The sequence below is a fragment of the Salvelinus fontinalis genome, chromosome 26 (genome assembly GCF_029448725.1).
Source record: "Salvelinus fontinalis isolate EN_2023a chromosome 26, ASM2944872v1, whole genome shotgun sequence".
NCBI classification, from domain to species: Eukaryota; Metazoa; Chordata; class Actinopteri; order Salmoniformes; family Salmonidae; genus Salvelinus; species Salvelinus fontinalis.
This window is the reverse complement of record NC_074690.1, coordinates 48,007,835-48,079,923: the sequence shown is the minus strand read 5'-3', so window position 1 is coordinate 48,079,923 and position 72,089 is coordinate 48,007,835.

Sequence of the window (72,089 nt, the reverse complement as noted above, 5' to 3'; positions counted from 1 at the left end):
TGCATCAAACACGATTTAGAGCTTGTTTCAGAAAAAGTGTTTTTTTTTCAATTTCATGCTTGAAACTTGCTGAAATTGGTTCCAAATCAATGAGTTTAAGCATAACTGCAAAGAATTTCACTAACAGAGTGCATCAAACACGATTTAGAGCTTGTTTCAGAAAAAGTGTTTTTTTTTCAATTTCATGCTTGAAACTTGCTGAAATTGGTTCCAAATCATCCAGTTTAAGCATAACTGCAAAGAGTTTCACTAACAAAGTGCATCAAACACGATTTAGAGCTTGTTTCAGAAAAAGTGTTTTTTTTTCAATTTCATGCTTGAAACTTGCTGAAATTGGTTCCAAATCATCCAGTTTAAGCATAACTGCAAAGAATTTCACTAACAAAGTGCATCAAACACGATTTAGAGCTTGTTTCAGAAAAAGTGTTTTTTTTTCAATTTCATGCTTGAAACTTGCTGAAATTGGTTCCAAATCATCGAGTTTAAGCATAACTGCAAAGAATTTCACTAACAAAGTGCATCAAACACGATTTAGAGCTTGTTTCAGAAAAAGTGTTTTTTTTTCAATTTCATGCTTGAAACTTGCTGAAATTGGTTCCAAATCATCCAGTTTAAGCATAACTGCAAAGAATTTCACTAACAAAGTGCATCAAACACGATTTAGAGCTTGTTTCAGAAAAAGTGTTTTTTTTTCAATTTCATGCTTGAAACTTGCTGAAATTGGTTCCAAATCATCGAGTTTAAGCATAACTGCAAAGAATTTCACTAACAAAGTGCATCAAACACGATTTAGAGCTTGTTTCAGAAAAAGTTTTTTTTTTTCAATTTCATGCTTGAAACTTGCTGAAATTGGTTCCAAATCATCGAGTTTAAGCATAACTGCAAAGAATTTCACTAACAGAGTGCATCAAACACGATTTAGAGCTTGTTTCAGAAAAAGTGTTTTTTTTTCAATTTCATGCTTGAAACTTGCTGAAATTGGTTCCAAATCATCCAGTTTAAGCATAACTGCAAAGAATTTCACTAACAAAGTGCATCAAACACGATTTACAGCTTGTTTCAGAAAAAGTGTTTTTTTTTCAATTTCATGGTTGAAACTTGCTGAAATTGGTTCCAAATCATCCTGTTTAAGCATAACTGCAAAGAATTTCACTAACAAAGTGCATCAAACACGATTTAGAGCTTGTTTCAGAAAAAGTGTTTTTTTTTCAATTTCATGCTTGAAACTTGCTGAAATTGGTTCCAAATCATCCAGTTTAAGCATAACTGCAAAGAATTTCACTAACAAAGTGCATCAAACACGATTTAGAGCTTGTTTCAGAAAAAGTGTTTTTTTTTCAATTTCATGCTTGAAACTTGCTGAAATTGGTTCCAAATCATCCAGTTTAAGCATAACTGCAAAGAATTTCACTAACAAAGTGCATCAAACACGATTTAGAGCTTGTTTCAGAAAAAGTGTTTTTTTTTCAATTTCATGCTTGAAACTTGCTGAAATTGGTTCCAAATCATCGAGTTTAAGCATAACTGCAAAGAATTTCACTAACAGAGTGCATCAAACACGATTTAGAGCTTGTTTCAGAAAAAGTGTTTTTTTTTCAATTTCATGCTTGAAACTTGCTGAAATTGGTTCCAAATCATCCAGTTTAAGCATAACTGCAAAGAATTTCACTAACAAAGTGCATCAAACACGATTTAGAGCTTGTTTCAGAAAAAGTGGGTTTTTTTCAATTTCATGCTTGAAACTTGCTGAAATTGGTTCCAAATCATCCAGTTTAAGCATAACTGCAAAGAATTTCACTAACAAAGTGCATCAAACACGATTTAGAGCTTGTTTCAGAAAAAGTGTTTTTTTTTCAATTTCATGCTTGAAACTTGCTGAAATTGGTTCCAAATCATCCAGTTTAAGCATAACTGCAAAGAATTTCACTAACAGAGTGCATCAAACACGATTTAGAGCTTGTTTCAGAAAAAGTGTTTTTTTTTCAATTTCATGCTTGAAACTTGCTGAAATTGGTTCCAAATCATCGAGTTTAAGCATAACTGCAAAGAATTTCACTAACAGAGTGCATCAAACACGATTTAGAGCTTGTTTCAGAAAAAGTGTTTTTTTTTCAATTTCATGCTTGAAACTTGCTGAAATTGGTTCCAAATCATCCAGTTTAAGCATAACTGCAAAGAATTTCACTAACAAAGTGCATCAAACACGATTTAGAGCTTGTTTCAGAAAAAGTGTTTTTTTTTCAATTTCATGCTTGAAACTTGCTGAAATTGGTTCCAAATCATCGAGTTTAAGCATAACTGCAAAGAATTTCACTAACAAAGTGCATCAAACACGATTTAGAGCTTGTTTCAGAAAAAGTGTTTTTTTTTCAATTTCATGCTTGAAACTTGCTGAAATTGGTTCCAAATCATCCAGTTTAAGCATAACTGCAAAGAATTTCACTAACAAAGTGCATCAAACACGATTTAGAGCTTGTTTCAGAAAAAGTGTTTTTTTTTCAATTTCATGCTTGAAACTTGCTGAAATTGGTTCCAAATCATCGAGTTTAAGCATAACTGCAAAGAATTTCACTAACAGAGTGCATCAAACACGATTTAGAGCTTGTTTCAGAAAAAGTGTTTTTTTTTCAATTTCATGCTTGAAACTTGCTGAAATTGGTTCCAAATCATCGAGTTTAAGCATAACTGCAAAGAATTTCACTAACAGAGTGCATCAAACACGATTTAGAGCTTGTTTCAGAAAAAGTGTTTTTTTTTCAATTTCATGCTTGAAACTTGCTGAAATTGGTTCCAAATCATCCAGTTTAAGCATAACTGCAAAGAATTTCACTAACAAAGTGCATCAAACACGATTTAGAGCTTGTTTCAGAAAAAGTGTTTTTTTTTCAATTTCATGCTTGAAACTTGCTGAAATTGGTTCCAAATCATCGAGTTTAAGCATAACTGCAAAGAATTTCACTAACAGAGTGCATCAAACACGATTTAGAGCTTGTTTCAGAAAAAGTGTTTTTTTTTCAATTTCATGCTTGAAACTTGCTGAAATTGGTTCCAAATCATCGAGTTTAAGCATAACTGCAAAGAATTTCACTAACAAAGTGCATCAAACACGATTTAGAGCTTGTTTCAGAAAAAGTGTTTTTTTTTCAATTTCATGCTTGAAACTTGCTGAAATTGGTTCCAAATCATCCAGTTTAAGCATAACTGCAAAGAATTTCACTAACAAAGTGCATCAAACACGATTTAGAGCTTGTTTCAGAAAAAGTGTTTTTTTTTCAATTTCATGCTTGAAACTTGCTGAAATTGGTTCCAAATCATCGAGTTTAAGCATAACTGCAAAGAATTTCACTAACAAAGTGCATCAAACACGATTTAGAGCTTGTTTCAGAAAAAGTGTTTTTTTTTCAATTTCATGCTTGAAACTTGCTGAAATTGGTTCCAAATCATCGAGTTTAAGCATAACTGCAAAGAATTTCACTAACAAAGTGCATCAAACACGATTTAGAGCTTGTTTCAGAAAAAGTGTTTTTTTTTCAATTTCATGCTTGAAACTTGCTGAAATTGGTTCCAAATCATCGAGTTTAAGCATAACTGCAAAGAATTTCACTAACAGAGTGCATCAAACACGATTTAGAGCTTGTTTCAGAAAAAGTGTTTTTTTTTCAATTTCATGCTTGAAACTTGCTGAAATTGGTTCCAAATCATCCAGTTTAAGCATAACTGCAAAGAATTTCACTAACAAAGTGCATCAAACACGATTTAGAGCTTGTTTCAGAAAAAGTGTTTTTTTTCAATTTCATGCTTGAAACTTGCTGAAATTGGTTCCAAATCATCGAGTTTAAGCATAACTGCAAAGAATTTCACTAACAGAGTGCATCAAACACGATTTAGAGCTTGTTTCAGAAAAAGTGTTTTTTTTTCAATTTCATGCTTGAAACTTGCTGAAATTGGTTCCAAATCATCGAGTTTAAGCATAACTGCAAAGAATTTCACTAACAAAGTGCATCAAACACGATTTAGAGCTTGTTTCAGAAAAAGTGTTTTTTTTTCAATTTCATGCTTGAAACTTGCTGAAATTGGTTCCAAATCATCCAGTTTAAGCATAACTGCAAAGAATTTCACTAACAGAAGTGCATCAAACACGATTTAGAGCTTGTTTCAGAAAAAGTGTTTTTTTTTTCAATTTCATGCTTGAAACTTGCTGAAATTGGTTCCAAATCATCGAGTTTAAGCATAACTGCAAAGAATTTCACTAACAGAAGTGCATCAAACACGATTTAGAGCTTGTTTCAGAAAAAGTGTTTTTTTTTCAATTTCATGCTTGAAACTTGCTGAAATTGGTTCCAAATCATCAGTTTAAGCATAACTGCAAAGAATTTCACTAACAGAGTGCATCAAACACGATTTAGAGCTTGTTTCAGAAAAAGTGTTTTTTTTTCAATTTCATGCTTGAAACTTGCTGAAATTGGTTCCAAATCATCGAGTTTAAGCATAACTGCAAAGAATTTCACTAACAAAGTGCATCAAACACGATTTAGAGCTTGTTTCAGAAAAAGTGTTTTTTTTTCAATTTCATGCTTGAAACTTGCTGAAATTGGTTCCAAATCATCGAGTTTAAGCATAACTGCAAAGAATTTCACTAACAGAGTGCATCAAACACGATTTAGAGCTTGTTTCAGAAAAAGTGTTTTTTTTTCAATTTCATGCTTGAAACTTGCTGAAATTGGTTCCAAATCAATGAGTTTAAGCATAACTGCAAAGAATTTCACTAACAGAGTGCATCAAACACGATTTAGAGCTTGTTTCAGAAAAAGTGGTTTTTTTTCAATTTCATGGTTGAAACTTGCTGAAATTGGTTCCAAATCATCCAGTTTAAGCATAACTGCAAAGAGTTTCACTAACAAAGTGCATCAAACACGATTTAGAGCTTGTTTCAGAAAAAGTGTTTTTTTTTCAATTTCATGCTTGAAACTTGCTGAAATTGGTTCCAAATCATCCAGTTTAAGCATAACTGCAAAGAATTTCACTAACAAAGTGCATCAAACACGATTTAGAGCTTGTTTCAGAAAAAGTGTTTTTTTTTTCAATTTCATGCTTGAAACTTGCTGAAATTGGTTCCAAATCATCCAGTTTAAGCATAACTGCAAAGAATTTCACTAACAAAGTGCATCAAACACGATTTAGAGCTTGTTTCAGAAAAAGTGTTTTTTTTTCAATTTCATGCTTGAAACTTGCTGAAATTGGTTCCAAATCATCCAGTTTAAGCATAACTGCAAAGAATTTCACTAACAAAGTGCATCAAACACGATTTAGAGCTTGTTTCAGAAAAAGTGTTTTTTTTCAATTTCATGCTTGAAACTTGCTGATATTGGTTCCAAATCAATGAGTTTAAGCATAACTGCAAAGAATTTCACTAACAAAGTGCATCAAACACGATTTAGAGCTTGTTTCAGAAAAAGTGTTTTTTTTTCAATTTCATGCTTGAAACTTGCTGAAATTGGTTCCAAATCATCCAGTTTAAGCATAACTGCAAAGAATTTCACTAACAAAGTGCATCAAACACGATTTAGAGCTTGTTTCAGAAAAAGTGTTTTTTTTTCAATTTCATGCTTGAAACTTGCTGAAATTGGTTCCAAATCATCCAGTTTAAGCATAACTGCAAAGAATTTCACTAACAAAGTGCATCAAACACGATTTAGAGCTTGTTTCAGAAAAAGTGTTTTTTTTTCAATTTCATGCTTGAAACTTGCTGAAATCGGTTCCAAATCATCGAGTTTAAGCATAACTGCAAAGAATTTCACTAACAGAGTGCATCAAACACGATTTAGAGCTTGTTTCAGAAAAAGTGTTTTTTTTTCAATTTCATGCTTGAAACTTGCTGAAATTGGTTCCAAATCATTCAGTTTAAGCATAACTGCAAAGAATTTCACTAACAAAGTGCATCAAACACGATTTAGAGCTTGTTTCAGAAAAAGTGGGTTTTTTTCAATTTCATGGTTGAAACTTGCTGAAATTGGTTCCAAATCATCCAGTTTAAGCATAACTGCAAAGAATTTCACTAACAGAGTGCATCAAACACGATTTAGAGCTTGTTTCAGAAAAAGTGTTTTTTTTTCAATTTCATGCTTGAAACTTGCTGAAATTGGTTCCAAATCATCGAGTTTAAGCATAACTGCAAAGAATTTCACTAACAGAGTGCATCAAACACGATTTAGAGCTTGTTTCAGAAAAAGTGTTTTTTTTTCAATTTCATGCTTGAAACTTGCTGAAATTGGTTCCAAATCAATGAGTTTAAGCATAACTGCAAAGAATTTCACTAACAGAGTGCATCAAACACGATTTAGAGCTTGTTTCAGAAAAAGTGGGTTTTTTTCAATTTCATGGTTGAAACTTGCTGAAATTGGTTCCAAATCATCCAGTTTAAGCATAACTGCAAAGAGTTTCACTAACAAAGTGCATCAAACACGATTTAGAGCTTGTTTCAGAAAAAGTGTTTTTTTTTCAATTTCATGCTTGAAACTTGCTGAAATTGGTTCCAAATCATCCAGTTTAAGCATAACTGCAAAGAATTTCACTAACAAAGTGCATCAAACACGATTTAGAGCTTGTTTCAGAAAAAGTTTTTTTTTTTCAATTTCATGCTTGAAACTTGCTGAAATTGGTTCCAAATCATCCAGTTTAAGCATAACTGCAAAGAATTTCACTAACAAAGTGCATCAAACACGATTTAGAGCTTGTTTCAGAAAAAGTGTTTTTTTTTCAATTTCATGCTTGAAACTTGCTGAAATTGGTTCCAAATCATCCAGTTTAAGCATAACTGCAAAGAATTTCACTAACAAAGTGCATCAAACACGATTTAGAGCTTGTTTCAGAAAAAGTGTTTTTTTTTCAATTTCATGCTTGAAACTTGCTGAAATCGGTTCCAAATCATCGAGTTTAAGCATAACTGCAAAGAATTTCACTAACAGAGTGCATCAAACACGATTTAGAGCTTGTTTCAGAAAAAGTTTTTTTTTTTCAATTTCGTGCTTGAAACTTGCTGAAATTGGTTCCAAATCATTCAGTTTAAGCATAACTGCAAAGAATTTCACTAACAAAGTGCATCAAACACGATTTAGAGCTTGTTTCAGAAAAAGTGTTTTTTTTTCAATTTCATGCTTGAAACTTGCTGAAATTGGTTCCAAATCATCCAGTTTAAGCATAACTGCAAAGAATTTCACTTAACAGAATGCATCAAACACGATTTAGAGCTTGTTTCAGAAAAAGTGTTTTTTTTTCAATTTCATGGTTGAAACTTGCTGAAATTGGTTCCAAATCAATGAGTTTAAGCATAACTGCAAAGAATTTCACTAACAAAGTGCATCAAACACGATTTAGAGCTTGTTTCAGAAAAAGTGTTTTTTTTTCAATTTCATGCTTGAAACTTGCTGAAATTGGTTCCAAATCATCCAGTTTAAGCATAACTGCAAAGAATTTCACTAACAAAGTGCATCAAACACGATTTAGAGCTTGTTTCAGAAAAAGTGTTTTTTTTTCAATTTCATGCTTGAAACTTGCTGAAATTGGTTCCAAATCATCCAGTTTAAGCATAACTGCAAAGAATTTCACTAACAAAGTGCATCAAACACGATTTAGAGCTTGTTTCAGAAAAAGTGTTTTTTTTTCAATTTCATGCTTGAAACTTGCTGAAATTGGTTCCAAATCATCCAGTTTAAGCATAACTGCAAAGAATTTCACTAACAAAGTGCATCAAACACGATTTAGAGCTTGTTTCAGAAAAAGTGTTTTTTTTTCAATTTCATGCTTGAAACTTGCTGAAATTGGTTCCAAATCATCGAGTTTAAGCATAACTGCAAAGAATTTCACTAACAGAGTGCATCAAACACGATTTAGAGCTTGTTTCAGAAAAAGTGTTTTTTTTTCAATTTCATGCTTGAAACTTGCTGAAATTGGTTCCAAATCATCAGTTTAAGCATAACTGCAAAGAATTTCACTAACAAAGTGCATCAAACACGATTTAGAGCTTGTTTCAGAAAAAGTGTTTTTTTTTCAATTTCATGGTTGAAACTTGCTGAAATTGGTTCCAAATCATCCAGTTTAAGCATAACTGCAAAGAATTTCACTAACAAAGTGCATCAAACACGATTTAGAGCTTGTTTCAGAAAAAGTGTTTTTTTTTCAATTTCATGCTTGAAACTTGCTGAAATTGGTTCCAAATCATCGAGTTTAAGCATAACTGCAAAGAATTTCACTAACAAAGTGCATCAAACACGATTTAGAGCTTGTTTCAGAAAAAGTGTTTTTTTTTTCAATTTCATGCTTGAAACTTGCTGAAATTGGTTCCAAATCATCGAGTTTAAGCATAACTGCAAAGAATTTCACTAACAGAAGTGCATCAAACACGATTTAGAGCTTGTTTCAGAAAAAGTGTTTTTTTTTCAATTTCATGCTTGAAACTTGCTGAAATTGGTTCCAAATCATCCAGTTTAAGCATAACTGCAAAGAATTTCACTAACAAAGTGCATCAAACACGATTTAGAGCTTGTTTCAGAAAAAGTGTTTTTTTTTCAATTTCATGCTTGAAACTTGCTGAAATTGGTTCCAAATCAATGAGTTTAAGCATAACTGCAAAGAATTTCACTAACAGAGTGCATCAAACACGATTTAGAGCTTGTTTCAGAAAAAGTGTTTTTTTTTCAATTTCATGCTTGAAACTTGCTGAAATTGGTTCCAAATCATCGAGTTTAAGCATAACTGCAAAGAATTTCACTAACAAAGTGCATCAAACACGATTTAGAGCTTGTTTCAGAAAAAGTGTTTTTTTTTCAATTTCATGCTTGAAACTTGCTGAAATTGGTTCCAAATCATCGAGTTTAAGCATAACTGCAAAGAATTTCACTAACAGAGTGCATCAAACACGATTTAGAGCTTGTTTCAGAAAAAGTGTTTTTTTTTCAATTTCATGCTTGAAACTTGCTGAAATTGGTTCCAAATCAATGAGTTTAAGCATAACTGCAAAGAATTTCACTAACAGAGTGCATCAAACACGATTTAGAGCTTGTTTCAGAAAAAGTGGGTTTTTTTCAATTTCATGGTTGAAACTTGCTGAAATTGGTTCCAAATCATCCAGTTTAAGCATAACTGCAAAGAATTTCACTAACAAAGTGCATCAAACACGATTTAGAGCTTGTTTCAGAAAAAGTGTTTTTTTTTCAATTTCATGCTTGAAACTTGCTGAAATTGGTTCCAAATCATCCAGTTTAAGCATAACTGCAAAGAATTTCACTAACAAAGTGCATCAAACACGATTTAGAGCTTGTTTCAGAAAAAGTGTTTTTTTTTTCAATTTCATGCTTGAAACTTGCTGAAATTGGTTCCAAATCATCGAGTTTAAGCATAACTGCAAAGAATTTCACTAACAGAGTGCATCAAACACGATTTAGAGCTTGTTTCAGAAAAAGTGTTTTTTTTTCAATTTCATGCTTGAAACTTGCTGAAATTGGTTCCAAATCATCCAGTTTAAGCATAACTGCAAAGAATTTCACTAACAAAGTGCATCAAACACGATTTAGAGCTTGTTTCAGAAAAAGTGTTTTTTTTTCAATTTCATGCTTGAAACTTGCTGAAATTGGTTCCAAATCAATGAGTTTAAGCATAACTGCAAAGAATTTCACTAACAAAGTGCATCAAACACGATTTAGAGCTTGTTTCAGAAAAAGTGTTTTTTTTTCAATTTCATGCTTGAAACTTGCTGAAATTGGTTCCAAATCATCCAGTTTAAGCATAACTGCAAAGAATTTCACTAACAAAGTGCATCAAACACGATTTAGAGCTTGTTTCAGAAAAAGTGTTTTTTTTTCAATTTCATGCTTGAAACTTGCTGAAATTGGTTCCAAATCATCCAGTTTAAGCATAACTGCAAAGAATTTCACTAACAAAGTGCATCAAACACGATTTAGAGCTTGTTTCAGAAAAAGTGTTTTTTTTTCAATTTCATGCTTGAAACTTGCTGAAATCGGTTCCAAATCATCGAGTTTAAGCATAACTGCAAAGAATTTCACTAACAGAGTGCATCAAACACGATTTAGAGCTTGTTTCAGAAAAAGTGTTTTTTTTTCAATTTCATGCTTGAAACTTGCTGAAATTGGTTCCAAATCATCAGTTTAAGCATAACTGCAAAGAATTTCACTAACAAAGTGCATCAAACACGATTTAGAGCTTGTTTCAGAAAAAGTGTTTTTTTTTCAATTTCATGCTTGAAACTTGCTGAAATTGGTTCCAAATCATCCAGTTTAAGCATAACTGCAAAGAATTTCACTAACAGAGTGCATCAAACACGATTTAGAGCTTGTTTCAGAAAAAGTGTTTTTTTTTCAATTTCATGCTTGAAACTTGCTGAAATTGGTTCCAAATCATCGAGTTTAAGCATAACTGCAAAGAATTTCACTAACAGAGTGCATCAAACACGATTTAGAGCTTGTTTCAGAAAAAGTGTTTTTTTTTCAATTTCATGCTTGAAACTTGCTGAAATTGGTTCCAAATCAATGAGTTTAAGCATAACTGCAAAGAATTTCACTAACAGAGTGCATCAAACACGATTTAGAGCTTGTTTCAGAAAAAGTGTTTTTTTTTCAATTTCATGCTTGAAACTTGCTGAAATTGGTTCCAAATCATCCAGTTTAAGCATAACTGCAAAGAATTTCACTAACAAAGTGCATCAAACACGATTTAGAGCTTGTTTCAGAAAAAGTGTTTTTTTTTCAATTTCATGCTTGAAACTTGCTGAAATTGGTTCCAAATCATCCAGTTTAAGCATAACTGCAAAGAATTTCACTAACAAAGTGCATCAAACACGATTTAGAGCTTGTTTCAGAAAAAGTGTTTTTTTTTCAATTTCATGCTTGAAACTTGCTGAAATTGGTTCCAAATCATCGAGTTTAAGCATAACTGCAAAGAATTTCACTAACAGAGTGCATCAAACACGATTTAGAGCTTGTTTCAGAAAAAGTGTTTTTTTTTCAATTTCATGCTTGAAACTTGCTGAAATTGGTTCCAAATCATTCAGTTTAAGCATAACTGCAAAGAATTTCACTAACAAAGTGCATCAAACACGATTTAGAGCTTGTTTCAGAAAAAGTGGGTTTTTTTCAATTTCATGGTTGAAACTTGCTGAAATTGGTTCCAAATCATCCAGTTTAAGCATAACTGCAAAGAATTTCACTAACAGAGTGCATCAAACACGATTTAGAGCTTGTTTCAGAAAAAGTGTTTTTTTTTCAATTTCATGCTTGAAACTTGCTGAAATTGGTTCCAAATCATCGAGTTTAAGCATAACTGCAAAGAATTTCACTAACAGAGTGCATCAAACACGATTTAGAGCTTGTTTCAGAAAAAGTGTTTTTTTTTCAATTTCATGCTTGAAACTTGCTGAAATTGGTTCCAAATCAATGAGTTTAAGCATAACTGCAAAGAATTTCACTAACAGAGTGCATCAAACACGATTTAGAGCTTGTTTCAGAAAAAGTGGTTTTTTTTCAATTTCATGGTTGAAACTTGCTGAAATTGGTTCCAAATCATCCAGTTTAAGCATAACTGCAAAGAGTTTCACTAACAAAGTGCATCAAACACGATTTAGAGCTTGTTTCAGAAAAAGTGTTTTTTTTTCAATTTCATGCTTGAAACTTGCTGAAATTGGTTCCAAATCATCCAGTTTAAGCATAACTGCAAAGAATTTCACTAACAAAGTGCATCAAACACGATTTAGAGCTTGTTTCAGAAAAAGTTTTTTTTTTTCAATTTCATGCTTGAAACTTGCTGAAATTGGTTCCAAATCATCCAGTTTAAGCATAACTGCAAAGAATTTCACTAACAAAGTGCATCAAACACGATTTAGAGCTTGTTTCAGAAAAAGTGTTTTTTTTTCAATTTCATGCTTGAAACTTGCTGAAATTGGTTCCAAATCATCCAGTTTAAGCATAACTGCAAAGAATTTCACTAACAAAGTGCATCAAACACGATTTAGAGCTTGTTTCAGAAAAAGTGTTTTTTTTTCAATTTCATGCTTGAAACTTGCTGAAATCGGTTCCAAATCATCGAGTTTAAGCATAACTGCAAAGAATTTCACTAACAGAGTGCATCAAACACGATTTAGAGCTTGTTTCAGAAAAAGTTTTTTTTTTTCAATTTCGTGCTTGAAACTTGCTGAAATTGGTTCCAAATCATTCAGTTTAAGCATAACTGCAAAGAATTTCACTAACAAAGTGCATCAAACACGATTTAGAGCTTGTTTCAGAAAAAGTGTTTTTTTTTCAATTTCATGCTTGAAACTTGCTGAAATTGGTTCCAAATCATCCAGTTTAAGCATAACTGCAAAGAATTTCACTAACAGAATGCATCAAACACGATTTAGAGCTTGTTTCAGAAAAAGTGTTTTTTTTTCAATTTCATGGTTGAAACTTGCTGAAATTGGTTCCAAATCATCGAGTTTAAGCATAACTGCAAAGAATTTCACTAACAAAGTGCATCAAACACGATTTAGAGCTTGTTTCAGAAAAAGTGTTTTTTTTTCAATTTCATGCTTGAAACTTGCTGAAATTGGTTCCAAATCATCCAGTTTAAGCATAACTGCAAAGAATTTCACTAACAAAGTGCATCAAACACGATTTAGAGCTTGTTTCAGAAAAAGTGTTTTTTTTTCAATTTCATGCTTGAAACTTGCTGAAATTGGTTCCAAATCATCCAGTTTAAGCATAACTGCAAAGAATTTCACTAACAAAGTGCATCAAACACGATTTAGAGCTTGTTTCAGAAAAAGTGTTTTTTTTTCAATTTCATGCTTGAAACTTGCTGAAATTGGTTCCAAATCATCCAGTTTAAGCATAACTGCAAAGAATTTCACTAACAAAGTGCATCAAACACGATTTAGAGCTTGTTTCAGAAAAAGTGTTTTTTTTTCAATTTCATGCTTGAAACTTGCTGAAATCGGTTCCAAATCATCGAGTTTAAGCATAACTGCAAAGAATTTCACTAACAGAGTGCATCAAACACGATTTAGAGCTTGTTTCAGAAAAAGTGTTTTTTTTTCAATTTCATGCTTGAAACTTGCTGAAATTGGTTCCAAATCATTCAGTTTAAGCATAACTGCAAAGAATTTCACTAACAAAGTGCATCAAACACGATTTAGAGCTTGTTTCAGAAAAAGTGTTTTTTTTTCAATTTCATGGTTGAAACTTGCTGAAATTGGTTCCAAATCATCCAGTTTAAGCATAACTGCAAAGAATTTCACTAACAGAGTGCATCAAACACGATTTAGAGCTTGTTTCAGAAAAAGTGTTTTTTTTTCAATTTCATGCTTGAAACTTGCTGAAATTGGTTCCAAATCATCGAGTTTAAGCATAACTGCAAAGAATTTCACTAACAAAGTGCATCAAACACGATTTAGAGCTTGTTTCAGAAAAAGTTTTTTTTTTTCAATTTCATGCTTGAAACTTGCTGAAATTGGTTCCAAATCATCGAGTTTAAGCATAACTGCAAAGAATTTCACTAACAGAATTGCATCAAACACGATTTAGAGCTTGTTTCAGAAAAAGTGTTTTTTTTTCAATTTCATGCTTGAAACTTGCTGAAATTGGTTCCAAATCATCCAGTTTAAGCATAACTGCAAAGAATTTCACTAACAAAGTGCATCAAACACGATTTAGAGCTTGTTTCAGAAAAAGTGTTTTTTTTTCAATTTCATGCTTGAAACTTGCTGAAATTGGTTCCAAATCAATGAGTTTAAGCATAACTGCAAAGAATTTCACTAACAGAGTGCATCAAACACGATTTAGAGCTTGTTTCAGAAAAAGTGTTTTTTTTTCAATTTCATGCTTGAAACTTGCTGAAATTGGTTCCAAATCATCGAGTTTAAGCATAACTGCAAAGAATTTCACTAACAAAGTGCATCAAACACGATTTAGAGCTTGTTTCAGAAAAAGTGTTTTTTTTTCAATTTCATGCTTGAAACTTGCTGAAATTGGTTCCAAATCATCGAGTTTAAGCATAACTGCAAAGAATTTCACTAACAGAGTGCATCAAACACGATTTAGAGCTTGTTTCAGAAAAAGTGTTTTTTTTTCAATTTCATGCTTGAAACTTGCTGAAATTGGTTCCAAATCAATGAGTTTAAGCATAACTGCAAAGAATTTCACTAACAGAGTGCATCAAACACGATTTAGAGCTTGTTTCAGAAAAAGTGGTTTTTTTTCAATTTCATGGTTGAAACTTGCTGAAATTGGTTCCAAATCATCCAGTTTAAGCATAACTGCAAAGAATTTCACTAACAAAGTGCATCAAACACGATTTAGAGCTTGTTTCAGAAAAAGTGTTTTTTTTTCAATTTCATGCTTGAAACTTGCTGAAATTGGTTCCAAATCATCCAGTTTAAGCATAACTGCAAAGAATTTCACTAACAAAGTGCATCAAACACGATTTAGAGCTTGTTTCAGAAAAAGTGTTTTTTTTTCAATTTCATGCTTGAAACTTGCTGAAATTGGTTCCAAATCATCCAGTTTAAGCATAACTGCAAAGAATTTCACTAACAAAGTGCATCAAACACGATTTAGAGCTTGTTTCAGAAAAAGTGTTTTTTTTTCAATTTCATGCTTGAAACTTGCTGAAATTGGTTCCAAATCATCGAGTTTAAGCATAACTGCAAAGAATTTCACTAACAGAGTGCATCAAACACGATTTAGAGCTTGTTTCAGAAAAAGTGTTTTTTTTTCAATTTCATGCTTGAAACTTGCTGAAATTGGTTCCAAATCATCGAGTTTAAGCATAACTGCAAAGAATTTCACTAACAGAGTGCATCAAACACGATTTAGAGCTTGTTTCAGAAAAAGTGTTTTTTTTTCAATTTCATGCTTGAAACTTGCTGAAATTGGTTCCAAATCATCGAGTTTAAGCATAACTGCAAAGAATTTCACTAACAGAGTGCATCAAACACGATTTAGAGCTTGTTTCAGAAAAAGTGTTTTTTTTTCAATTTCATGCTTGAAACTTGCTGAAATTGGTTCCAAATCAATCGAGTTTAAGCATAACTGCAAAGAATTTCACTAACAGAGTGCATCAAACACGATTTAGAGCTTGTTTCAGAAAAAGTGTTTTTTTTTCAATTTCATGCTTGAAACTTGCTGAAATTGGTTCCAAATCATCCAGTTTAAGCATAACTGCAAAGAATTTCACTAACAAAGTGCATCAAACACGATTTAGAGCTTGTTTCAGAAAAAGTGTTTTTTTTTCAATTTCATGCTTGAAACTTGCTGAAATTGGTTCCAAATCATCCAGTTTAAGCATAACTGCAAAGAATTTCACTAACAAAGTGCATCAAACACGATTTAGAGCTTGTTTCAGAAAAAGTGTTTTTTTTTCAATTTCATGCTTGAAACTTGCTGAAATTGGTTCCAAATCATCCAGTTTAAGCATAACTGCAAAGAATTTCACTAACAAAGTGCATCAAACACGATTTAGAGCTTGTTTCAGAAAAAGTGTTTTTTTTTCAATTTCATGCTTGAAACTTGCTGAAATTGGTTCCAAATCATCGAGTTTAAGCATAACTGCAAAGAATTTCACTAACAGAGTGCATCAAACACGATTTAGAGCTTGTTTCAGAAAAAGTGTTTTTTTTTTCAATTTCATGCTTGAAACTTGCTGAAATTGGTTCCAAATCATCAGTTTAAGCATAACTGCAAAGAATTTCACTAACAAAGTGCATCAAACACGATTTAGAGCTTGTTTCAGAAAAAGTGTTTTTTTTTCAATTTCATGCTTGAAACTTGCTGAAATTGGTTCCAAATCATCCAGTTTAAGCATAACTGCAAAGAATTTCACTAACAGAAGTGCATCAAACACGATTTAGAGCTTGTTTCAGAAAAAGTGTTTTTTTTTCAATTTCATGCTTGAAACTTGCTGAAATTGGTTCCAAATCATCGAGTTTAAGCATAACTGCAAAGAATTTCACTAACAAAGTGCATCAAACACGATTTAGAGCTTGTTTCAGAAAAAGTGTTTTTTTTTCAATTTCATGCTTGAAACTTGCTGAAATTGGTTCCAAATCATCCAGTTTAAGCATAACTGCAAAGAATTTCACTAACAAAGTGCATCAAACACGATTTAGAGCTTGTTTCAGAAAAAGTGTTTTTTTTTCAATTTCATGCTTGAAACTTGCTGAAATTGGTTCCAAATCATCGAGTTTAAGCATAACTGCAAAGAATTTCACTAACAGAGTGCATCAAACACGATTTAGAGCTTGTTTCAGAAAAAGTGTTTTTTTTTCAATTTCATGCTTGAAACTTGCTGAAATTGGTTCCAAATCAATCGAGTTTAAGCATAACTGCAAAGAATTTCACTAACAAAGTGCATCAAACACGATTTAGAGCTTGTTTCAGAAAAAGTGTTTTTTTTTCAATTTCATGCTTGAAACTTGCTGAAATTGGTTCCAAATCATCGAGTTTAAGCATAACTGCAAAGAATTTCACTAACAGAGTGCATCAAACACGATTTAGAGCTTGTTTCAGAAAAAGTGTTTTTTTTTCAATTTCATGCTTGAAACTTGCTGAAATTGGTTCCAAATCATCCAGTTTAAGCATAACTGCAAAGAATTTCACTAACAAAGTGCATCAAACACGATTTAGAGCTTGTTTCAGAAAAAGTGTTTTTTTTTCAATTTCATGCTTGAAACTTGCTGAAATTGGTTCCAAATCATCCAGTTTAAGCATAACTGCAAAGAATTTCACTAACAAAGTGCATCAAACACGATTTAGAGCTTGTTTCAGAAAAAGTGTTTTTTTTTCAATTTCATGCTTGAAACTTGCTGAAATTGGTTCCAAATCATCCAGTTTAAGCATAACTGCAAAGAATTTCACTAACAAAGTGCATCAAACACGATTTAGAGCTTGTTTCAGAAAAAGTGTTTTTTTTTCAATTTCATGCTTGAAACTTGCTGAAATTGGTTCCAAATCATCGAGTTTAAGCATAACTGCAAAGAATTTCACTAACAGAGTGCATCAAACACGATTTAGAGCTTGTTTCAGAAAAAGTGTTTTTTTTTTCAATTTCATGCTTGAAACTTGCTGAAATTGGTTCCAAATCATCAGTTTAAGCATAACTGCAAAGAATTTCACTAACAAAGTGCATCAAACACGATTTAGAGCTTGTTTCAGAAAAAGTGTTTTTTTTTCAATTTCATGCTTGAAACTTGCTGAAATTGGTTCCAAATCATCCAGTTTAAGCATAACTGCAAAGAATTTCACTAACAAAGTGCATCAAACACGATTTAGAGCTTGTTTCAGAAAAAGTGTTTTTTTTTCAATTTCATGCTTGAAACTTGCTGAAATTGGTTCCAAATCAATGAGTTTAAGCATAACTGCAAAGAATTTCACTAACAGAGTGCATCAAACACGATTTAGAGCTTGTTTCAGAAAAAGTGTTTTTTTTTCAATTTCATGCTTGAAACTTGCTGAAATTGGTTCCAAATCATCGAGTTTAAGCATAACTGCAAAGAATTTCACTAACAAAGTGCATCAAACACGATTTAGAGCTTGTTTCAGAAAAAGTGTTTTTTTTTCAATTTCATGCTTGAAACTTGCTGAAATTGGTTCCAAATCATCGAGTTTAAGCATAACTGCAAAGAATTTCACTAACAGAGTGCATCAAACACGATTTAGAGCTTGTTTCAGAAAAAGTGTTTTTTTTTCAATTTCATGCTTGAAACTTGCTGAAATTGGTTCCAAATCAATGAGTTTAAGCATAACTGCAAAGAATTTCACTAACAGAGTGCATCAAACACGATTTAGAGCTTGTTTCAGAAAAAGTGTTTTTTTTTCAATTTCATGGTTGAAACTTGCTGAAATTGGTTCCAAATCATCCAGTTTAAGCATAACTGCAAAGAATTTCACTAACAAAGTGCATCAAACACGATTTAGAGCTTGTTTCAGAAAAAGTGTTTTTTTTTCAATTTCATGCTTGAAACTTGCTGAAATTGGTTCCAAATCATCCAGTTTAAGCATAACTGCAAAGAATTTCACTAACAAAGTGCATCAAACACGATTTAGAGCTTGTTTCAGAAAAAGTGTTTTTTTTTCAATTTCATGCTTGAAACTTGCTGAAATTGGTTCCAAATCATCCAGTTTAAGCATAACTGCAAAGAATTTCACTAACAAAGTGCATCAAACACGATTTAGAGCTTGTTTCAGAAAAAGTGTTTTTTTTTCAATTTCATGCTTGAAACTTGCTGAAATTGGTTCCAAATCATCGAGTTTAAGCATAACTGCAAAGAATTTCACTAACAGAGTGCATCAAACACGATTTAGAGCTTGTTTCAGAAAAAGTGTTTTTTTTTTCAATTTCATGCTTGAAACTTGCTGAAATTGGTTCCAAATCATCAGTTTAAGCATAACTGCAAAGAATTTCACTAACAAAGTGCATCAAACACGATTTAGAGCTTGTTTCAGAAAAAGTGTTTTTTTTTCAATTTCATGCTTGAAACTTGCTGAAATTGGTTCCAAATCATCCAGTTTAAGCATAACTGCAAAGAATTTCACTAACAGAAGTGCATCAAACACGATTTAGAGCTTGTTTCAGAAAAAGTGTTTTTTTTTCAATTTCATGCTTGAAACTTGCTGAAATTGGTTCCAAATCATCGAGTTTAAGCATAACTGCAAAGAATTTCACTAACAAAGTGCATCAAACACGATTTAGAGCTTGTTTCAGAAAAAGTGTTTTTTTTTCAATTTCATGCTTGAAACTTGCTGAAATTGGTTCCAAATCATCGAGTTTAAGCATAACTGCAAAGAATTTCACTAACAAAGTGCATCAAACACGATTTAGAGCTTGTTTCAGAAAAAGTGTTTTTTTTTCAATTTCATGCTTGAAACTTGCTGAAATTGGTTCCAAATCAATCGAGTTTAAGCATAACTGCAAAGAATTTCACTAACAGAGTGCATCAAACACGATTTAGAGCTTGTTTCAGAAAAAGTGTTTTTTTTTCAATTTCATGCTTGAAACTTGCTGAAATTGGTTCCAAATCAATCGAGTTTAAGCATAACTGCAAAGAATTTCACTAACAAAGTGCATCAAACACGATTTAGAGCTTGTTTCAGAAAAAGTGTTTTTTTTTCAATTTCATGCTTGAAACTTGCTGAAATTGGTTCCAAATCAATGAGTTTAAGCATAACTGCAAAGAATTTCACTAACAGAGTGCATCAAACACGATTTAGAGCTTGTTTCAGAAAAAGTGTTTTTTTTTCAATTTCATGCTTGAAACTTGCTGAAATTGGTTCCAAATCATCCAGTTTAAGCATAACTGCAAAGAATTTCACTAACAAAGTGCATCAAACACGATTTAGAGCTTGTTTCAGAAAAAGTGTTTTTTTTTCAATTTCATGCTTGAAACTTGCTGAAATTGGTTCCAAATCATCCAGTTTAAGCATAACTGCAAAGAATTTCACTAACAAAGTGCATCAAACACGATTTAGAGCTTGTTTCAGAAAAAGTTTTTTTTTTTCAATTTCATGCTTGAAACTTGCTGAAATTGGTTCCAAATCATCCAGTTTAAGCATAACTGCAAAGAATTTCACTAACAAAGTGCATCAAACACGATTTAGAGCTTGTTTCAGAAAAAGTGTTTTTTTTTCAATTTCATGCTTGAAACTTGCTGAAATTGGTTCCAAATCATCGAGTTTAAGCATAACTGCAAAGAATTTCACTAACAGAGTGCATCAAACACGATTTAGAGCTTGTTTCAGAAAAAGTGTTTTTTTTTTCAATTTCATGCTTGAAACTTGCTGAAATTGGTTCCAAATCATCAGTTTAAGCATAACTGCAAAGAATTTCACTAACAAAGTGCATCAAACACGATTTAGAGCTTGTTTCAGAAAAAGTGTTTTTTTTTCAATTTCATGCTTGAAACTTGCTGAAATTGGTTCCAAATCATCCAGTTTAAGCATAACTGCAAAGAATTTCACTAACAGAAGTGCATCAAACACGATTTAGAGCTTGTTTCAGAAAAAGTGTTTTTTTTTCAATTTCATGCTTGAAACTTGCTGAAATTGGTTCCAAATCATCGAGTTTAAGCATAACTGCAAAGAATTTCACTAACAAAGTGCATCAAACACGATTTAGAGCTTGTTTCAGAAAAAGTGTTTTTTTTTCAATTTCATGCTTGAAACTTGCTGAAATTGGTTCCAAATCATCCAGTTTAAGCATAACTGCAAAGAATTTCACTAACAAAGTGCATCAAACACGATTTAGAGCTTGTTTCAGAAAAAGTGTTTTTTTTTCAATTTCATGCTTGAAACTTGCTGAAATTGGTTCCAAATCAATGAGTTTAAGCATAACTGCAAAGAATTTCACTAACAGAGTGCATCAAACACGATTTAGAGCTTGTTTCAGAAAAAGTGTTTTTTTTTCAATTTCATGCTTGAAACTTGCTGAAATTGGTTCCAAATCAATGAGTTTAAGCATAACTGCAAAGAATTTCACTAACAAAGTGCATCAAACACGATTTAGAGCTTGTTTCAGAAAAAGTGTTTTTTTTTCAATTTCATGCTTGAAACTTGCTGAAATTGGTTCCAAATCATCCAGTTTAAGCATAACTGCAAAGAATTTCACTAACAAAGTGCATCAAACACGATTTAGAGCTTGTTTCAGAAAAAGTGTTTTTTTTTCAATTTCATGCTTGAAACTTGCTGAAATTGGTTCCAAATCATCCAGTTTAAGCATAACTGCAAAGAATTTCACTAACAAAGTGCATCAAACACGATTTAGAGCTTGTTTCAGAAAAAGTGTTTTTTTTTCAATTTCATGCTTGAAACTTGCTGAAATTGGTTCCAAATCAATGAGTTTAAGCATAACTGCAAAGAATTTCACTAACAGAGTGCATCAAACACGATTTAGAGCTTGTTTCAGAAAAAGTTTTTTTTTTTCAATTTCATGCTTGAAACTTGCTGAAATTGGTTCCAAATCATCCAGTTTAAGCATAACTGCAAAGAATTTCACTAACAAAGTGCATCAAACACGATTTAGAGCTTGTTTCAGAAAAAGTGTTTTTTTTTCAATTTCATGCTTGAAACTTGCTGAAATTGGTTCCAAATCAATCGAGTTTAAGCATAACTGCAAAGAATTTCACTAACAAAGTGCATCAAACACGATTTAGAGCTTGTTTCAGAAAAAGTGTTTTTTTTTCAATTTCATGCTTGAAACTTGCTGAAATTGGTTCCAAATCAATGAGTTTAAGCATAACTGCAAAGAATTTCACTAACAAAGTGCATCAAACACGATTTAGAGCTTGTTTCAGAAAAAGTGTTTTTTTTTCAATTTCATGCTTGAAACTTGCTGAAATTGGTTCCAAATCAATCGAGTTTAAGCATAACTGCAAAGAATTTCACTAACAAAGTGCATCAAACACGATTTAGAGCTTGTTTCAGAAAAAGTGTTTTTTTTTCAATTTCATGCTTGAAACTTGCTGAAATTGGTTCCAAATCATCCAGTTTAAGCATAACTGCAAAGAATTTCACTAACAAAGTGCATCAAACACGATTTAGAGCTTGTTTCAGAAAAAGTGTTTTTTTTTCAATTTCATGCTTGAAACTTGCTGAAATTGGTTCCAAATCATCCAGTTTAAGCATAACTGCAAAGAATTTCACTAACAAAGTGCATCAAACACGATTTAGAGCTTGTTTCAGAAAAAGTGTTTTTTTTTCAATTTCATGCTTGAAACTTGCTGAAATTGGTTCCAAATCATCGAGTTTAAGCATAACTGCAAAGAATTTCACTAACAGAGTGCATCAAACACGATTTAGAGCTTGTTTCAGAAAAAGTGTTTTTTTTTCAATTTCATGCTTGAAACTTGCTGAAATTGGTTCCAAATCATTCAGTTTAAGCATAACTGCAAAGAATTTCACTAACAAAGTGCATCAAACACGATTTAGAGCTTGTTTCAGAAAAAGTGTTTTTTTTTCAATTTCATGGTTGAAACTTGCTGAAATTGGTTCCAAATCATCCAGTTTAAGCATAACTGCAAAGAATTTCACTAACAGAGTGCATCAAACACGATTTAGAGCTTGTTTCAGAAAAAGTGTTTTTTTTCAATTTCATGCTTGAAACTTGCTGAAATTGGTTCCAAATCATCGAGTTTAAGCATAACTGCAAAGAATTTCACTAACAGAGTGCATCAAACACGATTTAGAGCTTGTTTCAGAAAAAGTGTTTTTTTTTCAATTTCATGCTTGAAACTTGCTGAAATTGGTTCCAAATCATCGAGTTTAAGCATAACTGCAAAGAATTTCACTAACAAAGTGCATCAAACACGATTTAGAGCTTGTTTCAGAAAAAGTGTTTTTTTTTCAATTTCATGCTTGAAACTTGCTGAAATTGGTTCCAAATCATCCAGTTTAAGCATAACTGCAAAGAATTTCACTAACAAAGTGCATCAAACACGATTTAGAGCTTGTTTCAGAAAAAGTGTTTTTTTTTCAATTTCATGCTTGAAACTTGCTGAAATTGGTTCCAAATCATCCAGTTTAAGCATAACTGCAAAGAATTTCACTAACAGAGTGCATCAAACACGATTTAGAGCTTGTTTCAGAAAAAGTGTTTTTTTTTCAATTTCATGCTTGAAACTTGCTGAAATTGGTTCCAAATCAATCGAGTTTAAGCATAACTGCAAAGAATTTCACTAACAGAGTGCATCAAACACGATTTAGAGCTTGTTTCAGAAAAAGTGTTTTTTTTTCAATTTCATGCTTGAAACTTGCTGAAATTGGTTCCAAATCATCGAGTTTAAGCATAACTGCAAAGAATTTCACTAACAAAGTGCATCAAACACGATTTAGAGCTTGTTTCAGAAAAAGTGTTTTTTTTTCAATTTCATGCTTGAAACTTGCTGAAATTGGTTCCAAATCATCGAGTTTAAGCATAACTGCAAAGAATTTCACTAACAGAGTGCATCAAACACGATTTAGAGCTTGTTTCAGAAAAAGTGTTTTTTTTTCAATTTCATGCTTGAAACTTGCTGAAATTGGTTCCAAATCAATGAGTTTAAGCATAACTGCAAAGAATTTCACTAACAGAGTGCATCAAACACGATTTAGAGCTTGTTTCAGAAAAAGTGGTTTTTTTTCAATTTCATGCTTGAAACTTGCTGAAATTGGTTCCAAATCATCCAGTTTAAGCATAACTGCAAAGAATTTCACTAACAAAGTGCATCAAACACGATTTAGAGCTTGTTTCAGAAAAAGTGTTTTTTTTTCAATTTCATGCTTGAAACTTGCTGAAATTGGTTCCAAATCATCCAGTTTAAGCATAACTGCAAAGAATTTCACTAACAAAGTGCATCAAACACGATTTAGAGCTTGTTTCAGAAAAAGTGTTTTTTTTTTCAATTTCATGCTTGAAACTTGCTGAAATTGGTTCCAAATCATCCAGTTTAAGCATAACTGCAAAGAATTTCACTAACAAAGTGCATCAAACACGATTTAGAGCTTGTTTCAGAAAAAGTGTTTTTTTTTCAATTTCATGCTTGAAACTTGCTGAAATCGGTTCCAAATGATCGAGTTTAAGCATAACTGCAAAGAATTTCACTAACAGAGTGCATCAAACACGATTTAGAGCTTGTTTCAGAAAAAGTTTTTTTTTTTCAATTTCGTGCTTGAAACTTGCTGAAATTGGTTCCAAATCATTCAGTTTAACTTCTTGAGAATACAGGGGGTGCTGTTTCGCATTAGCATAATTGCCTCTACAGACTAAACTGCCTCTTATTCAATTATTGCTGTTACTATATGCATATAACCATATAGCATTGGATAGAAAACAAGCTATGGTTTCTAAAACCGTTCCAATTGAGTCTCTGAGTCAAACACAGGTCATTTCACAGCACTTTCCCTGAGCCTGAAAAAGATTGCAAGATGTGTATGCTCGCTTCAAAGCTCTGCCTATATATGGTCACGCCACCTATGACCCGAATGACACTTCCTTCTTCTTCCTCTGGGTGTCTGGAAGACGTCAGAGGAGAAATTTTTTGTTTATCTTGTACTGACGTGAAATAAGACTTATTTCTTTAGCGTGACCGACAACTTCCGGTTTCTGAGATGCGCGTTTTCAGAGGTGGCATTGTCTTTTGTTATGCTGACGTTACGGATGAAAACTATCTCCGTGTCGAAGTTTGTTTGCTACATGTGACCATATCACCGTAATGTATGTTTTTTCAATATAGTTTAATCAGATTATTAGAATTTTTTCGGGAGTTTTGCCGTGTTCCGTTCTTTGAGTTTTTTAACTTTGGGAATTGACCGTGCCAGTCGACCAGTACCCAGGCTAAATGAAGAGGGGAGGTTGCCATTGTGAATGGATTGAACGACTCATCAGGACTAAGGACACCTTGATCAACATTCTGATGAAAGACCAGCAATAGTAAGACCCAATTTACGATGTTATTTCATATATCTGTCGTGCATGTGAACTGGTCGCGCGCGTCCAGCTGGTTTTGGCTGGCCTGGTTATGCTAATTAGCGATACATTTTGTTTTCGCTATAAAACATTTAAAAAATCTGAAATATTGTTTGGATTCACCAGATGTTGGGCTTTCAATGTCTGTACGCTGTGTATTTTTTCTGAAATGTTTTAAGACAAGTAATTAGTTATATAACGTTGGTCTCTGTAATTGTTCTAGCTGCATCAGCACTATATCAGATTGCAGCTGCAATGTAGAACTGTGATTTATACCTGAAAAATGCACATTTAAAAAAAAAAAACTATGCTATACCATAAATATGTTATCAGACTGTCATCTTAAGAATTTTTTTGTTGGTTAGTGGCTATCAATATCTTAGTTTAGCCGAATTGGTGATAGCACCTGATGGAGTAAGAAACTGTTGGAGTAAGAAAATGGTGTCATTTTGCTAACGTGTTTAGCTAATAGATTTACATATTGTGTCTTCCCTGTAAAACATTTAAAAAATCTGAAATGGTGGTTTTATTCACAAGATCTGTGTCTTTCATTGGGTGTCTTGGACTTGTGATTTAATGATATTTAGATGCTACTATTTAATTGTGACGCTATGCTAGCGATGCTAATCAGTGTGGGGGGTGTGGGGGGTGCTCCCGGATCCGGGTTAGGTACTCTGTAGAGGTTAAGCATAACTGCAAAGAATTTCACTAACAAAGTGCATCAAACACGATTTAGAGCTTGTTTCAGAAAAAGTGTTTTTTTTTCAATTTCATGGTTGAAACTTGCTGAAATTGGTTCCAAATCATCCAGTTTAAGCATAACTGCAAAGAATTTCACTTAACAGAATGCATCAAACACGATTTAGAGCTTGTTTCAGAAAAAGTGTTTTTTTTTCAATTTCATGGTTGAAACTTGCTGAAAGTGGTTCGAAATCAATGAGTTTAAGCATAACTGCAAAGAATTTCACTAACAAAGTGCATCAAACACGATTTAGAGCTTGTTTCAGAAAAAGTGTTTTTTTTTCAATTTCATGCTTGAAACTTGCTGAAATTGGTTCCAAATCATCCAGTTTAAGCATAACTGCAAAGAATTTCACTAACAAAGTGCATCAAACACGATTTAGAGCTTGTTTCAGAAAAAGTGTTTTTTTTTCAATTTCATGCTTGAAACTTGCTGAAATTGGTTCCAAATCATCCAGTTTAAGCATAACTGCAAAGAATTTCACTAACAAAGTGCATCAAACACGATTTAGAGCTTGTTTCAGAAAAAGTGTTTTTTTTTCAATTTCATGCTTGAAACTTGCTGAAATTGGTTCCAAATCATTCAGTTTAAGCATAACTGCAAAGAATTTCACTAACAAAGTGCATCAAACACGATTTAGAGCTTGTTTCAGAAAAAGTGTTTTTTTTTCAATTTCATGGTTGAAACTTGCTGAAATTGGTTCCAAATCATCCAGTTTAAGCATAACTGCAAAGAATTTCACTTAACAGAATGCATCAAACACGATTTAGAGCTTGTTTCAGAAAAAGTGTTTTTTTTTCAATTTCATGGTTGAAACTTGCTGAAATTGGTTCCAAATCAATGAGTTTAAGCATAACTGCAAAGAATTTCACTAACAAAGTGCATCAAACACGATTTAGAGCTTGTTTCAGAAAAAGTGTTTTTTTTTCAATTTCATGCTTGAAACTTGCTGAAATTGGTTCCAAATCATCCTGTTTAAGCATAACTGCAAAGAATTTCACTAACAAAGTGCATCAAACACGATTTAGAGCTTGTTTCAGAAAAAGTGTTTTTTTTTCAATTTCATGTTGAAACTTGCTGAAATTGGTTCCAAATCATCCAGTTTAAGCATAACTGCAAAGAATTTCACTAACAAAGTGCATCAAACACGATTTAGAGCTTGTTTCAGAAAAAGTGTTTTTTTTTCAATTTCATGCTTGAAACTTGCTGAAATTGGTTCCAAATCATCCAGTTTAAGCATAACTGCAAAGAATTTCACTTAACAGAATGCATCAAACACGATTTAGAGCTTGTTTCAGAAAAAGTGTTTTTTTTTCAATTTCATGGTTGAAACTTGCTGAAATTGGTTCCAAATCAATGAGTTTAAGCATAACTGCAAAGAATTTCACTAACAAAGTGCATCAAACACGATTTAGAGCTTGTTTCAGAAAAAGTGTTTTTTTTTCAATTTCATGCTTGAAACTTGCTGAAATTGGTTCCAAATCATCCAGTTTAAGCATAACTGCAAAGAATTTCACTAACAAAGTGCATCAAACACGATTTAGAGCTTGTTTCAGAAAAAGTGTTTTTTTTTCAATTTCATGCTTGAAACTTGCTGAAATTGGTTCCAAATCATCCAGTTTAAGCATAACTGCAAAGAATTTCACTAACAAAGTGCATCAAACACGATTTAGAGCTTGTTTCAGAAAAAGTGTTTTTTTTTCAATTTCATGCTTGAAACTTGCTGAAATTGGTTCCAAATCATCAGTTTAAGCATAACTGCAAAGAATTTCACTAACAAAGTGCATCAAACACGATTTAGAGCTTGTTTCAGAAAAAGTGTTTTTTTTTCAATTTCATGGTTGAAACTTGCTGAAATTGGTTCCAAATCATCCAGTTTAAGCATAACTGCAAAGAATTTCACTTAACAGAATGCATCAAACACGATTTAGAGCTTGTTTCAGAAAAAGTGTTTTTTTTTCAATTTCATGGTTGAAACTTGCTGAAATTGGTTCCAAATCAATGAGTTTAAGCATAACTGCAAAGAATTTCACTAACAAAGTGCATCAAACACGATTTAGAGCTTGTTTCAGAAAAAGTGTTTTTTTTTCAATTTCATGCTTGAAACTTGCTGAAATTGGTTCCAAATCATCCTGTTTAAGCATAACTGCAAAGAATTTCACTAACAAAGTGCATCAAACACGATTTAGAGCTTGTTTCAGAAAAAGTGTTTTTTTTTCAATTTCATAGTTGAAACTTGCTGAAATTGGTTCCAAATCATCCAGTTTAAGCATAACTGCAAAGAGTTTCACTAACAAAGTGCATCAAACACGATTTAGAGCTTGTTTCAGAAAAAGTGTTTTTTTTTCAATTTCATGCTTGAAACTTGCTGAAATTGGTTCCAAATCATCCAGTTTAAGCATAACTGCAAAGAATTTCACTAACAAAGTGCATCAAACACGATTTAGAGCTTGTTTCAGAAAAAGTGTTTTTTTTTCAATTTCATGCTTGAAACTTGCTGAAATTGGTTCCAAATCATCCAGTTTAAGCATAACTGCAAAGAATTTCACTAACAAAGTGCATCAAACACGATTTAGAGCTTGTTTCAGAAAAAGTGTTTTTTTTTCAATTTCATGCTTGAAACTTGCTGAAATTGGTTCCAAATCATCCAGTTTAAGCATAACTGCAAAGAATTTCACTAACAAAGTGCATCAAACACGATTTAGAGCTTGTTTCAGAAAAAGTGGTTTTTTTTCAATTTCATGCTTGAAACTTGCTGAAATTGGTTCCAAATCATCGAGTTTAAGCATAACTGCAAAGAATTTCACTAACAAAGTGCATCAAACACGATTTAGAGCTTGTTTCAGAAAAAGTGGGTTTTTTTCAATTTCATGCTTGAAACTTGCTGAAATTGGTTCCAAATCATCGAGTTTAAGCATAACTGCAAAGAATTTCACTAACAAAGTGCATCAAACACGATTTAGAGCTTGTTTCAGAAAAAGTGTTTTTTTTTCAATTTCATGCTTGAAACTTGCTGAAATTGGTTCCAAATCATCCAGTTTAAGCATAACTGCAAAGAATTTCACTAACAGAGTGCATCAAACACGATTTAGAGCTTGTTTCAGAAAAAGTGTTTTTTTTTCAATTTCATGCTTGAAACTTGCTGAAATTGGTTCCAAATCATCGAGTTTAAGCATAACTGCAAAGAATTTCACTTAACAGAATGCATCAAACACGATTTAGAGCTTGTTTCAGAAAAAGTGTTTTTTTTTCAATTTCATGGTTGAAACTTGCTGAAATTGGTTCCAAATCATCCAGTTTAAGCATAACTGCAAAGAATTTCACTTACCAGAATGCATCAAACACGATTTAGAGCTTGTTTCAGAAAAAGTGTTTTTTTTTCAATTTCATGCTTGAAACTTGCTGAAATCGGTTCCAAATCATCGAGTTTAAGCATAACTGCAAAGAATTTCACTAACAGAGTGCATCAAACACGATTTAGAGCTTGTTTCAGAAAAAGTGTTTTTTTTTCAATTTCATGCTTGAAACTTGCTGAAATTGGTTCCAAATCATTCAGTTTAAGCATAACTGCAAAGAATTTCACTAACAAAGTGCATCAAACACGATTTAGAGCTTGTTTCAGAAAAAGTGTTTTTTTTTCAATTTCATGCTTGAAACTTGCTGAAATTGGTTCCAAATCATTCAGTTTAAGCATAACTGCAAAGAATTTCACTAACAAAGTGCATCAAACACGATTTAGAGCTTGTTTCAGAAAAAGTGTTTTTTTTTCAATTTCATGCTTGAAACTTGCTGAAATTGGTTCCAAATCATTCAGTTTAAGCATAACTGCAAAGAATTTCACTAACAAAGTGCATCAAACACGATTTAGAGCTTGTTTCAGAAAAAGTGTTTTTTTTTCAATTTCATGCTTGAAACTTGCTGAAATTGGTTCCAAATCATCCAGTTTAAGCATAACTGCAAAGAATTTCACTAACAGAGTGCATCAAACACGATTTAGAGCTTGTTTCAGAAAAAGTGTTTTTTTTTCAATTTCATGCTTGAAACTTGCTGAAATTGGTTCCAAATCATCGAGTTTAAGCATAACTGCAAAGAATTTCACTTAACCTGTTTGGGGTGCAAGCCCGACCTCGGACCAAAAATGACAACAGCTGCAGAGCGCGAAATTCAAAATCTATTTTTTAAAAATATTTAACTTTTACACATTAACAAGTCCAATACAGCATTTGAAAGATAAACATCTTGTCAATCCAGCCAACATGTCCGATTTTTTAAATGTTTTACAGAGAAAACACCACATATATTTATGTTAGCTCACCACCAAATACAAAAGTGGACAGACACGTATGAATTATGATTATGAAGTATGAATTATGATTGAAGTAGCATGCACAACCAACCGAAATAAACTAAAACCAACCTAAAGAGCCCAGAAAAAACGACCTCAGATGACAGTCATATAACATGTTACACAATAAATCTATGTTTTGTTCATAAAAAGTGCATATTTTAGCTATAAATCTGTTTTACATTGATGCTACCCAAAAATGCTAACACATAGCTAGAGTCTGAATCCAGCCGGGAGTAGCCAGAGAAAATACATACACCAACGTCGGCTACTAATTACACCTCATAAAACATTTCAGAAAAACATATGGTGGATAACTAATGAAAGACAGATATCTTGTGAATACAGACAACATTTCCGATTTTTGAAGTGTTTTACAGCGAAAACACAATATATCGTTATATTAGCTAACATCATAAGCTAGCATAAGGCAGCATTGATTCTAGTCAAGCGCTAGCCTAGCATAGTTAGCAGCGTTAGCATTCAACAGTTCGACATATATATGAAAAAGCATCCCAAATTGGGTCTTATCTTTCTTGGTACTCCATCAGAATGTTGTAACGGGGTCCAATGTCCAGTAGAGTCTTTAGTTGGGTTCCAGAACGAAGGATTCCCCTCTTTGGTTAGCTAGCACGGTAGCATTGCTGCGCCAGAAAGCGTTTCTTCAAAAAATTCTTCCGTCGTTTCACATCTAAAGTCCAGAATAAATTGCAATAATATAATTAAAGTATATTGAAAAAACAACCTTTAGGATGATTTTGTGACATGTAGCAAATAATATCGTAGTCAGGCATCATATTCAAAGTTACCTACCTTGTTCCAGAAGCCGAGATCAAATTATCCTTCGCGCCCGGATTTTTATTTTAACTGCGCATGTCTCACAAGAAGTTCTGTTATTCAGTCCAGGGACGAGATATTCGACCCCTTTCAATTCTCACTTCCGCATTACAGTCTAAGGTACGCCTCTGACGTGTCCCTATGGTCCTAAGTCAAATGGCCTTTTATAGAGAAGGTCTTAAAGAGACACATCGCATTTTGGGAAACTCAATTCGGCTGGGAAAATGGCTGTAAAAATATTTCTGTTCGACTTAGAGAAACAATTCAAACCTTTTTAGAAACTACAGACTGTTATCTATCCAACAGTAGTAAATATATGCATATTGGAAAATAAAAAGTTTCTTAGGAGGCCGTTTGAAAATGTGCACACATTTTCCAGTTTTTTCAATATTCAGCGTGCAGCCATAACAGGTTAACAGAATGCATCAAACACGATTTAGAGCTTGTTTCAGAAAAAGTGTTTTTTTTTCAATTTCATGGTTGAAACTTGCTGAAATTGGTTCCAAATCATCCAGTTTAAGCATAACTGCAAAGAATTTCACTTACCAGAATGCATCAAACACGATTTAGAGCTTGTTTCAGAAAAAGTGTTTTTTTTTCAATTTCATGCTTGAAACTTGCTGAAATCGGTTCCAAATCATCGAGTTTAAGCATAACTGCAAAGAATTTCACTAACAGAGTGCATCAAACACGATTTAGATCTTGTTTCAGAAAAAGTGTTTTTTTTTCAATTTCATGCTTGAAACTTGCTGAAATTGGTTCCAAATCATTCAGTTTAAGCATAACTGCAAAGAATTTCACTAACAAAGTGCATCAAACACGATTTAGAGCTTGTTTCAGAAAAAGTGTTTTTTTTCAATTTCATGGTTGAAACTTGCTGAAATTGGTTCCAAATCATCCAGTTCAAGCATAACTGCGAAGAATTTCACTAACAGAGTGCATCAAACACGATTTAGAGCTTGTTTCAGAAAAAGTGTTTTTTTTTCAATTTCATGCTTGAAACTTGCTGAAATTGGTTCCAAATCATCGAGTTTAAGCATAACTGTAAAGAATTTCACTAACAGAGTGCATCAAACACGATTTAGAGCTTGTTTCAGAAAAAGTGTTTTTTTTTCAATTTCATGGTTGAAACTTGCTGAAATTGGTTCCAAATCATCCAGTTTAAGCATAACTGCAAAGAATTTCACTTAACAGAATGCATCAAACACGATTTAGAGCTTGTTTCAGAAAAAGTGTTTTTTTTTCAATTTCATGCTTGAAACTTGCTGAAATTGGTTCCAAATCATCCAGTTTAAGCATAACTGCAAAGAATTTCACTAACAAAGTGCATCAAACACGATTTAGAGCTTGTTTCAGAAAAAGTGTTTTTTTTTCAATTTCATGCTTGAAACTTGCTGAAATTGGTTCCAAATCATCCAGTTTAAGCATAACTGCAAAGAATTTCACTAACAAAGTGCATCAAACACGATTTAGAGCTTGTTTCAGAAAAAGTGTTTTTTTTTCAATTTCATGCTTGAAACTTGCTGAAATCGGTTCCAAATCATCGAGTTTAAGCATAACTGCAAAGAATTTCACTAACAGAGTGCATCAAACACGATTTAGAGCTTGTTTCAGAAAAAGTGTTTTTTTTTCAATTTCATGCTTGAAACTTGCTGAAATTGGTTCCAAATCATCCAGTTTAAGCATAACTGCAAAGAATTTCACTAACAGAGTGCATCAAACACGATTTAGAGCTTGTTTCAGAAAAAGTGTTTTTTTTTCAATTTCATGCTTGAAACTTGCTGAAATTGGTTCCAAATCATCGAGTTTAAGCATAACTGCAAAGAATTTCACTAACAGAGTGCATCAAACACGATTTAGAGCTTGTTTCAGAAAAAGTGTTTTTTTTTCAATTTCATGCTTGAAACTTGCTGAAATTGGTTCCAAATCATCCAGTTTAAGCATAACTGCAAAGAATTTCACTAACAAAGTGCATCAAACACGATTTAGAGCTTGTTTCAGAAAAAGTGTTTTTTTTTCAATTTCATGCTTGAAACTTGCTGAAATTGGTTCCAAATCATCGAGTTTAATCATAACTGCAAAGAATTTCACTAACAGAATGCATCAAACACGATTTAGAGCTTGTTTCAGAAAAAGTGTTTTTTTTTCAATTTCATGCTTGAAACTTGCTGAAATTGGTTCCAAATCATCCAGTTTAAGCATAACTGCAAAGAATTTCACTAACAAAGTGCATCAAACACGATTTAGAGCTTGTTTCAGAAAAAGTGTTTTTTTTTCAATTTCATGCTTGAAACTTGCTGAAATTGGTTCAAATCATCGAGTTTAAGCATAACTGCAAAGAATTTCACTAACAAAGTGCATCAAACACGATTTAGAGCTTGTTTCAGAAAAAGTGTTTTTTTTTCAATTTCATGGTTGAAACTTGCTGAAATTGGTTCCAAATCATCCAGTTCAAGCATAACTGCGAAGAATTTCACTAACAGAGTGCATCAAACACGATTTAGAGCTTGTTTCAGAAAAAGTGTTTTTTTTTCAATTTCATGCTTGAAACTTGCTGAAATTGGTTCCAAATCATCGAGTTTAAGCATAACTGTAAAGAATTTCACTAACAGAGTGCATCAAACACGATTTAGAGCTTGTTTCAGAAAAAGTGTTTTTTTTTCAATTTCATGGTTGAAACTTGCTGAAATTGGTTCCAAATCATCCAGTTTAAGCATAACTGCAAAGAATTTCACTTAACAGAATGCATCAAACACGATTTAGAGCTTGTTTCAGAAAAAGTGTTTTTTTTTCAATTTCATGCTTGAAACTTGCTGAAATTGGTTCCAAATCATCCAGTTTAAGCATAACTGCAAAGAATTTCACTATCAAAGTGCATCAAACACGATTTAGAGCTTGTTTCAGAAAAAGTGTTTTTTTTTCAATTTCATGCTTGAAACTTGCTGAAATTGGTTCCAAATCATCCAGTTTAAGCATAACTGCAAAGAATTTCACTAACAAAGTGCATCAAACACGATTTAGAGCTTGTTTCAGAAAAAGTGTTTTTTTTTCAATTTCATGCTTGAAACTTGCTGAAATCGGTTCCAAATCATCGAGTTTAAGCATAACTGCAAAGAATTTCACTAACAGAGTGCATCAAACACGATTTAGAGCTTGTTTCAGAAAAAGTGTTTTTTTTTCAATTTCATGCTTGAAACTTGCTGAAATTGGTTCCAAATCATCCAGTTTAAGCATAACTGCAAAGAATTTCACTAACAGAGTGCATCAAACACGATTTAGAGCTTGTTTCAGAAAAAGTGTTTTTTTTTCAATTTCATGCTTGAAACTTGCTGAAATTGGTTCCAAATCATCGAGTTTAAGCATAACTGCAAAGAATTTCACTAACAGAGTGCATCAAACACGATTTAGAGCTTGTTTCAGAAAAAGTGTTTTTTTTTCAATTTCATGCTTGAAACTTGCTGAAATTGGTTCCAAATCATCCAGTTTAAGCATAACTGCAAAGAATTTCACTAACAAAGTGCATCAAACACGATTTAGAGCTTGTTTCAGAAAAAGTGTTTTTTTTTCAATTTCATGCTTGAAACTTGCTGAAATTGGTTCCAAATCATCGAGTTTAATCATAACTGCAAAGAATTTCACTAACAGAATGCATCAAACACGATTTAGAGCTTGTTTCAGAAAAAGTGTTTTTTTTTCAATTTCATGCTTGAAACTTGCTGAAATTGGTTCCAAATCATCCAGTTTAAGCATAACTGCAAAGAATTTCACTAACAAAGTGCATCAAACACGATTTAGAGCTTGTTTCAGAAAAAGTGTTTTTTTTTCAATTTCATGCTTGAAACTTGCTGAAATTGGTTCAAATCATCGAGTTTAAGCATAACTGCAAAGAATTTCACTAACAAAGTGCATCAAACACGATTTAGAGCTTGTTTCAGAAAAAGTGTTTTTTTTTCAATTTCATGCTTGAAACTTGCTGTAATTGGTTCCAAATCATCGAGTTTAAGCATAACTGCAAAGAATTTCACTTAACAGAGTGCATCAAACACGATTTAGAGCTTGTTTCAGAAAAAGTGTTTTTTTTTCAATTTCATGCTTGAAACTTGCTGAAATTGGTTCCAAATCATCCAGTTTAAGCATAACTGCAAAGAATTTCACTAACAAAGTGCATCAAACACGATTTAGAGCTTGTTTCAGAAAAAGTGTTTTTTTTTCAATTTCATGCTTGAAACTTGCTGAAATCGGTTCCAAATCATCGAGTTTAAGCATAACTGCAAAGAATTTCACTAACAGAGTGCATCAAACACGATTTAGAGCTTGTTTCAGAAAAAGTTTTTTTTTTTCAATTTCATGCTTGAAACTTGCTGAAATTGGTTCCAAATCATCCAGTTTAAGCATAACTGCAAAGAATTTCACTAACAGAGTGCATCAAACACGATTTAGAGCTTGTTTCAGAAAAAGTGTTTTTTTTTCAATTTCATGCTTGAAACTTGCTGAAATTGGTTCCAAATCATCCAGTTTAAGCATAACTGCAAAGAATTTCAATAACAAAGTGCATCAAACACGATTTAGAGCTTGTTTCAGAAAAAGTGTTTTTTTTTCAATTTCATGCTTGAAACTTGCTGAAATTGGTTCCAAATCAATGAGTTTAAGCATAACTGCAAAGAATTTCACTAACAGAGTGCATCAAACACGATTTAGAGCTTGTTTCAGAAAAAGTGTTTTTTTTTCAATTTCATGCTTGAAACTTGCTGAAATTGGTTCCAAATCATCGAGTTTAAGCATAACTGCAAAGAATTTCACTAACAAAGTGCATCAAACACGATTTAGAGCTTGTTTCAGAAAAAGTGTTTTTTTTTCAATTTCATGCTTGAAACTTGCTGAAATTGGTTCCAAATCATCGAGTTTAAGCATAACTGCAAAGAATTTCACTAACAGAGTGCATCAAACACGATTTAGAGCTTGTTTCAGAAAAAGTGTTTTTTTTTCAATTTCATGCTTGAAACTTGCTGAAATTGGTTCCAAATCATCGAGTTTAAGCATAACTGCAAAGAATTTCACTAACAAAGTGCATCAAACACGATTTAGAGCTTGTTTCAGAAAAAGTGTTTTTTTTTCAATTTCATGCTTGAAACTTGCTGAAATTGGTTCCAAATCATCCAGTTTAAGCATAACTGCAAAGAATTTCACTAACAAAGTGCATCAAACACGATTTAGAGCTTGTTTCAGAAAAAGTGTTTTTTTTTCAATTTCATGCTTGAAACTTGCTGAAATTGGTTCCAAATCATCGAGTTTAAGCATAACTGCAAAGAATTTCACTAACAGAGTGCATCAAACACGATTTAGAGCTTGTTTCAGAAAAAGTGTTTTTTTTTCAATTTCATGCTTGAAACTTGCTGAAATTGGTTCCAAATCATCGAGTTTAAGCATAACTGCAAAGAATTTCACTAACAAAGTGCATCAAACACGATTTAGAGCTTGTTTCAGAAAAAGTGTTTTTTTTTCAATTTCATGCTTGAAACTTGCTGAAATTGGTTCCAAATCATCGAGTTTAAGCATAACTGCAAAGAATTTCACTAACAGAGTGCATCAAACACGATTTAGAGCTTGTTTCAGAAAAAGTGTTTTTTTTTCAATTTCATGCTTGAAACTTGCTGAAATTGGTTCCAAATCAATGAGTTTAAGCATAACTGCAAAGAATTTCACTAACAAAGTGCATCAAACACGATTTAGAGCTTGTTTCAGAAAAAGTGTTTTTTTTTCAATTTCATGCTTGAAACTTGCTGAAATTGGTTCCAAATCATCCAGTTTAAGCATAACTGCAAAGAATTTCACTAACAAAGTGCATCAAACACGATTTAGAGCTTGTTTCAGAAAAAGTGTTTTTTTTTCAATTTCATGCTTGAAACTTGCTGAAATTGGTTCCAAATCATCGAGTTTAAGCATAACTGCAAAGAATTTCACTAACAGAGTGCATCAAACACGATTTAGAGCTTGTTTCAGAAAAAGTGTTTTTTTTTCAATTTCATGCTTGAAACTTGCTGAAATTGGTTCCAAATCATCCAGTTTAAGCATAACTGCAAAGAATTTCACTAACAGAGTGCATCAAACACGATTTAGAGCTTGTTTCAGAAAAAGTGTTTTTTTTTCAATTTCATGCTTGAAACTTGCTGAAATTGGTTCCAAATCATCGAGTTTAAGCATAACTGCAAAGAATTTCACTAACAGAGTGCATCAAACACGATTTAGAGCTTGTTTCAGAAAAAGTGTTTTTTTTTCAATTTCATGCTTGAAACTTGCTGAAATTGGTTCCAAATCATCGAGTTTAAGCATAACTGCAAAGAATTTCACTAACAAAGTGCATCAAACACGATTTAGAGCTTGTTTCAGAAAAAGTGTTTTTTTTTCAATTTCATGCTTGAAACTTGCTGAAATTGGTTCCAAATCATCGAGTTTAAGCATAACTGCAAAGAATTTCACTAACAGAATGCATCAAACACGATTTAGAGCTTGTTTCAGAAAAAGTGTTTTTTTTTCAATTTCATGCTTGAAACTTGCTGAAATTGGTTCCAAATCATCGAGTTTAAGCATAACTGCAAAGAATTTCACTAACAAAGTGCATCAAACACGATTTAGAGCTTGTTTCAGAAAAAGTGTTTTTTTTTCAATTTCATGCTTGAAACTTGCTGAAATTGGTTCCAAATCATCGAGTTTAAGCATAACTGCAAAGAATTTCACTAACAAAGTGCATCAAACACGATTTAGAGCTTGTTTCAGAAAAAGTGTTTTTTTTTCAATTTCATGCTTGAAACTTGCTGAAATTGGTTCCAAATCATCGAGTTTAAGCATAACTGCAAAGAATTTCACTAACAGAAGTGCATCAAACACGATTTAGAGCTTGTTTCAGAAAAAGTGTTTTTTTTTCAATTTCATGCTTGAAACTTGCTGAAATTGGTTCCAAATCATCCAGTTTAAGCATAACTGCAAAGAATTTCACTAACAAAGTGCATCAAACACGATTTAGAGCTTGTTTCAGAAAAAGTGTTTTTTTTTCAATTTCATGCTTGAAACTTGCTGAAATTGGTTCCAAATCATCGAGTTTAAGCATAACTGCAAAGAATTTCACTAACAAAGTGCATCAAACACGATTTAGAGCTTGTTTCAGAAAAAGTGTTTTTTTTTCAATTTCATGCTTGAAACTTGCTGAAATTGGTTCCAAATCATCGAGTTTAAGCATAACTGCAAAGAATTTCACTAACAGAGTGCATCAAACACGATTTAGAGCTTGTTTCAGAAAAAGTGTTTTTTTTTCAATTTCATGCTTGAAACTTGCTGAAATTGGTTCCAAATCATCCAGTTTAAGCATAACTGCAAAGAATTTCACTAACAAAGTGCATCAAACACGATTTAGAGCTTGTTTCAGAAAAAGTGTTTTTTTTTCAATTTCATGCTTGAAACTTGCTGAAATTGGTTCCAAATCATCGAGTTTAAGCATAACTGCAAAGAATTTCACTAACAAAGTGCATCAAACACGATTTAGAGCTTGTTTCAGAAAAAGTGTTTTTTTTTCAATTTCATGCTTGAAACTTGCTGAAATTGGTTCCAAATCATCGAGTTTAAGCATAACTGCAAAGAATTTCACTAACAGAGTGCATCAAACACGATTTAGAGCTTGTTTCAGAAAAAGTGTTTTTTTTTCAATTTCATGCTTGAAACTTGCTGAAATTGGTTCCAAATCATCCAGTTTAAGCATAACTGCAAAGAATTTCACTAACAAAGTGCATCAAACACGATTTAGAGCTTGTTTCAGAAAAAGTGTTTTTTTTTCAATTTCATGCTTGAAACTTGCTGAAATTGGTTCCAAATCAATCGAGTTTAAGCATAACTGCAAAGAATTTCACTAACAGAGTGCATCAAACACGATTTAGAGCTTGTTTCAGAAAAAGTGTTTTTTTTTCAATTTCATGCTTGAAACTTGCTGAAATTGGTTCCAAATCATCCAGTTTAAGCATAACTGCAAAGAATTTCACTAACAAAGTGCATCAAACACGATTTAGAGCTTGTTTCAGAAAAAGTGTTTTTTTTTCAATTTCATGCTTGAAACTTGCTGAAATTGGTTCCAAATCATCGAGTTTAAGCATAACTGCAAAGAATTTCACTAACAGAGTGCATCAAACACGATTTAGAGCTTGTTTCAGAAAAAGTGTTTTTTTTTCAATTTCATGCTTGAAACTTGCTGAAATTGGTTCCAAATCAATCGAGTTTAAGCATAACTGCAAAGAATTTCACTAACAGAGTGCATCAAACACGATTTAGAGCTTGTTTCAGAAAAAGTGTTTTTTTTTCAATTTCATGCTTGAAACTTGCTGAAATTGGTTCCAAATCATCGAGTTTAAGCATAACTGCAAAGAATTTCACTAACAGAGTGCATCAAACACGATTTAGAGCTTGTTTCAGAAAAAGTGTTTTTTTTTCAATTTCATGCTTGAAACTTGCTGAAATTGGTTCCAAATCATCCAGTTTAAGCATAACTGCAAAGAATTTCACTAACAGAGTGCATCAAACACGATTTAGAGCTTGTTTCAGAAAAAGTGTTTTTTTTTCAATTTCATGCTTGAAACTTGCTGAAATTGGTTCCAAATCATCGAGTTTAAGCATAACTGCAAAGAATTTCACTAACAGAGTGCATCAAACACGATTTAGAGCTTGTTTCAGAAAAAGTGTTTTTTTTTCAATTTCATGCTTGAAACTTGCTGAAATTGGTTCCAAATCATCGAGTTTAAGCATAACTGCAAAGAATTTCACTAACAAAGTGCATCAAACACGATTTAGAGCTTGTTTCAGAAAAAGTGTTTTTTTTTCAATTTCATGCTTGAAACTTGCTGAAATTGGTTCCAAATCATCGAGTTTAAGCATAACTGCAAAGAATTTCACTAACAGAATGCATCAAACACGATTTAGAGCTTGTTTCAGAAAAAGTGTTTTTTTTTCAATTTCATGCTTGAAACTTGCTGAAATTGGTTCCAAATCATCGAGTTTAAGCATAACTGCAAAGAATTTCACTAACAAAGTGCATCAAACACGATTTAGAGCTTGTTTCAGAAAAAGTGTTTTTTTTTCAATTTCATGCTTGAAACTTGCTGAAATTGGTTCCAAATCATCGAGTTTAAGCATAACTGCAAAGAATTTCACTAACAGAGTGCATCAAACACGATTTAGAGCTTGTTTCAGAAAAAGTGTTTTTTTTTCAATTTCATGCTTGAAACTTGCTGAAATTGGTTCCAAATCATCGAGTTTAAGCATAACTGCAAAGAATTTCACTAACAAAGTGCATCAAACACGATTTAGAGCTTGTTTCAGAAAAAGTGTTTTTTTTTCAATTTCATGCTTGAAACTTGCTGAAATTGGTTCCAAATCATCGAGTTTAAGCATAACTGCAAAGAATTTCACTAACAGAGTGCATCAAACACGATTTAGAGCTTGTTTCAGAAAAAGTGTTTTTTTTTCAATTTCATGCTTGAAACTTGCTGAAATTGGTTCCAAATCATCGAGTTTAAGCATAACTGCAAAGAATTTCACTAACAAAGTGCATCAAACACGATTTAGAGCTTGTTTCAGAAAAAGTGTTTTTTTTTCAATTTCATGCTTGAAACTTGCTGAAATTGGTTCCAAATCATCCAGTTTAAGCATAACTGCAAAGAATTTCACTAACAGAGTGCATCAAACACGATTTAGAGCTTGTTTCAGAAAAAGTGTTTTTTTTTCAATTTCATGCTTGAAACTTGCTGAAATTGGTTCCAAATCATCGAGTTTAAGCATAACTGCAAAGAATTTCACTAACAGAGTGCATCAAACACGATTTAGAGCTTGTTTCAGAAAAAGTGTTTTTTTTTCAATTTCATGCTTGAAACTTGCTGAAATTGGTTCCAAATCATCGAGTTTAAGCATAACTGCAAAGAATTTCACTAACAGAAGTGCATCAAACACGATTTAGAGCTTGTTTCAGAAAAAGTGTTTTTTTTTCAATTTCATGCTTGAAACTTGCTGAAATTGGTTCCAAATCATCCAGTTTAAGCATAACTGCAAAGAATTTCACTAACAGAAGTGCATCAAACACGATTTAGAGCTTGTTTCAGAAAAAGTGTTTTTTTTTCAATTTCATGCTTGAAACTTGCTGAAATTGGTTCCAAATCATCGAGTTTAAGCATAACTGCAAAGAATTTCACTAACAAAGTGCATCAAACACGATTTAGAGCTTGTTTCAGAAAAAGTGTTTTTTTTTCAATTTCATGCTTGAAACTTGCTGAAATTGGTTCCAAATCATCGAGTTTAAGCATAACTGCAAAGAATTTCACTAACAGAGTGCATCAAACACGATTTAGAGCTTGTTTCAGAAAAAGTGTTTTTTTTTCAATTTCATGCTTGAAACTTGCTGAAATTGGTTCCAAATCATCGAGTTTAAGCATAACTGCAAAGAATTTCACTAACAAAGTGCATCAAACACGATTTAGAGCTTGTTTCAGAAAAAGTGTTTTTTTTTCAATTTCATGCTTGAAACTTGCTGAAATTGGTTCCAAATCATCCAGTTTAAGCATAACTGCAAAGAATTTCACTAACAGAATGCATCAAACACGATTTAGAGCTTGTTTCAGAAAAAGTGTTTTTTTTTCAATTTCATGCTTGAAACTTGCTGAAATTGGTTCCAAATCATCCAGTTTAAGCATAACTGCAAAGAATTTCACTAACAAAGTGCATCAAACACGATTTAGAGCTTGTTTCAGAAAAAGTGTTTTTTTTTCAATTTCATGCTTGAAACTTGCTGAAATTGGTTCCAAATCATCGAGTTTAAGCATAACTGCAAAGAATTTCACTAACAGAGTGCATCAAACACGATTTAGAGCTTGTTTCAGAAAAAGTGTTTTTTTTTCAATTTCATGCTTGAAACTTGCTGAAATTGGTTCCAAATCATCGAGTTTAAGCATAACTGCAAAGAATTTCACTAACAAAGTGCATCAAACACGATTTAGAGCTTGTTTCAGAAAAAGTGTTTTTTTTTCAATTTCATGCTTGAAACTTGCTGAAATTGGTTCCAAATCATCGAGTTTAAGCATAACTGCAAAGAATTTCACTAACAAAGTGCATCAAACACGATTTAGAGCTTGTTTCAGAAAAAGTGTTTTTTTTTCAATTTCATGCTTGAAACTTGCTGAAATTGGTTCCAAATCATCCAGTTTAAGCATAACTGCAAAGAATTTCACTAACAGAAGTGCATCAAACACGATTTAGAGCTTGTTTCAGAAAAAGTGTTTTTTTTTCAATTTCATGCTTGAAACTTGCTGAAATTGGTTCCAAATCATCCAGTTTAAGCATAACTGCAAAGAATTTCACTAACAAAGTGCATCAAACACGATTTAGAGCTTGTTTCAGAAAAAGTGTTTTTTTTTCAATTTCATGCTTGAAACTTGCTGAAATTGGTTCCAAATCATCGAGTTTAAGCATAACTGCAAAGAATTTCACTAACAGAGTGCATCAAACACGATTTAGAGCTTGTTTCAGAAAAAGTGTTTTTTTTTCAATTTCATGCTTGAAACTTGCTGAAATTGGTTCCAAATCATCGAGTTTAAGCATAACTGCAAAGAATTTCACTAACAAAGTGCATCAAACACGATTTAGAGCTTGTTTCAGAAAAAGTGTTTTTTTTTCAATTTCATGCTTGAAACTTGCTGAAATTGGTTCCAAATCATCGAGTTTAAGCATAACTGCAAAGAATTTCACTAACAAAGTGCATCAAACACGATTTAGAGCTTGTTTCAGAAAAAGTGTTTTTTTTTCAATTTCATGCTTGAAACTTGCTGAAATTGGTTCCAAATCATCGAGTTTAAGCATAACTGCAAAGAATTTCACTAACAGAGTGCATCAAACACGATTTAGAGCTTGTTTCAGAAAAAGTGTTTTTTTTTCAATTTCATGCTTGAAACTTGCTGAAATTGGTTCCAAATCATCGAGTTTAAGCATAACTGCAAAGAATTTCACTAACAAAGTGCATCAAACACGATTTAGAGCTTGTTTCAGAAAAAGTGTTTTTTTTTCAATTTCATGCTTGAAACTTGCTGAAATTGGTTCCAAATCATCGAGTTTAAGCATAACTGCAAAGAATTTCACTAACAGAGTGCATCAAACACGATTTAGAGCTTGTTTCAGAAAAAGTGTTTTTTTTTCAATTTCATGCTTGAAACTTGCTGAAATTGGTTCCAAATCATCCAGTTTAAGCATAACTGCAAAGAATTTCACTAACAAAGTGCATCAAACACGATTTAGAGCTTGTTTCAGAAAAAGTGTTTTTTTTTCAATTTCATGCTTGAAACTTGCTGAAATTGGTTCCAAATCATCGAGTTTAAGCATAACTGCAAAGAATTTCACTAACAGAGTGCATCAAACACGATTTAGAGCTTGTTTCAGAAAAAGTGTTTTTTTTTCAATTTCATGCTTGAAACTTGCTGAAATTGGTTCCAAATCATCGAGTTTAAGCATAACTGCAAAGAATTTCACTAACAGAAGTGCATCAAACACGATTTAGAGCTTGTTTCAGAAAAAGTGTTTTTTTTTCAATTTCATGCTTGAAACTTGCTGAAATTGGTTCCAAATCATCCAGTTTAAGCATAACTGCAAAGAATTTCACTAACAGAAGTGCATCAAACACGATTTAGAGCTTGTTTCAGAAAAAGTGTTTTTTTTTCAATTTCATGCTTGAAACTTGCTGAAATTGGTTCCAAATCATCGAGTTTAAGCATAACTGCAAAGAATTTCACTAACAAAGTGCATCAAACACGATTTAGAGCTTGTTTCAGAAAAAGTGTTTTTTTTTCAATTTCATGCTTGAAACTTGCTGAAATTGGTTCCAAATCATCGAGTTTAAGCATAACTGCAAAGAATTTCACTAACAGAGTGCATCAAACACGATTTAGAGCTTGTTTCAGAAAAAGTGTTTTTTTTTCAATTTCATGCTTGAAACTTGCTGAAATTGGTTCCAAATCATCCAGTTTAAGCATAACTGCAAAGAATTTCACTAACAGAAGTGCATCAAACACGATTTAGAGCTTGTTTCAGAAAAAGTGTTTTTTTTTCAATTTCATGCTTGAAACTTGCTGAAATTGGTTCCAAATCATCGAGTTTAAGCATAACTGCAAAGAATTTCACTAACAGAAGTGCATCAAACACGATTTAGAGCTTGTTTCAGAAAAAGTGTTTTTTTTTCAATTTCATGCTTGAAACTTGCTGAAATTGGTTCCAAATCATCCAGTTTAAGCATAACTGCAAAGAATTTCACTAACAAAGTGCATCAAACACGATTTAGAGCTTGTTTCAGAAAAAGTGTTTTTTTTTCAATTTCATGCTTGAAACTTGCTGAAATTGGTTCCAAATCATCGAGTTTAAGCATAACTGCAAAGAATTTCACTAACAGAGTGCATCAAACACGATTTAGAGCTTGTTTCAGAAAAAGTGTTTTTTTTTCAATTTCATGCTTGAAACTTGCTGAAATTGGTTCCAAATCATCGAGTTTAAGCATAACTGCAAAGAATTTCACTAACAAAGTGCATCAAACACGATTTAGAGCTTGTTTCAGAAAAAGTGTTTTTTTTTCAATTTCATGCTTGAAACTTGCTGAAATTGGTTCCAAATCATCGAGTTTAAGCATAACTGCAAAGAATTTCACTAACAAAGTGCATCAAACACGATTTAGAGCTTGTTTCAGAAAAAGTGTTTTTTTTTCAATTTCATGCTTGAAACTTGCTGAAATTGGTTCCAAATCATCGAGTTTAAGCATAACTGCAAAGAATTTCACTAACAGAGTGCATCAAACACGATTTAGAGCTTGTTTCAGAAAAAGTGTTTTTTTTTCAATTTCATGCTTGAAACTTGCTGAAATTGGTTCCAAATCATCGAGTTTAAGCATAACTGCAAAGAATTTCACTAACAAAGTGCATCAAACACGATTTAGAGCTTGTTTCAGAAAAAGTGTTTTTTTTTCAATTTCATGCTTGAAACTTGCTGAAATTGGTTCCAAATCATCGAGTTTAAGCATAACTGCAAAGAATTTCACTAACAAAGTGCATCAAACACGATTTAGAGCTTGTTTCAGAAAAAGTGTTTTTTTTTCAATTTCATGCTTGAAACTTGCTGAAATTGGTTCCAAATCATCGAGTTTAAGCATAACTGCAAAGAATTTCACTAACAGAAGTGCATCAAACACGATTTAGAGCTTGTTTCAGAAAAAGTGTTTTTTTTTCAATTTCATGCTTGAAACTTGCTGAAATTGGTTCCAAATCAATGAGTTTAAGCATAACTGCAAAGAATTTCACTAACAGAGTGCATCAAACACGATTTAGAGCTTGTTTCAGAAAAAGTGTTTTTTTTTCAATTTCATGCTTGAAACTTGCTGAAATTGGTTCCAAATCATCGAGTTTAAGCATAACTGCAAAGAATTTCACTAACAAAGTGCATCAAACACGATTTAGAGCTTGTTTCAGAAAAAGTGTTTTTTTTTCAATTTCATGCTTGAAACTTGCTGAAATTGGTTCCAAATCATCGAGTTTAAGCATAACTGCAAAGAATTTCACTAACAGAAGTGCATCAAACACGATTTAGAGCTTGTTTCAGAAAAAGTGTTTTTTTTTCAATTTCATGCTTGAAACTTGCTGAAATTGGTTCCAAATCAATCGAGTTTAAGCATAACTGCAAAGAATTTCACTAACAAAGTGCATCAAACACGATTTAGAGCTTGTTTCAGAAAAAGTGTTTTTTTTTCAATTTCATGCTTGAAACTTGCTGAAATTGGTTCCAAATCATCGAGTTTAAGCATAACTGCAAAGAATTTCACTAACAGAGTGCATCAAACACGATTTAGAGCTTGTTTCAGAAAAAGTGTTTTTTTTTCAATTTCATGCTTGAAACTTGCTGAAATTGGTTCCAAATCATCCAGTTTAAGCATAACTGCAAAGAATTTCACTAACAAAGTGCATCAAACACGATTTAGAGCTTGTTTCAGAAAAAGTGTTTTTTTTTCAATTTCATGCTTGAAACTTGCTGAAATTGGTTCCAAATCATCGAGTTTAAGCATAACTGCAAAGAATTTCACTAACAAAGTGCATCAAACACGATTTAGAGCTTGTTTCAGAAAAAGTGTTTTTTTTTCAATTTCATGCTTGAAACTTGCTGAAATTGGTTCCAAATCATCGAGTTTAAGCATAACTGCAAAGAATTTCACTAACAGAAGTGCATCAAACACGATTTAGAGCTTGTTTCAGAAAAAGTGTTTTTTTTTCAATTTCATGCTTGAAACTTGCTGAAATTGGTTCCAAATCATCGAGTTTAAGCATAACTGCAAAGAATTTCACTAACAGAGTGCATCAAACACGATTTAGAGCTTGTTTCAGAAAAAGTGTTTTTTTTTCAATTTCATGCTTGAAACTTGCTGAAATTGGTTCCAAATCATCGAGTTTAAGCATAACTGCAAAGAATTTCACTAACAGAAGTGCATCAAACACGATTTAGAGCTTGTTTCAGAAAAAGTGTTTTTTTTTCAATTTCATGCTTGAAACTTGCTGAAATTGGTTCCAAATCATCGAGTTTAAGCATAACTGCAAAGAATTTCACTAACAAAGTGCATCAAACACGATTTAGAGCTTGTTTCAGAAAAAGTGTTTTTTTTTCAATTTCATGCTTGAAACTTGCTGAAATTGGTTCCAAATCATCGAGTTTAAGCATAACTGCAAAGAATTTCACTAACAAAGTGCATCAAACACGATTTAGAGCTTGTTTCAGAAAAAGTGTTTTTTTTTCAATTTCATGCTTGAAACTTGCTGAAATTGGTTCCAAATCATCCAGTTTAAGCATAACTGCAAAGAATTTCACTAACAAAGTGCATCAAACACGATTTAGAGCTTGTTTCAGAAAAAGTGTTTTTTTTTCAATTTCATGCTTGAAACTTGCTGAAATTGGTTCCAAATCATCGAGTTTAAGCATAACTGCAAAGAATTTCACTAACAAAGTGCATCAAACACGATTTAGAGCTTGTTTCAGAAAAAGTGTTTTTTTTTCAATTTCATGCTTGAAACTTGCTGAAATTGGTTCCAAATCATCGAGTTTAAGCATAACTGCAAAGAATTTCACTAACAGAAGTGCATCAAACACGATTTAGAGCTTGTTTCAGAAAAAGTGTTTTTTTTTCAATTTCATGCTTGAAACTTGCTGAAATTGGTTCCAAATCATCGAGTTTAAGCATAACTGCAAAGAATTTCACTAACAGAGTGCATCAAACACGATTTAGAGCTTGTTTCAGAAAAAGTGTTTTTTTTTCAATTTCATGCTTGAAACTTGCTGAAATTGGTTCCAAATCATCGAGTTTAAGCATAACTGCAAAGAATTTCACTAACAGAAGTGCATCAAACACGATTTAGAGCTTGTTTCAGAAAAAGTGTTTTTTTTTCAATTTCATGCTTGAAACTTGCTGAAATTGGTTCCAAATCAATCGAGTTTAAGCATAACTGCAAAGAATTTCACTAACAGAGTGCATCAAACACGATTTAGAGCTTGTTTCAGAAAAAGTGTTTTTTTTTCAATTTCATGCTTGAAACTTGCTGAAATTGGTTCCAAATCATCCAGTTTAAGCATAACTGCAAAGAATTTCACTAACAAAGTGCATCAAACACGATTTAGAGCTTGTTTCAGAAAAAGTGTTTTTTTTTCAATTTCATGCTTGAAACTTGCTGAAATTGGTTCCAAATCATCGAGTTTAAGCATAACTGCAAAGAATTTCACTAACAGAAGTGCATCAAACACGATTTAGAGCTTGTTTCAGAAAAAGTGTTTTTTTTTCAATTTCATGCTTGAAACTTGCTGAAATTGGTTCCAAATCATCGAGTTTAAGCATAACTGCAAAGAATTTCACTAACAAAGTGCATCAAACACGATTTAGAGCTTGTTTCAGAAAAAGTGTTTTTTTTTCAATTTCATGCTTGAAACTTGCTGAAATTGGTTCCAAATCATCGAGTTTAAGCATAACTGCAAAGAATTTCACTAACAGAAGTGCATCAAACACGATTTAGAGCTTGTTTCAGAAAAAGTGTTTTTTTTTCAATTTCATGCTTGAAACTTGCTGAAATTGGTTCCAAATCATCCAGTTTAAGCATAACTGCAAAGAATTTCACTAACAAAGTGCATCAAACACGATTTAGAGCTTGTTTCAGAAAAAGTGTTTTTTTTTCAATTTCATGCTTGAAACTTGCTGAAATTGGTTCCAAATCAATGAGTTTAAGCATAACTGCAAAGAATTTCACTAACAGAGTGCATCAAACACGATTTAGAGCTTGTTTCAGAAAAAGTGTTTTTTTTTCAATTTCATGCTTGAAACTTGCTGAAATTGGTTCCAAATCATCGAGTTTAAGCATAACTGCAAAGAATTTCACTAACAAAGTGCATCAAACACGATTTAGAGCTTGTTTCAGAAAAAGTGTTTTTTTTTCAATTTCATGCTTGAAACTTGCTGAAATTGGTTCCAAATCATCGAGTTTAAGCATAACTGCAAAGAATTTCACTAACAAAGTGCATCAAACACGATTTAGAGCTTGTTTCAGAAAAAGTGTTTTTTTTTCAATTTCATGCTTGAAACTTGCTGAAATTGGTTCCAAATCATCGAGTTTAAGCATAACTGCAAAGAATTTCACTAACAAAGTGCATCAAACACGATTTAGAGCTTGTTTCAGAAAAAGTGTTTTTTTTTCAATTTCATGCTTGAAACTTGCTGAAATTGGTTCCAAATCATCCAGTTTAAGCATAACTGCAAAGAATTTCACTAACAAAGTGCATCAAACACGATTTAGAGCTTGTTTCAGAAAAAGTGTTTTTTTTTCAATTTCATGCTTGAAACTTGCTGAAATTGGTTCCAAATCATCGAGTTTAAGCATAACTGCAAAGAATTTCACTAACAGAGTGCATCAAACACGATTTAGAGCTTGTTTCAGAAAAAGTGTTTTTTTTTCAATTTCATGCTTGAAACTTGCTGAAATTGGTTCCAAATCATCCAGTTTAAGCATAACTGCAAAGAATTTCACTAACAAAGTGCATCAAACACGATTTAGAGCTTGTTTCAGAAAAAGTGTTTTTTTTTCAATTTCATGCTTGAAACTTGCTGAAATTGGTTCCAAATCATCGAGTTTAAGCATAACTGCAAAGAATTTCACTAACAAAGTGCATCAAACACGATTTAGAGCTTGTTTCAGAAAAAGTGTTTTTTTTTCAATTTCATGCTTGAAACTTGCTGAAATTGGTTCCAAATCATCCAGTTTAAGCATAACTGCAAAGAATTTCACTAACAAAGTGCATCAAACACGATTTAGAGCTTGTTTCAGAAAAAGTGTTTTTTTTTCAATTTCATGCTTGAAACTTGCTGAAATTGGTTCCAAATCATCGAGTTTAAGCATAACTGCAAAGAATTTCACTAACAGAAGTGCATCAAACACGATTTAGAGCTTGTTTCAGAAAAAGTGTTTTTTTTTCAATTTCATGCTTGAAACTTGCTGAAATTGGTTCCAAATCATCCAGTTTAAGCATAACTGCAAAGAATTTCACTAACAAAGTGCATCAAACACGATTTAGAGCTTGTTTCAGAAAAAGTGTTTTTTTTTCAATTTCATGCTTGAAACTTGCTGAAATTGGTTCCAAATCAATCGAGTTTAAGCATAACTGCAAAGAATTTCACTAACAAAGTGCATCAAACACGATTTAGAGCTTGTTTCAGAAAAAGTGTTTTTTTTTCAATTTCATGCTTGAAACTTGCTGAAATTGGTTCCAAATCATCGAGTTTAAGCATAACTGCAAAGAATTTCACTAACAAAGTGCATCAAACACGATTTAGAGCTTGTTTCAGAAAAAGTGTTTTTTTTTCAATTTCATGCTTGAAACTTGCTGAAATTGGTTCCAAATCATCGAGTTTAAGCATAACTGCAAAGAATTTCACTAACAGAGTGCATCAAACACGATTTAGAGCTTGTTTCAGAAAAAGTGTTTTTTTTTCAATTTCATGCTTGAAACTTGCTGAAATTGGTTCCAAATCATCGAGTTTAAGCATAACTGCAAAGAATTTCACTAACAAAGTGCATCAAACACGATTTAGAGCTTGTTTCAGAAAAAGTGTTTTTTTTTCAATTTCATGCTTGAAACTTGCTGAAATTGGTTCCAAATCATCCAGTTTAAGCATAACTGCAAAGAATTTCACTAACAGAAGTGCATCAAACACGATTTAGAGCTTGTTTCAGAAAAAGTGTTTTTTTTTTCAATTTCATGCTTGAAACTTGCTGAAATTGGTTCCAAATCATCGAGTTTAAGCATAACTGCAAAGAATTTCACTAACAAAGTGCATCAAACACGATTTAGAGCTTGTTTCAGAAAAAGTGTTTTTTTTTCAATTTCATGCTTGAAACTTGCTGAAATTGGTTCCAAATCATCGAGTTTAAGCATAACTGCAAAGAATTTCACTAACAAAGTGCATCAAACACGATTTAGAGCTTGTTTCAGAAAAAGTGTTTTTTTTTCAATTTCATGCTTGAAACTTGCTGAAATTGGTTCCAAATCATCCAGTTTAAGCATAACTGCAAAGAATTTCACTAACAAAGTGCATCAAACACGATTTAGAGCTTGTTTCAGAAAAAGTGTTTTTTTTTCAATTTCATGCTTGAAACTTGCTGAAATTGGTTCCAAATCATCGAGTTTAAGCATAACTGCAAAGAATTTCACTAACAAAGTGCATCAAACACGATTTAGAGCTTGTTTCAGAAAAAGTGTTTTTTTTTCAATTTCATGCTTGAAACTTGCTGAAATTGGTTCCAAATCATCGAGTTTAAGCATAACTGCAAAGAATTTCACTAACAGAGTGCATCAAACACGATTTAGAGCTTGTTTCAGAAAAAGTGTTTTTTTTTCAATTTCATGCTTGAAACTTGCTGAAATTGGTTCCAAATCATCGAGTTTAAGCATAACTGCAAAGAATTTCACTAACAAAGTGCATCAAACACGATTTAGAGCTTGTTTCAGAAAAAGTGTTTTTTTTTCAATTTCATGCTTGAAACTTGCTGAAATTGGTTCCAAATCATCGAGTTTAAGCATAACTGCAAAGAATTTCACTAACAAAGTGCATCAAACACGATTTAGAGCTTGTTTCAGAAAAAGTGTTTTTTTTTCAATTTCATGCTTGAAACTTGCTGAAATTGGTTCCAAATCATCGAGTTTAAGCATAACTGCAAAGAATTTCACTAACAAAGTGCATCAAACACGATTTAGAGCTTGTTTCAGAAAAAGTGTTTTTTTTTCAATTTCATGCTTGAAACTTGCTGAAATTGGTTCCAAATCATCCAGTTTAAGCATAACTGCAAAGAATTTCACTAACAGAAGTGCATCAAACACGATTTAGAGCTTGTTTCAGAAAAAGTGTTTTTTTTTCAATTTCATGCTTGAAACTTGCTGAAATTGGTTCCAAATCATCGAGTTTAAGCATAACTGCAAAGAATTTCACTAACAAAGTGCATCAAACACGATTTAGAGCTTGTTTCAGAAAAAGTGTTTTTTTTTCAATTTCATGCTTGAAACTTGCTGAAATTGGTTCCAAATCATCGAGTTTAAGCATAACTGCAAAGAATTTCACTAACAAAGTGCATCAAACACGATTTAGAGCTTGTTTCAGAAAAAGTGTTTTTTTTTCAATTTCATGCTTGAAACTTGCTGAAATTGGTTCCAAATCATCGAGTTTAAGCATAACTGCAAAGAATTTCACTAACAGAAGTGCATCAAACACGATTTAGAGCTTGTTTCAGAAAAAGTGTTTTTTTTTCAATTTCATGCTTGAAACTTGCTGAAATTGGTTCCAAATCAATGAGTTTAAGCATAACTGCAAAGAATTTCACTAACAGAGTGCATCAAACACGATTTAGAGCTTGTTTCAGAAAAAGTGTTTTTTTTTCAATTTCATGCTTGAAACTTGCTGAAATTGGTTCCAAATCATCGAGTTTAAGCATAACTGCAAAGAATTTCACTAACAAAGTGCATCAAACACGATTTAGAGCTTGTTTCAGAAAAAGTGTTTTTTTTTCAATTTCATGCTTGAAACTTGCTGAAATTGGTTCCAAATCATCGAGTTTAAGCATAACTGCAAAGAATTTCACTAACAAAGTGCATCAAACACGATTTAGAGCTTGTTTCAGAAAAAGTGTTTTTTTTTCAATTTCATGCTTGAAACTTGCTGAAATTGGTTCCAAATCATCGAGTTTAAGCATAACTGCAAAGAATTTCACTAACAAAGTGCATCAAACACGATTTAGAGCTTGTTTCAGAAAAAGTGTTTTTTTTTCAATTTCATGCTTGAAACTTGCTGAAATTGGTTCCAAATCATCCAGTTTAAGCATAACTGCAAAGAATTTCACTAACAGAAGTGCATCAAACACGATTTAGAGCTTGTTTCAGAAAAAGTGTTTTTTTTTCAATTTCATGCTTGAAACTTGCTGAAATTGGTTCCAAATCAATGAGTTTAAGCATAACTGCAAAGAATTTCACTAACAGAGTGCATCAAACACGATTTAGAGCTTGTTTCAGAAAAAGTGTTTTTTTTTCAATTTCATGCTTGAAACTTGCTGAAATTGGTTCCAAATCATCGAGTTTAAGCATAACTGCAAAGAATTTCACTAACAGAAGTGCATCAAACACGATTTAGAGCTTGTTTCAGAAAAAGTGTTTTTTTTTCAATTTCATGCTTGAAACTTGCTGAAATTGGTTCCAAATCATCGAGTTTAAGCATAACTGCAAAGAATTTCACTAACAAAGTGCATCAAACACGATTTAGAGCTTGTTTCAGAAAAAGTGTTTTTTTTTCAATTTCATGCTTGAAACTTGCTGAAATTGGTTCCAAATCATCGAGTTTAAGCATAACTGCAAAGAATTTCACTAACAAAGTGCATCAAACACGATTTAGAGCTTGTTTCAGAAAAAGTGTTTTTTTTTCAATTTCATGCTTGAAACTTGCTGAAATTGGTTCCAAATCATCGAGTTTAAGCATAACTGCAAAGAATTTCACTAACAGAGTGCATCAAACACGATTTAGAGCTTGTTTCAGAAAAAGTGTTTTTTTTTCAATTTCATGCTTGAAACTTGCTGAAATTGGTTCCAAATCATCGAGTTTAAGCATAACTGCAAAGAATTTCACTAACAGAGTGCATCAAACACGATTTAGAGCTTGTTTCAGAAAAAGTGTTTTTTTTTCAATTTCATGCTTGAAACTTGCTGAAATTGGTTCCAAATCATCGAGTTTAAGCATAACTGCAAAGAATTTCACTAACAAAGTGCATCAAACACGATTTAGAGCTTGTTTCAGAAAAAGTGTTTTTTTTTCAATTTCATGCTTGAAACTTGCTGAAATTGGTTCCAAATCATCGAGTTTAAGCATAACTGCAAAGAATTTCACTAACAAAGTGCATCAAACACGATTTAGAGCTTGTTTCAGAAAAAGTGTTTTTTTTTCAATTTCATGCTTGAAACTTGCTGAAATTGGTTCCAAATCATCGAGTTTAAGCATAACTGCAAAGAATTTCACTAACAGAAGTGCATCAAACACGATTTAGAGCTTGTTTCAGAAAAAGTGTTTTTTTTTCAATTTCATGCTTGAAACTTGCTGAAATTGGTTCCAAATCAATCGAGTTTAAGCATAACTGCAAAGAATTTCACTAACAGAGTGCATCAAACACGATTTAGAGCTTGTTTCAGAAAAAGTGTTTTTTTTTCAATTTCATGCTTGAAACTTGCTGAAATTGGTTCCAAATCATCGAGTTTAAGCATAACTGCAAAGAATTTCACTAACAAAGTGCATCAAACACGATTTAGAGCTTGTTTCAGAAAAAGTGTTTTTTTTTCAATTTCATGCTTGAAACTTGCTGAAATTGGTTCCAAATCATCGAGTTTAAGCATAACTGCAAAGAATTTCACTAACAAAGTGCATCAAACACGATTTAGAGCTTGTTTCAGAAAAAGTGTTTTTTTTTCAATTTCATGCTTGAAACTTGCTGAAATTGGTTCCAAATCATCGAGTTTAAGCATAACTGCAAAGAATTTCACTAACAAAGTGCATCAAACACGATTTAGAGCTTGTTTCAGAAAAAGTGTTTTTTTTTCAATTTCATGGTTGAAACTTGCTGAAATTGGTTCCAAATCATCCAGTTTAAGCATAACTGCAAAGAATTTCACTAACAAAGTGCATCAAACACGATTTAGAGCTTGTTTCAGAAAAAGTGTTTTTTTTTCAATTTCATGCTTGAAACTTGCTGAAATTGGTTCCAAATCATCGAGTTTAAGCATAACTGCAAAGAATTTCACTAACAGAGTGCATCAAACACGATTTAGAGCTTGTTTCAGAAAAAGTGTTTTTTTTTCAATTTCATGCTTGAAACTTGCTGAAATTGGTTCCAAATCATCGAGTTTAAGCATAACTGCAAAGAATTTCACTAACAGAAGTGCATCAAACACGATTTAGAGCTTGTTTCAGAAAAAGTGTTTTTTTTTCAATTTCATGCTTGAAACTTGCTGAAATTGGTTCCAAATCATCCAGTTTAAGCATAACTGCAAAGAATTTCACTAACAAAGTGCATCAAACACGATTTAGAGCTTGTTTCAGAAAAAGTGTTTTTTTTTCAATTTCATGCTTGAAACTTGCTGAAATTGGTTCCAAATCATCGAGTTTAAGCATAACTGCAAAGAATTTCACTAACAGAGTGCATCAAACACGATTTAGAGCTTGTTTCAGAAAAAGTGTTTTTTTTTCAATTTCATGCTTGAAACTTGCTGAAATTGGTTCCAAATCATCGAGTTTAAGCATAACTGCAAAGAATTTCACTAACAAAGTGCATCAAACACGATTTAGAGCTTGTTTCAGAAAAAGTGTTTTTTTTTCAATTTCATGCTTGAAACTTGCTGAAATTGGTTCCAAATCAATGAGTTTAAGCATAACTGCAAAGAATTTCACTAACAGAGTGCATCAAACACGATTTAGAGCTTGTTTCAGAAAAAGTGTTTTTTTTTCAATTTCATGCTTGAAACTTGCTGAAATTGGTTCCAAATCATCGAGTTTAAGCATAACTGCAAAGAATTTCACTAACAAAGTGCATCAAACACGATTTAGAGCTTGTTTCAGAAAAAGTGTTTTTTTTTCAATTTCATGCTTGAAACTTGCTGAAATTGGTTCCAAATCATCCAGTTTAAGCATAACTGCAAAGAATTTCACTAACAGAAGTGCATCAAACACGATTTAGAGCTTGTTTCAGAAAAAGTGTTTTTTTTTCAATTTCATGCTTGAAACTTGCTGAAATTGGTTCCAAATCAATGAGTTTAAGCATAACTGCAAAGAATTTCACTAACAAAGTGCATCAAACACGATTTAGAGCTTGTTTCAGAAAAAGTGTTTTTTTTTCAATTTCATGCTTGAAACTTGCTGAAATTGGTTCCAAATCATCCAGTTTAAGCATAACTGCAAAGAATTTCACTAACAAAGTGCATCAAACACGATTTAGAGCTTGTTTCAGAAAAAGTGTTTTTTTTTCAATTTCATGCTTGAAACTTGCTGAAATTGGTTCCAAATCATCGAGTTTAAGCATAACTGCAAAGAATTTCACTAACAGAGTGCATCAAACACGATTTAGAGCTTGTTTCAGAAAAAGTGTTTTTTTTTCAATTTCATGCTTGAAACTTGCTGAAATTGGTTCCAAATCATCGAGTTTAAGCATAACTGCAAAGAATTTCACTAACAGAGTGCATCAAACACGATTTAGAGCTTGTTTCAGAAAAAGTGTTTTTTTTTCAATTTCATGCTTGAAACTTGCTGAAATTGGTTCCAAATCAATCGAGTTTAAGCATAACTGCAAAGAATTTCACTAACAGAGTGCATCAAACACGATTTAGAGCTTGTTTCAGAAAAAGTGTTTTTTTTTCAATTTCATGCTTGAAACTTGCTGAAATTGGTTCCAAATCATCGAGTTTAAGCATAACTGCAAAGAATTTCACTAACAAAGTGCATCAAACACGATTTAGAGCTTGTTTCAGAAAAAGTGTTTTTTTTTCAATTTCATGCTTGAAACTTGCTGAAATTGGTTCCAAATCATCCAGTTTAAGCATAACTGCAAAGAATTTCACTAACAAAGTGCATCAAACACGATTTAGAGCTTGTTTCAGAAAAAGTTTTTTTTTTTCAATTTCATGCTTGAAACTTGCTGAAATTGGTTCCAAATCATCCAGTTTAAGCATAACTGCAAAGAATTTCACTAACAAAGTGCATCAAACACGATTTAGAGCTTGTTTCAGAAAAAGTGTTTTTTTTTCAATTTCATGCTTGAAACTTGCTGAAATTGGTTCCAAATCATCGAGTTTAAGCATAACTGCAAAGAATTTCACTAACAAAGTGCATCAAACACGATTTAGAGCTTGTTTCAGAAAAAGTGTTTTTTTTTCAATTTCATGCTTGAAACTTGCTGAAATTGGTTCCAAATCATCCAGTTTAAGCATAACTGCAAAGAATTTCACTAACAAAGTGCATCAAACACGATTTAGAGCTTGTTTCAGAAAAAGTGTTTTTTTTTCAATTTCATGCTTGAAACTTGCTGAAATTGGTTCCAAATCATCGAGTTTAAGCATAACTGCAAAGAATTTCACTAACAAAGTGCATCAAACACGATTTAGAGCTTGTTTCAGAAAAAGTGTTTTTTTTTCAATTTCATGCTTGAAACTTGCTGAAATTGGTTCCAAATCATCGAGTTTAAGCATAACTGCAAAGAATTTCACTAACAGAAGTGCATCAAACACGATTTAGAGCTTGTTTCAGAAAAAGTGTTTTTTTTTCAATTTCATGCTTGAAACTTGCTGAAATTGGTTCCAAATCATCCAGTTTAAGCATAACTGCAAAGAATTTCACTAACAAAGTGCATCAAACACGATTTAGAGCTTGTTTCAGAAAAAGTGTTTTTTTTTTCAATTTCATGCTTGAAACTTGCTGAAATTGGTTCCAAATCATCGAGTTTAAGCATAACTGCAAAGAATTTCACTAACAGAGTGCATCAAACACGATTTAGAGCTTGTTTCAGAAAAAGTGTTTTTTTTTCAATTTCATGCTTGAAACTTGCTGAAATTGGTTCCAAATCATCGAGTTTAAGCATAACTGCAAAGAATTTCACTAACAAAGTGCATCAAACACGATTTAGAGCTTGTTTCAGAAAAAGTGTTTTTTTTTCAATTTCATGCTTGAAACTTGCTGAAATTGGTTCCAAATCATCCAGTTTAAGCATAACTGCAAAGAATTTCACTAACAGAGTGCATCAAACACGATTTAGAGCTTGTTTCAGAAAAAGTGTTTTTTTTTCAATTTCATGCTTGAAACTTGCTGAAATTGGTTCCAAATCATCGAGTTTAAGCATAACTGCAAAGAATTTCACTAACAAAGTGCATCAAACACGATTTAGAGCTTGTTTCAGAAAAAGTGTTTTTTTTTCAATTTCATGCTTGAAACTTGCTGAAATTGGTTCCAAATCATCCAGTTTAAGCATAACTGCAAAGAATTTCACTAACAGAAGTGCATCAAACACGATTTAGAGCTTGTTTCAGAAAAAGTGTTTTTTTTTCAATTTCATGCTTGAAACTTGCTGAAATTGGTTCCAAATCATCGAGTTTAAGCATAACTGCAAAGAATTTCACTAACAAAGTGCATCAAACACGATTTAGAGCTTGTTTCAGAAAAAGTGTTTTTTTTTCAATTTCATGCTTGAAACTTGCTGAAATTGGTTCCAAATCATCCAGTTTAAGCATAACTGCAAAGAATTTCACTAACAAAGTGCATCAAACACGATTTAGAGCTTGTTTCAGAAAAAGTGTTTTTTTTTCAATTTCATGCTTGAAACTTGCTGAAATTGGTTCCAAATCATCGAGTTTAAGCATAACTGCAAAGAATTTCACTAACAGAGTGCATCAAACACGATTTAGAGCTTGTTTCAGAAAAAGTGTTTTTTTTTCAATTTCATGCTTGAAACTTGCTGAAATTGGTTCCAAATCATCCAGTTTAACCTCTTGGAACTATAGGGGGTGCTGTTCCGCATTAGCATATTTGTGTCTCCAAATTAAACTGCCTCGTGCTAAATTCTTGATCGTACAATATGCATATTATTGTTATTATTGGATAGAAAACACCTTCTAGTTTCTATAGAAGTTGAAATTTTGTCTCTGAGTTGTACAGAACAATTTCTACAGCACTTTTCATGACAGGGTTCAGATTTCAATTTTTTTTACCTCTGATCTGGGGTCTGTTTTTAAGGCGACAGTGAATGCTATGAAGAAACCGACACTGCCTACGTCTTCCTCTGGGTGTCTGTACGTCATCACGCTTTCAATGGAATCGATGGGATATTCACAGCCAGTATAAAAGACCAAAATGTATAGAGACCGCCCTTTCTCGTCGTGCGCCTGAAGCGTGAAGGGCATCGGACCTGCCTCGTTCCAAATCGTTTTCTAACCAGCAATATTTCTCCGGTCATGTTTTTACTCGTTTTAGGTGTTAAAAACATCATAATGTAGTTAATTTGAACCGTTTTATAGCAATTTATATCCGTTTAGTGCGATTTTAGAGGAATTTATTTGTTGTGCACTCTGAAACTTTGGACACGTTTTGGGGTGTCGGTCGTTGGTGGTGGACATTTCGAAGGACAGAGGACATCTATCGACCAAAAGACGTTTATAACATAGAAAGGATACATTGCCCAAGAATCTGATGGAAGAACACCTCAAAGTAAGCAATATTTAATATGATAAATCGTGTTTCTGTCGAAATATTTTAAACGCATATTTCGCCATTTTGTTTGGTATAGCTTCACTTGGCGAACCCTGTATTGAAAAGTAAGGATAATTTTAAAAATGTAAATCAGCGGTTGCATTAAGAACTAATTTGTCTTTCGATTCCTGTAAACCCTGTATTTTTTAGTCAAGTATATGATTAGCTATTAATTAAACTAGATCACTCTGAAAGATGGCGACCGACATTTTCAGGCTTGTTTTGCTACTATTTTCATTGTGTAACCACGGTTTTGTATGGCTAAATATGCACCTTTTCGAACAAACTGTATATGTATATTGTAAAATGATGTTACAGGAGTGTCATCGGAAGAATTCTGAGAAGGTTAGTGAAAAAATTAATATCTTTTGGCGATGTTGACTTTTATCGCTCACTTTGGCTAGAATCAATGCTGGGCTGCTATGTGCTATGTGCTATGCTAATATAACGATTTATTGTGTTTTCGCTGTAAGACACTTAGAAAATCTGAAATATTGTCTGTATTCACAGGATCTGTGTCTTTCGATTAGTGTATGCTGTGTATTTTTACGAAATGTTTGATGATTAGTAGTTAGGTAAACACGTTGCTCATTGTAATTATTCTAGTCCATTTGTGACGGTGGGTGCAATTGTAACCTATGGCAGCTACCTGAAATATGCACATTTTTCTAACAAAACCTATCCCATACCATAAATATGTTATCAGACTGTCATCTAATGAGTTTTTTTGTTGGTTAGGGGCTATAAATATCTTAGTTTAGCCGAATTGGTGATGGCTACTGGTGTTGGTGGACAAATAAAAGATGGTGGATTATGCTAATGTGTTTTTAGGTAATAGATGTACATCTTTACATATTGTGTCTTCCCTGTAAAACATTTTAAAAATCGGAAATGGTGGCTTTATTCACAAGATCTGTATCTTTCATCTGGTGTCTTGGACTTGTGATTTAATGATATTTAGATGCTACTATCTACTTGTGAAGCTATGCTAGCTATGCTAAACAGTGTGTGGGGGGTGGGGGGTGCTCCCGGATCCGGGTTTCTGAGGCAGTAGAAGTTAAGCATAACTGCAAAGAATTTCACTAACAAAGTGCATCAAACACGATTTAGAGCTTGTTTCAGAAAAAGTGTTTTTTTTTCAATTTCATGCTTGAAACTTGCTGAAATTGGTTCCAAATCATCGAGTTTAAGCATAACTGCAAAGAATTTCACTAACAGAGTGCATCAAACACGATTTAGAGCTTGTTTCAGAAAAAGTGTTTTTTTTTCAATTTCATGCTTGAAACTTGCTGAAATTGGTTCCAAATCATCGAGTTTAAGCATAACTGCAAAGAATTTCACTAACAAAGTGCATCAAACACGATTTAGAGCTTGTTTCAGAAAAAGTGTTTTTTTTTCAATTTCATGCTTGAAACTTGCTGAAATTGGTTCCAAATCATCCAGTTTAAGCATAACTGCAAAGAATTTCACTAACAAAGTGCATCAAACACGATTTAGAGCTTGTTTCAGAAAAAGTGTTTTTTTTTCAATTTCATGCTTGAAACTTGCTGAAATTGGTTCCAAATCATCGAGTTTAAGCATAACTGCAAAGAATTTCACTAACAGAGTGCATCAAACACGATTTAGAGCTTGTTTCAGAAAAAGTGTTTTTTTTTCAATTTCATGCTTGAAACTTGCTGAAATTGGTTCCAAATCATCCAGTTTAAGCATAACTGCAAAGAATTTCACTAACAAAGTGCATCAAACACGATTTAGAGCTTGTTTCAGAAAAAGTGTTTTTTTTTCAATTTCATGCTTGAAACTTGCTGAAATTGGTTCCAAATCATCGAGTTTAAGCATAACTGCAAAGAATTTCACTAACAGAAGTGCATCAAACACGATTTAGAGCTTGTTTCAGAAAAAGTGTTTTTTTTTCAATTTCATGCTTGAAACTTGCTGAAATTGGTTCCAAATCATCCAGTTTAAGCATAACTGCAAAGAATTTCACTAACAGAAGTGCATCAAACACGATTTAGAGCTTGTTTCAGAAAAAGTTTTTTTTTTTCAATTTCATGCTTGAAACTTGCTGAAATTGGTTCCAAATCATCGAGTTTAAGCATAACTGCAAAGAATTTCACTAACAGAGTGCATCAAACACGATTTAGAGCTTGTTTCAGAAAAAGTGTTTTTTTTTCAATTTCATGCTTGAAACTTGCTGAAATTGGTTCCAAATCATCCAGTTTAAGCATAACTGCAAAGAATTTCACTAACAAAGTGCATCAAACACGATTTAGAGCTTGTTTCAGAAAAAGTGTTTTTTTTTCAATTTCATGCTTGAAACTTGCTGAAATTGGTTCCAAATCATCCAGTTTAAGCATAACTGCAAAGAATTTCACTAACAAAGTGCATCAAACACGATTTAGAGCTTGTTTCAGAAAAAGTGTTTTTTTTTCAATTTCATGCTTGAAACTTGCTGAAATTGGTTCCAAATCATCGAGTTTAAGCATAACTGCAAAGAATTTCACTAACAGAAGTGCATCAAACACGATTTAGAGCTTGTTTCAGAAAAAGTGTTTTTTTTTCAATTTCATGCTTGAAACTTGCTGAAATTGGTTCCAAATCATCGAGTTTAAGCATAACTGCAAAGAATTTCACTAACAAAGTGCATCAAACACGATTTAGAGCTTGTTTCAGAAAAAGTGTTTTTTTTTCAATTTCATGCTTGAAACTTGCTGAAATTGGTTCCAAATCATCCAGTTTAAGCATAACTGCAAAGAATTTCACTAACAGAGTGCATCAAACACGATTTAGAGCTTGTTTCAGAAAAAGTGTTTTTTTTTCAATTTCATGCTTGAAACTTGCTGAAATTGGTTCCAAATCATCCAGTTTAAGCATAACTGCAAAGAATTTCACTAACAGAGTGCATCAAACACGATTTAGAGCTTGTTTCAGAAAAAGTGTTTTTTTTTCAATTTCATGCTTGAAACTTGCTGAAATTGGTTCCAAATCATCGAGTTTAAGCATAACTGCAAAGAATTTCACTAACAAAGTGCATCAAACACGATTTAGAGCTTGTTTCAGAAAAAGTGTTTTTTTTTCAATTTCATGCTTGAAACTTGCTGAAATTGGTTCCAAATCATCGAGTTTAAGCATAACTGCAAAGAATTTCACTAACAGAGTGCATCAAACACGATTTAGAGCTTGTTTCAGAAAAAGTGTTTTTTTTTCAATTTCATGCTTGAAACTTGCTGAAATTGGTTCCAAATCATCGAGTTTAAGCATAACTGCAAAGAATTTCACTAACAAAGTGCATCAAACACGATTTAGAGCTTGTTTCAGAAAAAGTGTTTTTTTTTCAATTTCATGCTTGAAACTTGCTGAAATTGGTTCCAAATCATCGAGTTTAAGCATAACTGCAAAGAATTTCACTAACAGAAGTGCATCAAACACGATTTAGAGCTTGTTTCAGAAAAAGTGTTTTTTTTTCAATTTCATGCTTGAAACTTGCTGAAATTGGTTCCAAATCATCCAGTTTAAGCATAACTGCAAAGAATTTCACTAACAGAGTGCATCAAACACGATTTAGAGCTTGTTTCAGAAAAAGTGTTTTTTTTTCAATTTCATGCTTGAAACTTGCTGAAATTGGTTCCAAATCATCGAGTTTAAGCATAACTGCAAAGAATTTCACTAACAGAGTGCATCAAACACGATTTAGAGCTTGTTTCAGAAAAAGTTTTTTTTTTTCAATTTCATGCTTGAAACTTGCTGAAATTGGTTCCAAATCATCGAGTTTAAGCATAACTGCAAAGAATTTCACTAACAGAGTGCATCAAACACGATTTAGAGCTTGTTTCAGAAAAAGTGTTTTTTTTTCAATTTCATGCTTGAAACTTGCTGAAATTGGTTCCAAATCATCCAGTTTAAGCATAACTGCAAAGAATTTCACTAACAAAGTGCATCAAACACGATTTAGAGCTTGTTTCAGAAAAAGTGTTTTTTTTTCAATTTCATGCTTGAAACTTGCTGAAATTGGTTCCAAATCATCGAGTTTAAGCATAACTGCAAAGAATTTCACTAACAGAGTGCATCAAACACGATTTAGAGCTTGTTTCAGAAAAAGTGTTTTTTTTTCAATTTCATGCTTGAAACTTGCTGAAATTGGTTCCAAATCATCGAGTTTAAGCATAACTGCAAAGAATTTCACTAACAGAGTGCATCAAACACGATTTAGAGCTTGTTTCAGAAAAAGTGTTTTTTTTTCAATTTCATGCTTGAAACTTGCTGAAATTGGTTCCAAATCATCGAGTTTAAGCATAACTGCAAAGAATTTCACTAACAGAGTGCATCAAACACGATTTAGAGCTTGTTTCAGAAAAAGTGTTTTTTTTTCAATTTCATGCTTGAAACTTGCTGAAATTGGTTCCAAATCATCCAGTTTAAGCATAACTGCAAAGAATTTCACTAACAAAGTGCATCAAACACGATTTAGAGCTTGTTTCAGAAAAAGTGTTTTTTTTTCAATTTCATGCTTGAAACTTGCTGAAATTGGTTCCAAATCATCGAGTTTAAGCATAACTGCAAAGAATTTCACTAACAGAGTGCATCAAACACGATTTAGAGCTTGTTTCAGAAAAAGTTTTTTTTTTTCAATTTCATGCTTGAAACTTGCTGAAATTGGTTCCAAATCATCCAGTTTAAGCATAACTGCAAAGAATTTCACTAACAAAGTGCATCAAACACGATTTAGAGCTTGTTTCAGAAAAAGTGTTTTTTTTTCAATTTCATGCTTGAAACTTGCTGAAATTGGTTCCAAATCATCCAGTTTAAGCATAACTGCAAAGAATTTCACTAACAAAGTGCATCAAACACGATTTAGAGCTTGTTTCAGAAAAAGTGTTTTTTTTTCAATTTCATGCTTGAAACTTGCTGAAATTGGTTCCAAATCATCCAGTTTAAGCATAACTGCAAAGAATTTCACTAACAAAGTGCATCAAACACGATTTAGAGCTTGTTTCAGAAAAAGTGTTTTTTTTTCAATTTCATGCTTGAAACTTGCTGAAATTGGTTCCAAATCATCCAGTTTAAGCATAACTGCAAAGAATTTCACTAACAAAGTGCATCAAACACGATTTAGAGCTTGTTTCAGAAAAAGTGTTTTTTTTTCAATTTCATGCTTGAAACTTGCTGAAATTGGTTCCAAATCATCGAGTTTAAGCATAACTGCAAAGAATTTCACTAACAGAGTGCATCAAACACGATTTAGAGCTTGTTTCAGAAAAAGTGTTTTTTTTTCAATTTCATGCTTGAAACTTGCTGAAATTGGTTCCAAATCATCCAGTTTAAGCATAACTGCAAAGAATTTCACTAACAAAGTGCATCAAACACGATTTAGAGCTTGTTTCAGAAAAAGTGTTTTTTTTTCAATTTCATGCTTGAAACTTGCTGAAATTGGTTCCAAATCATCGAGTTTAAGCATAACTGCAAAGAATTTCACTAACAGAAGTGCATCAAACACGATTTAGAGCTTGTTTCAGAAAAAGTGTTTTTTTTTCAATTTCATGCTTGAAACTTGCTGAAATTGGTTCCAAATCAATGAGTTTAAGCATAACTGCAAAGAATTTCACTAACAAAGTGCATCAAACACGATTTAGAGCTTGTTTCAGAAAAAGTGTTTTTTTTTCAATTTCATGCTTGAAACTTGCTGAAATTGGTTCCAAATCATCCAGTTTAAGCATAACTGCAAAGAATTTCACTAACAAAGTGCATCAAACACGATTTAGAGCTTGTTTCAGAAAAAGTGTTTTTTTTTCAATTTCATGCTTGAAACTTGCTGAAATTGGTTCCAAATCATCCAGTTTAAGCATAACTGCAAAGAATTTCACTAACAAAGTGCATCAAACACGATTTAGAGCTTGTTTCAGAAAAAGTGTTTTTTTTTCAATTTCATGCTTGAAACTTGCTGAAATTGGTTCCAAATCATCGAGTTTAAGCATAACTGCAAAGAATTTCACTAACAAAGTGCATCAAACACGATTTAGAGCTTGTTTCAGAAAAAGTGTTTTTTTTTCAATTTCATGCTTGAAACTTGCTGAAATTGGTTCCAAATCATCGAGTTTAAGCATAACTGCAAAGAATTTCACTAACAGTGCATCAAACACGATTTAGAGCTTGTTTCAGAAAAAGTTTTTTTTTTTCAATTTCATGCTTGAAACTTGCTGAAATTGGTTCCAAATCATCCAGTTTAAGCATAACTGCAAAGAATTTCACTAACAGAGTGCATCAAACACGATTTAGAGCTTGTTTCAGAAAAAGTGTTTTTTTTTCAATTTCATGCTTGAAACTTGCTGAAATTGGTTCCAAATCATCGAGTTTAAGCATAACTGCAAAGAATTTCACTAACAGAGTGCATCAAACACGATTTAGAGCTTGTTTCAGAAAAAGTGTTTTTTTTTCAATTTCATGCTTGAAACTTGCTGAAATTGGTTCCAAATCATCGAGTTTAAGCATAACTGCAAAGAATTTCACTAACAGAGTGCATCAAACACGATTTAGAGCTTGTTTCAGAAAAAGTGTTTTTTTTTCAATTTCATGCTTGAAACTTGCTGAAATTGGTTCCAAATCATCCAGTTTAAGCATAACTGCAAAGAATTTCACTAACAAAGTGCATCAAACACGATTTAGAGCTTGTTTCAGAAAAAGTGTTTTTTTTTCAATTTCATGCTTGAAACTTGCTGAAATTGGTTCCAAATCATCGAGTTTAAGCATAACTGCAAAGAATTTCACTAACAGAGTGCATCAAACACGATTTAGAGCTTGTTTCAGAAAAAGTGTTTTTTTTTCAATTTCATGCTTGAAACTTGCTGAAATTGGTTCCAAATCATCCAGTTTAAGCATAACTGCAAAGAATTTCACTAACAAAGTGCATCAAACACGATTTAGAGCTTGTTTCAGAAAAAGTGTTTTTTTTTCAATTTCATGCTTGAAACTTGCTGAAATTGGTTCCAAATCATCGAGTTTAAGCATAACTGCAAAGAATTTCACTAACAGAAGTGCATCAAACACGATTTAGAGCTTGTTTCAGAAAAAGTGTTTTTTTTTCAATTTCATGCTTGAAACTTGCTGAAATTGGTTCCAAATCATCCAGTTTAAGCATAACTGCAAAGAATTTCACTAACAAAGTGCATCAAACACGATTTAGAGCTTGTTTCAGAAAAAGTGTTTTTTTTTCAATTTCATGCTTGAAACTTGCTGAAATTGGTTCCAAATCATCGAGTTTAAGCATAACTGCAAAGAATTTCACTAACAGAAGTGCATCAAACACGATTTAGAGCTTGTTTCAGAAAAAGTGTTTTTTTTTCAATTTCATGCTTGAAACTTGCTGAAATTGGTTCCAAATCATCGAGTTTAAGCATAACTGCAAAGAATTTCACTAACAGAGTGCATCAAACACGATTTAGAGCTTGTTTCAGAAAAAGTGTTTTTTTTTCAATTTCATGCTTGAAACTTGCTGAAATTGGTTCCAAATCATCCAGTTTAAGCATAACTGCAAAGAATTTCACTAACAAAGTGCATCAAACACGATTTAGAGCTTGTTTCAGAAAAAGTGTTTTTTTTTCAATTTCATGCTTGAAACTTGCTGAAATTGGTTCCAAATCATCGAGTTTAAGCATAACTGCAAAGAATTTCACTAACAGAAGTGCATCAAACACGATTTAGAGCTTGTTTCAGAAAAAGTGTTTTTTTTTCAATTTCATGCTTGAAACTTGCTGAAATTGGTTCCAAATCATCGAGTTTAAGCATAACTGCAAAGAATTTCACTAACAAAGTGCATCAAACACGATTTAGAGCTTGTTTCAGAAAAAGTTTTTTTTTTTCAATTTCATGCTTGAAACTTGCTGAAATTGGTTCCAAATCATCCAGTTTAAGCATAACTGCAAAGAATTTCACTAACAAAGTGCATCAAACACGATTTAGAGCTTGTTTCAGAAAAAGTGTTTTTTTTTCAATTTCATGCTTGAAACTTGCTGAAATTGGTTCCAAATCATCGAGTTTAAGCATAACTGCAAAGAATTTCACTAACAGAAGTGCATCAAACACGATTTAGAGCTTGTTTCAGAAAAAGTTTTTTTTTTTCAATTTCATGCTTGAAACTTGCTGAAATTGGTTCCAAATCATCGAGTTTAAGCATAACTGCAAAGAATTTCACTAACAGAGTGCATCAAACACGATTTAGAGCTTGTTTCAGAAAAAGTGTTTTTTTTTCAATTTCATGCTTGAAACTTGCTGAAATTGGTTCCAAATCATCGAGTTTAAGCATAACTGCAAAGAATTTCACTAACAAAGTGCATCAAACACGATTTAGAGCTTGTTTCAGAAAAAGTTTTTTTTTTTCAATTTCATGCTTGAAACTTGCTGAAATTGGTTCCAAATCATCGAGTTTAAGCATAACTGCAAAGAATTTCACTAACAGAGTGCATCAAACACGATTTAGAGCTTGTTTCAGAAAAAGTGTTTTTTTTTCAATTTCATGCTTGAAACTTGCTGAAATTGGTTCCAAATCATCGAGTTTAAGCATAACTGCAAAGAATTTCACTAACAGAGTGCATCAAACACGATTTAGAGCTTGTTTCAGAAAAAGTGTTTTTTTTTCAATTTCATGCTTGAAACTTGCTGAAATTGGTTCCAAATCATCGAGTTTAAGCATAACTGCAAAGAATTTCACTAACAGAGTGCATCAAACACGATTTAGAGCTTGTTTCAGAAAAAGTTTTTTTTTTTCAATTTCATGCTTGAAACTTGCTGAAATTGGTTCCAAATCATCCAGTTTAAGCATAACTGCAAAGAATTTCACTAACAGAATGCATCAAACACGATTTAGAGCTTGTTTCAGAAAAAGTGTTTTTTTTTCAATTTCATGCTTGAAACTTGCTGAAATTGGTTCCAAATCATCCAGTTTAAGCATAACTGCAAAGAATTTCACTAACAAAGTGCATCAAACACGATTTAGAGCTTGTTTCAGAAAAAGTGTTTTTTTTTCAATTTCATGCTTGAAACTTGCTGAAATTGGTTCCAAATCAATCGAGTTTAAGCATAACTGCAAAGAATTTCACTAACAAAGTGCATCAAACACGATTTAGAGCTTGTTTCAGAAAAAGTGTTTTTTTTTCAATTTCATGCTTGAAACTTGCTGAAATTGGTTCCAAATCATCGAGTTTAAGCATAACTGCAAAGAATTTCACTAACAAAGTGCATCAAACACGATTTAGAGCTTGTTTCAGAAAAAGTGTTTTTTTTTTCAATTTCATGCTTGAAACTTGCTGAAATTGGTTCCAAATCATCGAGTTTAAGCATAACTGCAAAGAATTTCACTAACAGAGTGCATCAAACACGATTTAGAGCTTGTTTCAGAAAAAGTGTTTTTTTTTCAATTTCATGCTTGAAACTTGCTGAAATTGGTTCCAAATCATCCAGTTTAAGCATAACTGCAAAGAATTTCACTAACAAAGTGCATCAAACACGATTTAGAGCTTGTTTCAGAAAAAGTGTTTTTTTTTCAATTTCATGCTTGAAACTTGCTGAAATTGGTTCCAAATCATCGAGTTTAAGCATAACTGCAAAGAATTTCACTAACAAAGTGCATCAAACACGATTTAGAGCTTGTTTCAGAAAAAGTGTTTTTTTTTCAATTTCATGCTTGAAACTTGCTGAAATTGGTTCCAAATCATCCAGTTTAAGCATAACTGCAAAGAATTTCACTAACAAAGTGCATCAAACACGATTTAGAGCTTGTTTCAGAAAAAGTGTTTTTTTTTCAATTTCATGCTTGAAACTTGCTGAAATTGGTTCCAAATCATCGAGTTTAAGCATAACTGCAAAGAATTTCACTAACAGAGTGCATCAAACACGATTTAGAGCTTGTTTCAGAAAAAGTGTTTTTTTTTCAATTTCATGCTTGAAACTTGCTGAAATTGGTTCCAAATCATCGAGTTTAAGCATAACTGCAAAGAATTTCACTAACAAAGTGCATCAAACACGATTTAGAGCTTGTTTCAGAAAAAGTGTTTTTTTTTCAATTTCATGCTTGAAACTTGCTGAAATTGGTTCCAAATCATCGAGTTTAAGCATAACTGCAAAGAATTTCACTAACAGAGTGCATCAAACACGATTTAGAGCTTGTTTCAGAAAAAGTGTTTTTTTTTCAATTTCATGCTTGAAACTTGCTGAAATTGGTTCCAAATCATCGAGTTTAAGCATAACTGCAAAGAATTTCACTAACAAAGTGCATCAAACACGATTTAGAGCTTGTTTCAGAAAAAGTGTTTTTTTTTCAATTTCATGCTTGAAACTTGCTGAAATTGGTTCCAAATCATCGAGTTTAAGCATAACTGCAAAGAATTTCACTAACAGAGTGCATCAAACACGATTTAGAGCTTGTTTCAGAAAAAGTGTTTTTTTTTCAATTTCATGCTTGAAACTTGCTGAAATTGGTTCCAAATCATCGAGTTTAAGCATAACTGCAAAGAATTTCACTAACAGAGTGCATCAAACACGATTTAGAGCTTGTTTCAGAAAAAGTGTTTTTTTTTCAATTTCATGCTTGAAACTTGCTGAAATTGGTTCCAAATCATCGAGTTTAAGCATAACTGCAAAGAATTTCACTAACAGAAGTGCATCAAACACGATTTAGAGCTTGTTTCAGAAAAAGTGTTTTTTTTTCAATTTCATGCTTGAAACTTGCTGAAATTGGTTCCAAATCATCGAGTTTAAGCATAACTGCAAAGAATTTCACTAACAGAGTGCATCAAACACGATTTAGAGCTTGTTTCAGAAAAAGTGTTTTTTTTTCAATTTCATGCTTGAAACTTGCTGAAATTGGTTCCAAATCATCCAGTTTAAGCATAACTGCAAAGAATTTCACTAACAGAAGTGCATCAAACACGATTTAGAGCTTGTTTCAGAAAAAGTGTTTTTTTTTTCAATTTCATGCTTGAAACTTGCTGAAATTGGTTCCAAATCATCCAGTTTAAGCATAACTGCAAAGAATTTCACTAACAAAGTGCATCAAACACGATTTAGAGCTTGTTTCAGAAAAAGTGTTTTTTTTTCAATTTCATGCTTGAAACTTGCTGAAATTGGTTCCAAATCATCCAGTTTAAGCATAACTGCAAAGAATTTCACTAACAAAGTGCATCAAACACGATTTAGAGCTTGTTTCAGAAAAAGTGTTTTTTTTTCAATTTCATGCTTGAAACTTGCTGAAATTGGTTCCAAATCATCCAGTTTAAGCATAACTGCAAAGAATTTCACTAACAGAATGCATCAAACACGATTTAGAGCTTGTTTCAGAAAAAGTGTTTTTTTTTCAATTTCATGCTTGAAACTTGCTGAAATTGGTTCCAAATCATCCAGTTTAAGCATAACTGCAAAGAATTTCACTAACAAAGTGCATCAAACACGATTTAGAGCTTGTTTCAGAAAAAGTGTTTTTTTTTTCAATTTCATGCTTGAAACTTGCTGAAATTGGTTCCAAATCATCCAGTTTAAGCATAACTGCAAAGAATTTCACTAACAAAGTGCATCAAACACGATTTAGAGCTTGTTTCAGAAAAAGTGTTTTTTTTTCAATTTCATGCTTGAAACTTGCTGAAATTGGTTCCAAATCATCGAGTTTAAGCATAACTGCAAAGAATTTCACTAACAGAGTGCATCAAACACGATTTAGAGCTTGTTTCAGAAAAAGTGTTTTTTTTTCAATTTCATGCTTGAAACTTGCTGAAATTGGTTCCAAATCATCGAGTTTAAGCATAACTGCAAAGAATTTCACTAACAGAGTGCATCAAACACGATTTAGAGCTTGTTTCAGAAAAAGTGTTTTTTTTTCAATTTCATGCTTGAAACTTGCTGAAATTGGTTCCAAATCATCGAGTTTAAGCATAACTGCAAAGAATTTCACTAACAGAGTGCATCAAACACGATTTAGAGCTTGTTTCAGAAAAAGTGTTTTTTTTTCAATTTCATGCTTGAAACTTGCTGAAATTGGTTCCAAATCATCGAGTTTAAGCATAACTGCAAAGAATTTCACTAACAGAGTGCATCAAACACGATTTAGAGCTTGTTTCAGAAAAAGTGTTTTTTTTTCAATTTCATGCTTGAAACTTGCTGAAATTGGTTCCAAATCATCGAGTTTAAGCATAACTGCAAAGAATTTCACTAACAAAGTGCATCAAACACGATTTAGAGCTTGTTTCAGAAAAAGTGTTTTTTTTTCAATTTCATGCTTGAAACTTGCTGAAATTGGTTCCAAATCATCGAGTTTAAGCATAACTGCAAAGAATTTCACTAACAGAGTGCATCAAACACGATTTAGAGCTTGTTTCAGAAAAAGTGTTTTTTTTTCAATTTCATGCTTGAAACTTGCTGAAATTGGTTCCAAATCATCGAGTTTAAGCATAACTGCAAAGAATTTCACTAACAAAGTGCATCAAACACGATTTAGAGCTTGTTTCAGAAAAAGTGTTTTTTTTTCAATTTCATGCTTGAAACTTGCTGAAATTGGTTCCAAATCATCGAGTTTAAGCATAACTGCAAAGAATTTCACTAACAGAAGTGCATCAAACACGATTTAGAGCTTGTTTCAGAAAAAGTGTTTTTTTTTCAATTTCATGCTTGAAACTTGCTGAAATTGGTTCCAAATCATCGAGTTTAAGCATAACTGCAAAGAATTTCACTAACAGAAGTGCATCAAACACGATTTAGAGCTTTTTTCAGAAAAAGTGTTTTTTTTTCAATTTCATGCTTGAAACTTGCTGAAATTGGTTCCAAATCATCGAGTTTAAGCATAACTGCAAAGAATTTCACTAACAGAGTGCATCAAACACGATTTAGAGCTTGTTTCAGAAAAAGTTTTTTTTTTTCAATTTCATGCTTGAAACTTGCTGAAATTGGTTCCAAATCATCGAGTTTAAGCATAACTGCAAAGAATTTCACTAACAGAGTGCATCAAACACGATTTAGAGCTTGTTTCAGAAAAAGTGTTTTTTTTTTCAATTTCATGCTTGAAACTTGCTGAAATTGGTTCCAAATCATCGAGTTTAAGCATAACTGCAAAGAATTTCACTAACAAAGTGCATCAAACACGATTTAGAGCTTGTTTCAGAAAAAGTGTTTTTTTTTTCAATTTCATGCTTGAAACTTGCTGAAATTGGTTCCAAATCATCGAGTTTAAGCATAACTGCAAAGAATTTCACTTAACAGAATGCATCAAACACGATTTAGAGCTTGTTTCAGAAAAAGTGTTTTTTTTTCAATTTCATGCTTGAAACTTGCTGAAATTGGTTCCAAATCATCGAGTTTAAGCATAACTGCAAAGAATTTCACTAACAGAAGTGCATCAAACACGATTTAGAGCTTGTTTCAGAAAAAGTGTTTTTTTTTCAATTTCATGCTTGAAACTTGCTGAAATTGGTTCCAAATCATCGAGTTTAAGCATAACTGCAAAGAATTTCACTAACAGAGTGCATCAAACACGATTTAGAGCTTGTTTCAGAAAAAGTGTTTTTTTTTCAATTTCATGCTTGAAACTTGCTGAAATTGGTTCCAAATCATCGAGTTTAAGCATAACTGCAAAGAATTTCACTAACAAAGTGCATCAAACACGATTTAGAGCTTGTTTCAGAAAAAGTGTTTTTTTTTCAATTTCATGGTTGAAACTTGCTGAAATTGGTTCCAAATCATCGAGTTTAAGCATAACTGCAAAGAATTTCACTAACAGAGTGCATCAAACACGATTTAGAGCTTGTTTCAGAAAAAGTGTTTTT